A 72,089-nucleotide genomic window follows, 5' to 3' on the forward strand; every position below is an offset into this window, starting at 1 on the left:
TGGAACATGGGGTGCACTCAGGGTCAGGAAATGATATGGACATTTAGAGGAACTCTGTTCAGGTGCAAGAGCAAGAGTGCTCATAACTACCTACGTCGATGTTCATCGCATAGGTAGTTGTGTTTATATTCTAAACAAATCTTTTAGGAATTACCTTGAAAACAGTCTTTCGTTTTAGTCTTTTCAGAGGCCGAGGCTTGTTTCCGTGTCATATTTTCACAGAATGTGTGGAAAATGGGTTTTAATGGCTGGAGTGGCTGGGTGGTAATTGCTTTTTCATTGGCACTCCTGCTGAAAAAAAAAACATGGGCTTGGGGTGCGCTCGTTAACAGCCTCCATTCAAATTTCTCTGGTGCTTTGGTCGTACTAATAATGCCAATTTTGCACCATTGTGCCACACATCATTAAGTACCAAGTCTTGCCTTCAGCGTGCAAACAGAAAGACATAGTTTGCAGTGTGCCAGCACTTTTGCTGGCTCTGGTAAAGCATCGCTTGGAGCTCTCCCATCCATATAACTCATGCATTAAAATGAAATTGACAGTCCCTGAGCTGGGCATGGTGGTGGAGGAATCCAGCAGGCACAGACAGACCGGGCAGCCTCCCCAGTTTGTCTGAAGTAACAATAGTTTGGAACAGACAAGTGGCACAGTTGCAGCGTACCGTCAAAGTAATTTCAACAGGAACAGTAATTTGTACTGGGGTTTTTTTCTCCATGATTCATGTTGACTGCTTGTTTTATTAACTCATGTCGGTTTTTTTTTATTTCAGTGTTTGTGACGATGCTGACACAATGTGTGGTTTGTCTGCTGGGTACCCTTCCAGCATTCCACATACTCTGGAATTCGGTGGGGATTTTTTAAAGGAACCAATTTGTTCATTGTGGTGAGAAATTTACGTCAACGTTAATGAGAAAATGCTGAAAAAGGAATAGGAATCTTACTGAGGAAAACAATGCAAAATATCGAAATTTTTCCATCCCATTTTTGAATAGCCAGCCATATTCACAGCCCTGTCTCATTGTTGCAATGTCCTCCATTCTTTTGGGAAAAACATTCTCTCTGCTGGTGCAGCCAGCAAAGGCACTGACTTTTGGTTCAGAGATGACCATTCATTTTTTATCTCTGTGGCCCAAGAGCATAATTGGCTGCATCCCTAAGGTAGAGGTAGTTGGCCAGGGCCATTATTGCTCTCCATTGTCTTCTTCTTTTTTTATTTTTTTTTATTTTTTTTTTATACTTTATTTTTTAGGCCTTTTTCAGCTTTATTGGACAGTATATAGTATAGAGAGACAGGAAGAATGGGCGCGAGAGAGAGGGGAAGACATGCGACAAATGTCGGACGGTCGGATTCGAACCGCCAACGTTGTGGCTCGCAATGAGCATGCGGTCAGTGCTCTACAGGCTGCGCCACCGATACACCCCTCCATTGTCTTCTTAAGGCAATACATTAGTTGTGCTTCTCACATCTCTGCTGAAAAAGAATGCTTTAAAGTCCCATATTGTGGAAAAAGACATTTTCCTTGCTATTTGGATTATACGTAAATACACTCAGTGAGCAATTCATTAGGTAGACCTGTACATTACCTTGTTAAGGCAAATATTTAATCAGCCAAACATGTGGCGGCAACTAAATTCGTAAAAAATGACATGTCCCTTGTTATTTGGATTATAGGTAAATACATTCAGTGAGCAATTTATTAGGTAGACCGCTACACCAGCTCGTTAATGCAAATATTTAATCAGCCAATCACGTGGCAGCAACTAAATGCATAAAAGCATGCAAGCGTGTTGTTCTGACAAATGTCAGAATGGGGAAGAAATGTGATCTAAGTGACTTTGACCATGGTTTGTGCCAGCCAGGGTGGTTTGAGTATCTCAGAAACTGCTGTGATTTTCACACACAACAGTCTCCAGAGTTTACAGAGAATGGTGCGAAAAACTAAAAAACATCCAGTTAGCAGCTGTTCTGTGGGTGTTAATGAAAGAGGCCAGAGGCAAAGCGCCAGACTAGTTGAAGCTGACAGGAAGGTGACAGTAACACCAATAACCACACATTACAACAGTGGTATGCAGAAGAGCACCTCTCAACACGCAACACGTCAAACCACTTAAGTGGATAGGCTACTGCAGCAGAAGACCAATGAGTCTAAAACAATAGTTATCTAAAACTCTTTATATATATAGAATTATAGGTGCTATAAAAAGACTGTGAAAGTTTAAAAATGCACAGTCCCCAAAGAAATCCACACGGCCTACCTTGTAGCCGGAAGAAGTCCAAAAGTCCAAGTGCTCAACACAGACGGCATTCAGTTTGTAGCCAATCCGAACAGAGGTTCATTGATATTCATGAGCCTTAAAGACACAGTCACTAAAACAGCCTGTTAGTGGTAAAACTGGATAGAGATTGATTTTGGTACTTTGGCACCACATAAGCGTCGTCTTATGGATATCAGGACCTCAGACCTTTTATACAGTGACGGAGAGTCAAAATATCACTGCACAACACATTTGTATGCAAAGTTGGTGCAAGACTTAGCAAAGCATTATGTTTATTGCATGTTTACTATTTAATCCTACCAAATGATAAAATTAGAAAAATTGGAGGTTTAAATAAGGAGAGTTGAACCTGTTTTCTGTGATGTAAGCCACACGGGTGCTTTCTGGTGTTTCGAAAATTGCTATGAATTTAATATATGCATGATTACATTTTGCGCTCATTTCAAGATTTGGAACTGACTGCTTTGTTTATTTCCTGTGGAAACACCGCCAGACTTCCCCCCTCACGGCGTGAGCCAGGAGAGATTATGATGCTTCTGTGAGTGCTCAACTACAGGGGCGGAGTTGGGGAGTTAATTTGCTTATGTTAATGCAGGTTTTCACCTTGGTGCTAACAACCTGGTGGATCGGAAGACCATTTTAGTGGATGAGCAAAGAATACTTTCAATTGTGAAAAAAAAAAAAAAAAGTTTCAAAAAGATCAAGATCGCTTTTCAGGATTTAGGCATATAAGTGTCAAACTAAAATAAAGAGAATACTAGACACCACCATAACTCAGAGGGTTCACAGCAAGATGCCAACTACTGGTAAGCCTCAAGACCTGAGCATCCATGTTAGAAGTCCATTGCCTAAGTACATGAAAAAAATGGAAAAATTCTTATTAACCTGTTCCAAACTTATGCAGAAGAAAAGTGTGGAGAAAGAAAGGCTGCCCCCTTATCTTTGAAACATGGTGGAGGTAGTGTTATGTATAATGTTATGCATGTAAAACTGCCTCTGGAAATAACTTTACTCAACGAAATGCCTCAAAATGGCAAACTACACCTCGCTGCAGGACAACGACCCCAAACTCACAGGTACAGCAACCAACCCTGAACAACCAAGTTTGTCAGGCTCAAAAAAGTGGAGTGTTCTTGACTGACGGAGTTAGTCACCTGAGTTGAATCCAACTGAATATGCATTTCACTGACTGAATGCAAAAAGTCCTCAAAGCACAAGAGCTGAAGATGGACGCAGTACAGGCCTGGCTGAGCATCTCCAGAGAATACACTCAATACCTCTTGATGTCTATGGCTTGCAGACTTCAGGCAGTCTTCAAATGCAAATGATTTGCAACCAAGTACTAAACTTAATTTCAGATTGTTAATTTGTTAAATTACATTTGGTCCCATAAAATAGGGGGACTATGTATACAAATTGATGCAATTCATTTTACATTTACCAAAGGGAAAACTTACCAGAATGGCTTCTTGTCTTTGTCTAAGGCCAAAAATGTTTCAGTGCCAGAGAACATCCCTTTGTGGTCCTCTAAATGTTTTTAGTGAGAAAGCAGAATTAACTGGCATTAGCCCTGGTTGACCTGTGGTTTCTGTAGAGCATATTCTCATTAAATAAATACATTATAAGACAGGTATGGGAACCTTCTTGTCATAACACACAAAACCAAATGGGAATATAATGTTCTTGAAATGTTTTGTATTAGCAGGGAAAGGCCTGTCATTTGGCTGTTTAACTGCATGCCTGGTTCTCATTTCCTGCCTTTTCACACAGTGTACTGTGATGCTTACTATCGGAGAACTCTGAGCAAACCACCATAGTGCATCACATTTTAGTAGGCAATGCGTTTTTATATTTAATTTCATGGGTTTTAGAATGTTTTTTTTTTTTTGTTTTTTTTTTGTGAGACAAGCTCTTTCTGTTTCATAATCACCACAACAGCAAGACTTTGGTTCATAAACTCCATTACCTTGAGGTGACTGCATTTTTTGGGTCAGATTCTCGGTCGTTGGTGAATTGTTTTGATGCTGATTTGGTGAAATGCTGAGACAAAGGAAGCACTGCATTCTCCAGACGGAAATGAAACTCTAAAGAAATGGAATTACACAGAAAACAAAAACAACTAATAATAGTCACAGCCCCTGGTGTTGGGTCTTGCACAATCATTGGTGTTGGCTGTGCAAATGTGAAAAGCCATTCGGATAACGACACTCACTCTCCCTCTTGGTTTATTTACCTTGGTAGGTATAGTCTCCGCAGTTTGGCAGTATGCCATGTATGGTCAACAATTTGGCTGAGACATGAACTCATATAAACAAACTGTATGCATTCCATATGTTTTCCAGTTCCTGTTTTTCCTGATGGGTGCATTCAAGCGTAGCATTTTCTCAGCACTTTAGAGTATTCTGGGCAGAATGCACAGCGCCAGAAAATGTGTTTTAATGCAAAATAAAGAGAAGCAAACAATACAACTGCAAAGCCATGACAGAGTACATCCAATTAAATGACCAGATAGCTTAGACCATGAAAAGTACAGTCCGTTTGGGCTTCTACGTGGTATATCCAGTTAAAGCAATAGCTCTCATTGCAGTCTCGCGGTACAGTTAATAGTTTGAGTGCAGAACACCCGTATGATCAATCAGGGTTTGGGAACATGTCCTGGACAAGCTCCAGATAACCTTTGACCGATGGGTCCCACAGCTTGTCAGACAGCCTTGACTAACTCAGCAGCCTACAGAAGGCAGGGGGTGGGGTCAGCAGAGGTTGCCATCAATACCTAGAAGATACAGTTACACTGGCGGAGGTAGGGAATGTGGGGACTACTTCCTGTGTGCATGCCAGAAACTTGAAGGATGGAGTTTCAGGAATTGTTCAGTCCAACAATGAAAATTGCGTAAAATTGGGACAAATGTGTGCTCTATGAGTCCCTACCCCTAAGCTGTAATGAAAGTGACCTGACACTCTGGGAGTATAGCTGTGAGTATGATCAGAGCATGTTTGAACTCGGCTTCAATAATGCAGCATGCAGTAAAATATTCACATTCATTTACAGGAGTTTCAGATTTGTCATTGAATTGCTATGGCCATGTTTTATAACAGATGTTATACATTTATCATATTGACATGGGAAATATTAAATATGCTGATATGAAAACTGTTTGTCTCAGAAATATGACAAAAAATTAAGCTGTGTGTGTGTAGGTGGATCGGTGTGTGCATATTATTATTTCCATTGCTCTTGGATGTAAGCACATAATCAGGACCATATTTTGATGATACTGAAGTTTATCTTGTGTTTTACGACATTTTATTCACAACATTAGCCATTGTGCTACACCTGTAATATGGGATCATGAATCCATTTTTTTTTCACCGAGAAGTACCATTTCAGGATAAGCCTCCTACAGATTCCCAGAAGCAATTTCCTCTCTCTCTGAAGGGAACCACATCAGTCGTGTAGCTCTGACCACAAACCCAAGAACAAACCTAGAAACATATGGAGAAATGTATCCCGATCTGAGCTGGTACTGGGTCCTCTGTTGTTGTCCTCGCACTGAGGTGATGGGTCTGGCTAAAGCTACTAGTTGTTAGTCTGAAGGTCCAGAACTGGATTCACATGGCTCCAGAGCTGGAAGCCCCACATATCTTTAGTTGGACATGGCTCTACCGCACCCACGGAGGGAGAGTTACAGTCGTAGAGAGTTACAGTGGCAGAGAGTTACAGTGGCAGAGAGTTACAGTCGCAGAGAGTTACAGTGGCAGAGAGTTACAGTCGGAGGGAGAGTGCCCTGTGTACCCTTCAGCTCAGCTAGTGAACACTGATTCGGGTGCAGCTAGCCCAATGGCTGCCAGGCTACATAATCCAGCAGAAAGAAACATTTTGAGTTGGGAAGTAATCCTGATTCACAAAGTGTTTGGTTCAGAAAGCCACTTTCTAAACTTTGCTTCCTCTGGAATCATTTGATTCGAAAAAGAAACAAGGCCAAGTTAAACCAAAAAAAAAAAGTTAAATCACGATTCCAATCCATTTGGAAGGAGGGATCAAAAAGAAAAGATGAATACATAGGAAGAGATTTTTCACCCACACACATACACATACACACACACACACACACACACACACACACACACACACTCACAGGAAGCCAGTCATATTTTTATACATTTCATAAATGAAAAAGCATGAATGTAGGCTTGGCTCCCACCTGAGGTGACTTGGTGACAGCAGTCTGGCCCCACAGGAAGACGCCCCCACGCTGCAGCGTCTGCTGCGCTTCCTGTGAGGTGTCACGGGGGTCGTGCTTCCTGAGGTTCATGTTTTCCACTTTGCAAACCTGTTCCTTCCACGGGCCTGGTTGTTCCTCCACTCCTCTGTGAGTCTCTTCCCCTGCTCTGGAGACCGCAAATGCCTCTGACATTTCGAATAAAGCCTTACTTTGAAATAAACTTTTAAACTTATTTACTCCATTGTTACATTTTCCATTGGTTACAGTCAATCAGATTTCATCCATCAGCTCTGGCTCCCAATTAATGCCTAACAAAGGTTACTGTTTCCTCCCTTTCTGCAGTCATGGATTACTTTCTCTGTGCTTTGAACTTTGAACTTATTCAGTCAAATGTATTACATTTTCAAATGCATACTGGCTTTCATCACAGATTATTCTTTGGCTCTCCAGTTACAGCATCCATCCATCCATCCATTTTCTAACAGCTTATTCCAGGTCAGGGTCATGGTGGGAACAGGGCAAGCAGAGCAGCCCACAGTCCTTCTCCCCGCCCTCCAGCTCATCCCGGGAACTCACTTACCCTTCCGTAAATAAATAGGCTGATGAAATAAAATAAGGCTTTAGGCATTTTCATAGAATGAAATGTGTGTCTGACAGTTTTACTGACAGCTGCCTGTGTCTGTGTACTGTATGGCTGGTGGTTGTAAGAGTGAAGTTCTCATTGGCTCATCTTTGTACAGGGCACAGTATTGCTGTGAATGCACCATGCTTTGTTCTGTTTATGGATAAAAACCTGCAAACTTGAAACAGATGGGGAAGAGCGCAAAAGCTGAAGGCTAACTTTGTTTTTCTGCTTTCTGATCTAGGCTGTGTGAATTTTTTGCAATGCCTGTAGTGCTTAAGATGGGGTAACACCGTGGACCACAGTGTAGCCTAAATTTCTGACTGCTTACACACACACACACACACACACACACACATATATACATTTTGTAGAGGGGCAATCTCACGCAATTTTCATGTGCTACAATAACAAGCAGGCAGAATAACAAGCACAAGATGTCTGTGGGATTGTTTTCATTCTCCTTGTTCATTTTGGCCCATTTCAACGATTAGTCATCCATTTTCTCTAATGTGTTAGAGCTGAAGTTAGACCCTCCGTAGTGAGTGGGCTCACTCCAACTGTCCATCGGTGTGACACGAGTCATTCCACAGCACACAGTCACACGAGTGAAACTCTCCCGAGCAAACCGCAGCGTAAACAGCTTGCCTTCACTCCCCTCCGGGGCTTCGTCTCTGGCTTCTGAAAGGCCTGGATTCATGCAACATTTGTCCTTAAATTCTGACTTTGTAAATCAGAGCAAGTGTTAGTTTTATCTTCACACGCACATTTTGGCAAGGTCGTTTTGTTGATCACTTAACTCACCAGACTGTGTTTGTGTCTGTGTGACAATGAAAAATTAACACTTGCATTTATCTAGAAGTCAACAGATAAAGACAAATGTTGCTGGAATCCAGGCCAAACCCTTTTGTAAGAAAACCCCTTTTGCTGAAAAACTAAGAGATTTCACCTTTTCAGAATGACATCACTTATAATAATGAGTGTAAACTGCAGGCGTTTTTTCACTGCACATCCCAGCCTGTGTTGTACTGTCGTGTTTTTCTCTGGGTATAAAGCTGGGACTGTATTTCTGCAGCACCCCAAAAAGGAATCCAATTGTAAAATCCTAATCATCCAGTAACTGCAAAAAAGGCTTCCTAATTAGATAACCATTGTTTCTGTCTTGTAAACTAGTTTTCATACACACATACACACACATGCAGTTGTTCGCTGTATGAATTCTATATTATGGATATAAGATCATAACATAATAGAGTTCTATGTTACCTAAAATCTGCTTTGGTGCGGTGCTACACTCTTTTGTTCATATGTCCTTGATGGAAGTGAGGTTAAGAGCAGTGAGAATGCAAGATATTCTATTGGATATTCCAACATGAACGGCTCAACAGTGTAAGCATTTTGCTCTCATTTGCTCCTGAAAATATAGGCTGCATGTGCAAGTTGTGATCAAACTGGGGCATCTGTACGAATTTAGCATAATTTTGACACCATATTTATGTTTTTGCAAATGTGATCATTTTTTTAGCACTGTGATCACTGTGCTTGTTATTGTTGAAATCCACAATGTCACCGAATGGCAGGCGTGTAAACAAGTCATCTAGGGAGTGTGTTGTACTTATGCTACAGCACGTTGCCTACCGCAGCAGTTACGCAATTAGAGCACATATGTAGCCTATGTTAACAAGCGGTTAAGCCACACCTCAGATGAAGTTGGATCCCAGATGTGGTTGGATAGCGGTCAGAGCATCTGTGATCATTCAAACAGGTTTGCGTGATCACTGCAGGTGTGACATTCTTGTGCAAGTCAGACTCGCCAAATAGCAAAGGCTTTTGCAGCCAGAGGACTGCTGCCAAAACAGCAACTACAAACCTTTCATTGGCTCACTGTCAGCCTCAAAAAAGCTGGTGGACCGTTTGGAGTATGCTATCTGGGGCTGCGGCTGTAGATTTAGCCACTAACTCAAGTGAATTACAATGGACTTCATAAAAGCAAAGCACAGCACAGGCACAAGCAAATTCTATTTGCTGTGGAAGACATGTTGCTCTTCCAAGCACAGAGATCTAGCTGTTTGCTGACTGGTTAAATCTCTATGGTTTACAAGTGCTTTCAAACCATTGACTGTAAAAAAAAAAGAAGACATCTTGGTGACGTCACTGGGACATCACACGCCAAGTGTAGCTAGAGACTGAGACAGAGACTGCTGCACAATTCCTTAAACAATTGACGACCAGTTATAGTGAAACCACGTCATCCTTACTGAAAGGACATGGAGAAATGTCCTGGGGTTGGACCAGAAAAAAGTTGCGAGCAGAAACTTTGACCAAAGCTTTGTTGTGGGCTGATAGCCAAATAGCAAAGAAGGCCAGATCAGCAGCTTACAGAAGCTGCTGGACAACGGACATTATTTGTGTCTGAGCCATAGACAGTAAAGAATATGGCCTAAGTAACTGTGATATCACCTATTGAGATGGGCTTGTGAAAAAAGTGTTTTTTAATTTGAGAATTGCTGTTTTTGTGCTGTGCTTACCGGCATTCAGATCAACGCATATGGCCAGGTCTTTAAAAAATGGTAATCAGACCACAAATTCCTGGACTGGATTGGCCATTGACATCTCCAGCCCTTAGCACAGACCAGATTGTGGTTCAAGCTCAGGAAAGCAAATCAACAGGCAAAACCTCAAGACATCTCTAGAAAGAAACGCCCATGAGGAATGGTTAACAAAAAAATCATTCTTCTAAACAAAACGGAAAAGCTTCAGGAAGTATCTTTTAACACCATCAAATGAAAAGCAGCTGTGCAAAATACTGTCTTCAGGGGTATTTCACAATTTGACCATTGTGGTTTTTTTGGGCGGTTTTTTAACCTTTTTTTGCTAAATAAATAATATAGTCATCTTTTTAAATGATATTGTCCATAATTTCTGGGGTCAAACACAGCTCATAATGTAGGCTTTTCATGTTTTCAGGTAACCATATCCCAACCCCACAACTGAAGGTAAAATATATTTAATGATAGTGAAAATCATTTAATAGTAATTTATTAATCTGAATATGCAAAAGTATATCAGCACAAGTGTTTTGGATAACTTAACTTCGATTCCTAAATTAGACTAAATCACAAGCCTGCCATAAACAGTTCAAACTGTGGATTAGGGCTGCAGCACAGAGGTTGCTGTTCAGTTACAATAAGGTTAACAACATGTTTGTTTTCTGGGTATATGGCCACAACATCAACTTGAGCTGTGGTTGACTGCATGAAAGACAATTGTGGTGATGACCCGTACAAGTTCAGTGATATCTGAAGCTTTAGAGCACCACTGTTGGACACTAGAGCCTTTCATAAACTCAGGGAAATTAGGAAATCAGCAGTTGCTGGTTTTAAATTCACTGTTCTGAGCATACCCTCAAAATGAAATTATTTGACAAAGTCAAGCTTGTCAATTAATGTTTATTTTATTGTCTGTTTATCTTCATCTCCTGCAGTAATTGCATCTCACTATTTTACAGCACATCAATCATCTGCTTTTATACATTTTTGTTCCTCACATGGCGCAAGCCTTCCTTCTGGGTGTTACCTAAATAATAATATCTGGCAACCTGATTTGTTGTCAGAAACAAATCAGGTACTGTACAAAACTGTATTTAGTGTAGACGACTGATGATTTGATTGGATGATTGATCGTAATGAGTTTCCCAGTGATACCGCAACGCGCAGATAGTGATGTACGCCCTGGAGGGATTTGACCGGCTCACAGTGCAAACAGATTGGCTCAGATTGCAGGGACAATGAGGAACCGTGGCTGAAACAATGACCTCTCAGGTCTTCTGTCAATCAATCAATCAATCAGTGCTGTTTGTTTAGCACCATTTATATAGAGGGCATTACAGAACACTTTGCCGTGGACCCTGCTGCAGGAATAAGGAACAAACATAAATAATCTCATTAAACCAATTATGGTGGAAGAAACTGAAATTGTGCCCTAACAGGCGATCCAGTTGGAAAATGGTGATACAATAATTACGAGCGGTCAGCACACAAAGAGGCAGAAAGCACACTGATGGTAATAAAAAAAGTAAGAGTTTTTTAAAAAAGCTTTTTGGGGGGTTTCCATGTCAATAATTTTAGATTCTAATTATTTGCTGTTGATATGATAAAATGTTTAGCACATTTTTTAAACTGAACAAATAACACTGTGGCTGTTATTATGCATTATTTCACATTACATTTAAAATGGTCCTTTCAAACAAGCATCTATTTGTCGTTCCTGTGCGATAGTTGTGATTTGTGTGATATAGCTGAAGTTTAGTTTCAGGAGGCAGGCAAAAAAAAGTCAGCTTTTCAATGGAAAATGTGTGATCTGTGATATGATCATAAAATCACATTATATGCAACACACAACAAATGATATACAACACCATAACCTGTAAAGCTAAATAATGCGTGTCAGTACATGTCTCAATTAAAATTTGTATTATTATATGCATGGGGGCACGGATGGTACAGTGGGTAGCACTGCTGCCTCACAGCAAGGAGGTCCTGAGTTCGAATCCCTGTCGGCCGGGGCCTCTCGGTGCGGAGTTCATGTTCTCCCCATGTCTGCGTGGGTTTCCTCCGGGTACTCCGGTTTCCTCCCACAGTCCAAAGACATGCAGGTTAGGCTGATTGGAGAGTCTAAATTGCCCGTGGGTATGAGTGTATGAGTGTATGAGTGTGTGAGTGTGTGTGCCCTGCGATGGAGCTGGCATCCTGTCCAGGGTGTATTCCTGCCTTTCACCCAATGTGTGCTGGGATAGGCTCCAGCCCCTCTGCAACCCTGTTCAAGATAAGCAGGTTAGGATAATGAATGAATTATTATATACATGATCCCAATATTGATGTGCCACTTTTAAAGGTTTTTTTTAATGGAAAAGGAAAATACACTGTTCCAATTTTTCTGTAGTCAGATCTCTGAAATGATCATAATAAAAAATATATATAGTAATAAATGCCTGCGTGTCTGTCTGTCTGCCTGCTGGCCTGTCTGCCTGTCTGTCTGCGTGTCTGTCTGCCTGCCGGCCTATTTGCCTGCCTGTCTGCCTGCCTGTCTGTCTGTGTCTGTCTGTCTGCCTGCCAGTCTGTCTGCCTGTCTGTCTGTCTGTCTGTCTGTCTGTGTCTGTTAGCCTCCCTGCCTGCCTGTCTGTCTGTCTGTGTCTGTTTGTCTGTCCGTCTGCCTGTCTTTCTTCTGCCTGTCTGCCTGTCTGTGTCTGCCTGCCTGTCAATTCTACACACATAGCAGCTCTCAGTAAGGCAAGCCGTGCGCACTCCTCTGCTGCAGGTGCCTGGGAACAGCCTGAGGTTATGTGCATTTTGGTGCTGAAGTGGAGGGCTCACAGCCTTTCTATGAGGCAGTAATGTTGGAGAAGTGCTTGGTTGGGCATACAAAGCATCTTCATATCAACCTTGCCTTGTCAGAAACATCTTGGGGTAAGTGCCACTTTGATATGCTCATGTCCTTTTCTCAGTAAACTAATCACGGTCCAGAAAACATGCTTGTTAGATGAGACCCATGAGGTTTGAGAGCAGGCTTATAGTGTCCATGGAGGTTTGTAATCATTTCTGTAAAAACTCACACTTTTGCACTTTTCAAGCTGTGCAAAAAACTCTTCAAAGAGGCTGGAGAAGGAACAGCCTTTGGCCAGCAGAGAGGAATCATGGCCAAGTTTCATTCTCTCTCTCTCTCTCTCTCTCTCTCTCTCTCTCTCTCTCTCTCTCCTCTCTCTCTCTCTCTCTCTCTCTCTCTCTCTCTCTCTCTCTCTCTCTCTCTCTCTCTCTCTCTCTGTGATGAAACAGTATTGCTATTCTTTGTCCTCTACCTCTGTCAAGGCTTACATAAACAGCTGCTGGCCACAGCGTCCAATTAATATCTGGCACCATGCCAGTGTAGCAGTAAGAGAAGGAACCTGTAAGATCATACATGCTCTCGCAGCGAGGAGTTTCATCCATGGAAGTCACGCGTAGCCACCATGCAATTGGCCAATCGTTTCAGTTGCAAGCTTCTCTGTCCTGATTTCACTGTGTGGCGGTTCGTTTCATGAGTATGTGCAAATGTGTGTGTCCGTGCGCGTGCCTGCATATCTATTTGTGTAAAAGTGTAGAAGACAGGGCTAATATTCATGCACCAGATGTCAGTAACCGTGTTAGGTGATGGCATACCAGAGAGGTCACATGGTACATCAGGTCAGGGAGGCTTGAGTTCTGTGACAGGGATATTCACACAGACTTTCCCCTGGGAATCGACAGTGTGTACGGGGAGCGGGAGCTAGTATACAGCCCAAGAGATCTAACCACAGTGCCACACACTTCATTAACGCAAGACACACCTGGACCCATTCATAAACACGTACACACAAAAAATGCAGGTGTCAACCTCCGTGTAATACTAATCATCTTTTAAAGTTAAGAATACAGTATATTGTAAAGAATCAGTTTCCTAATTTTTGCTTAACGGTCAAAGTACAGATGAATCATTGCGCATTGCAACAGCTGTGTCAATTTAATTGCGCTTCAGTTGTAAGACTTCCAGTACCCTCTATATAATCCACAGAACAGTAGGGCAGGGCTCCCAAATCTTTCTTTGGTGCCAATTTTGGAATCCAATAAAGAGGATTATTAAACCAGCTTAATGCATGAAGTCAAACTTTGTAATGAGACGAATAAATCAGGCATAATGTATACTGTCTCATTTTTAAACATAGTCAATGAGAGAACATAATGAATTTTATTCAGTATCTTCAAAACTAATTTATGGCAGGGAAGCCTAGTGGTAGGTTGCTTGACTGGCAACTGTAGAGCTGCTAGTTCGAGCCTGTGGTAGTCGCACAGGGACTGACTTGCATCTGGATAAAGGAAGGAACTCTTGGGCCCTTGAGCAAGGCCTTTACCCCAAAATATTTCTCCAGGGGATTTACCCCTGTTCTCTCTCGCGCTCCCCACTTGCAGCTGTTCTCTCTGGCATTTCTCCTGGAGCGAACAAACATGTTCTCAATGGCCCACCCCTGGTTAAATGAAGGATTAATAATACTTTTCCCATCTTTCCTCCATGCTGCATAGCCCAGGGTCTTAGCGTGCTGTGTTTATCCACAGTACCTGCCATGTAGCATGTAGTGTGTCCAGTGTCAGCTCTGGTGAGAGCGATAGCTATCGACTGTGCTCACAATGGTCCTCACCGAATACGGCACTGTCATATGCCAAAGCCTGATGGCAGAGGGAAGCTCTCCAAACCGCCATTCTTCGCGATTCTCCAGAAACCACGAAAAACATTTAAAGTGCACATGAGGACAAAATGAGAAGAAAGTAGTAGAGCAGGAGACAAACGAGACTGTAAAAGCCTGGGAAAATATGATAACCTGTTTTTATTGATATTAAAAATGAAGGTACATGGATTGTGCATTTGTGGATGTCCTAGCGTGCAGAGGTTAAACTGAATGAAATCCCCACAGGCTGGGAGGGGGACTGACATAGGCACAGCACCATCCCTTCATATTCAACAACCACAAGCGGCCCTCTACGCCATTCACAAAAAAAACTAAAGGAGCCTGTTTGTAAAATGTAATAATAAATGCAGTCCTAGCATAAAGAAGACAACTGAAATAAAAAAAAACCACCATTTGATAAGCCATATGTGAAGTTGTTTGAAAAAAGTTACCGGGACAACCCTAATAATAATAATAATAATAATAATAATAATTGCACTGGTTTGTGACACAACTGAAATCAAATGATGTTACAAAGAGAGATGGACTTTAGTGGGTTAATCTGCGGGTGTGCACAGATACCAGCATTATACGCAGGTGGTCACACACAGAGGCAGAGCAGGGCACAAGGCCCAAATTGACATTGACATTCATGCCATTTGACTGCAGATGCCTGTTGGCACATGAACAGCCGGCCCCAGCACACACAAACACACACACACACACACACACACACACACACACACAGACGGTGTGTGCAGATGCGAGCAGGCTGAGAACATTGGGTGAATGCTCCTTTTACCTCTGTCCCCGATTGGCCAGGCAGGACCGAGCAAGGTCCGCTTCACGTGGCAAGCGTCAGAACACTCTGGCGCAGGTCCGATCAGATGGGCTACAGATCGGAGAAGAGTCAGGAGAAGGTATTGCCCCATCCTGGCTTTACATGTCTGCAATGAGCCGCGCATGTTCCTGAGTACTCCACATTTCTGCATGCTCACACTCACCATGGACAGGACAGAAAATGCCACACCATGCCCCCTCCACACGCATCCGCACACACACACACACACACACACACACACACACGCATGCACACACACAAATATGCACGCACACATACACTAACACACGCATAGTTATAACATGGGGAACCTTATGGAGAAAGAATGGCATGCCATTTTTTTATTTCGGAGTATTTCAAGAATTCTTGAAAATTGGTAACACTGTTGGGCAGGATACTGTACTGCGAGAACACCAGGCCGTAACACAGGCCCGCTCGTCAAGACAACCACATTACCCAGGATGGAGGTGACAAAAACACACCAGACACATTGCATCCATTGTTGGTCGCACAAAGGGTCAGATCCTAAGAACATTAATACTAAAGTGGCTGGGCTGAGTGTGTGCCCAACTGTTCCGGAACATCACCCCTCCTGCCTCTTCCGGGACCCCACTATGGGAAGAACACACAGTTCTGTGGGAAAGAGTATGTGCCTAATTTGTGACATCAGATGCCAAAGCAATCCAGGCTACTGCATCCTTTCAAAATCCCAATTTGACTTAACTTGGTGGCAAAAGAAAAAAAGGGAGATTTTTGGTACAAAGCGTCTACAAAATGCATGACAAGTCAAAAGAGGAAAAAAGAGAAAGTACAAAATAAACCTGTCAGTTGCGTATCAGTGCTAAGTATATTATTTGGACAATTTTTCATATATATTTTATGACAAAATAAATAATGCCTTTATACAGTGCCATTATTTGTATTTAAAGAACAAAAAAAGCTTGGCGGCTCATTTTGCAAGACACAGCTCAGACTAAAAGGAAATAACATAACGTCCCTGGAAACTAATAATACATATTCAAGTATTTGTTTTCAAGCAAAAGCATGTGAATACTACTGATACACAATAAAAAATAAAATGTTAGTTGACATTATTGCTGTTTTTTCCCTTTGACTTGAAGTTTGTGCCTTTTTTTAAGAAATGTAAAATAATATAGCAACAACAATAAAAAATAACAAAAAAGAAAAAAAAAGGAAAAAAAAAAAGTCATCTTGCAGACACGGAATGTCATGGTACCAGAATCTGACAGGGTCTTAAAACAAAAATAACCAAAAAAAAGCCAACAAATACATCACGCTTGCTTTGTGTCCATAGTGTCTCAGTGTCTTGGGCACAGGACAGTGTTTATGCACAAACAGGAAGTAGGCCTGTGTTCCAGGAAGTCCACCTCGTGCTTTTGCTTTCTCCAGATTTCCCCACTTTCTCTGCACCACGACAGGACTCTGACTGCAGACCATACTCTGCATCGACCTGCTACGTCATTGTACAGCCACCATCACTGCGTGCAGTGACATCCCAGTTTCCTACTGCCAGAAACAAGCAATTCTTTTCCTTTTTTTTCTTTTTTCAAAGTCTCACTTTCTCTAAAACGGAAAGTTTTAATAATTATTCAAAGAAAAACATGCTTTTTTCAAACTTCCTCCCCTTTAAGTCCTTTCCTAAAGGTAGCACCATGACATTTGTTTTTGAGCTACACGTTCATTGTTCATAAAAAAATAGTGCCTTTTTTTCTCTTTTACTTAGAAACAAGAACTTTGAAGTAATCCGTGGCGATGTGCAATTTGCAGACGTTTTCCTCTGCTTTTTTTTTGTTTGTGATCAAAAAGGTGCTGGAACAGGAATCTAATTTTAACAAAACAATTCCTTAACAGTGTGGATTTCCCTCTTAACAGTTACAGGTGCAAACTAATAAGAAACAAACTAAGAAAGAGATGGCCTTTTTCTCAGGAAATTGGCATGGAATGAAGTCTTCCCCAGCGAGAACCACTCTGCTGTGCCTCTTCAGTGTATGCCAAGCTGTAAATCTCCTTCATCTTCCCTCCTCTTCTTTTTCTTTTCCTTTATTAGAATCCACCTGAATTTCAGTCCGACTGTTAACTCTTATTGTTTTAACTGTTTGGGGTGTGTGTTGTGTGTGAGGGACGGGTCGGTGTGTGTGTGTGACTGTGTGTCTGAACGGAGGGAAGACTGCCACAGAATGATGCCAGGAACAAAGCTATAATCCCCCTTGTCCTTTTTCCTCCTCTTCCAGATGTTTTTTTTTTTGTCGATTTTTTTTTGTATTATTTTTTTTTTTGTCCGCGCAAACAATCCTAACTTCATTTGCGGCTGGCCTGGTGCTGCTGTCGGTGTTCCGTGGGGGGCAGGGCTTTCGGGAGCCGGGCGGGAAGGGTGATCAGATGTCGGTGGGACTGGGCCTGCTCCTGGGCCCTGGCCATGTCTCCCTGCCGCCGGAGTTTCCTGCCCCTAAGCACCGCGGGGATCCCTCTCCTCAGCCTCTGGGCTGCCTTCCGCTGCCACACCTCATATTTGGAATACTTCCCGGTCAAAGGCTTTCTTGGGACATCCTGTGGAAAATAAATAATAAATAAATAAATTAATTAATTAATTAAGTCAATAAAAGCCACATTTCAAAACTCTTCCCTCATCTCCAGCCCGTCTCGAACGACATCCGCGCAGCAGCGATTGAACTTCCGTCAAATGCAGCGCAGCGCTGCCTGACGTGACACCGTGGCCAGGGAAATGCACAGACACCTTTTGTTCTGTGGTAAACGTCTGGACACACACTGTCCCACTGTTCCCCGGCTCTATATTTCTTTTGAGCCGAGCGCGGAGTGACAGTTTTTTGCTGTTGTTGTTGTGTGAAAGCACGCCTTTGCTCCGCTCTGACTTCAAGGGACTTGAAAGGAAGGAGCAGGCGGAATTCCTCAGCTCCCTGAATGGACACGGGAGAGGGAGGCCATTGTTCTGCCACTGATCTCTTCCCCCATGTCCCTCCATCAACACAGTAAACACATTCCAGTTTAAACCACTATTCTTGGCAAACAAGCCCTGCAAATAGTGGAACTCCGACTGGAGAGGTCCTCCCGCATACGAAAAGAAGCCGCAGGGATCTATCCTCCGGGAATCCCTCGAGTGAATGCTCATTTTCACCCTGTCACTTTAAGTGTGCTATCCTCAAGCGTAGCTCAGTTATTTTGTTTATCTCTTCGACGGTCATTATTTTATTTATTTGTTTCTTTTTTTGCATAGCTATTGAAACTTCACATGTTACTAAACCTGTGAAGTTGCTGCCAGAACGTAACATATTTTAAAGCCAAGAGCACAGAATGCTGTTGCTTGATTTTCATATACTGCAGTAATGACTTTGTTTAACATTTGAAAAAATGCCAGTCTGTCTGTTGCCATGGAGTTTGTGAAGATGTGCGGGCGTATAATGGAAAAATCTGCTGCTTGTTTTGACGGCGGTTTGTGGTAACAGTTGTCTATTTCCTAAAGTGATATTGACAATGATACATTTAATTTTACTAGTTGAGTCTGCATTCACAAACAGAGATTGTTCTAGTTCAGTTTTAGTTTAATCCTTTATTTAAGGGTGGGAGTTATGACTCCTTCAGTTTCAGCCAAAATAGCCCTACACCTTTTCATATGAATCATGGTGATCCTCCTTCATTCTGAAAAGTCATTCTGGGTATAATTGCTAACCAGTTCATATGCTAACCAGTTTTTCTGGCTTTAAAAAGCTTTGGTCAGCTGTAATGCTATTTCGACTAATGGTGATGAATTTCACAGCAGTATTGAAGAACTGCAGGAAAGAATCCTTGGTAGCTTGTTTCCATTGTGATTCTATTGTCTGACTGCTTGCTGTTAGGCACGTCAGGCGTTTGCCAATGGTAACCAAAATAAATTCCATGGTAACCATGGTTTCATGTTATCCAAGCTAAGGACTTATTGGGATATGTATCATGTATCACTCACACACACATCTTTCTCTTAAACACAGTGTTGATGTTGATATACTGAAAACCAGATAATAGTTAAGAACACAGATTGTTACGTTTATTGTTTCTGTTGCCCTACTAAAACCTTAATTAAATAAAACTAGATAAAACGTTAAATGTTAAAGACCAAGATCAAGCACTTGCTATCACATCTGCTGGCTGTAGAGCTAACACTCATAAATGAATTATACTAAAATCTTATGAGAAATAAATGATCAGAACTGGCAAATTGCACACAACTGCATGCGGCCTCCTCTCTAACTACATTACACACTCGCTTGACTGTATTTTCCACCCTATTCAGCACCATGGGTAACAAACTCAGCACTGATTCTTCCGTCTGATAAAGCGCTCATTTTTCGCCATTGTTGGTCTCTGCGCGTGGGCACTGAAGGGAAAGGGGGGAAAGGGGGAAAGGGGGAAGGCAGAGACGGGCGCGGGGCGTGAACCCACCCTGGTCAGCGTGGGCAGCACGGGGAGGACGTGCAGCGAGGAGGCCGAGACGTCCCGCTCGGACTTGGTGGGCTTGGCACAGTACTGCTCCAGCAGCATCAGGTCACAGCTCCGGAAGCAGCACTCCTCCACGATCCCTTTCTGGGGCCGCCGGCTGTTTCCCCGGCTGGTGGGCCTACCTACAGACCGAGAGGGGGAGAGACGGGCGTTAGAAACGCCAGCGGACGAGCTTGCTCATCGAGCGCACGCTCTCGGTCATCACACACTCGCTGGCCTACTATTTCACTCGGTCACTGCTCAACCCTTTCTCCTTTCCTTGTAGCCAAACTTTAACCATCTTTATACTTTATGTTTATACCATCTTTTTTGCCTGGCCCCCCTGAGCTGAATGCCATGACAACACTGAACTAGTCCTTGGCAGCAGGAATAACTAGACTCCCCAACACAATTTGAGTGAAAATATACAGAAATTTGTATTCAGTGGTGAATGATCTCAATTAAGCACTATTCTGCACTTTAGTCCATCGCAGATAATATTATTCTACTGTACAGATGGCAGTACCTATCTTCACTGATATTATTAAGAAAAAAGGGACAATATCATAAATAAAAGTTACATTTTCCACTCTGTATTCCTACTTTTTGCATCCAGTGATTATAATTTCCATCACTAAAACATATCAATCTAATACATATGTGTTTCCAGATTGCAGTTTTAACAAAGCAAAGGTGAAACGGCAGAAGGAAAGGAGCGAAAAGGCACATCTATTTCTGGAGAGTAAATAGTGAATATGGAAGCTATCTTTTGACCTTGTCCCTTGCCAACTCAGCAGAGATAAAGCCATGGGAATGAGAAGAGTCCATAGACACAGATTTGACAGGTGGGGGAGGGGCCGAGAAAGAGAGACAGAGGCCACACAATGACAGTACTCTTGAAAAGTGTTGTTTCAAGTACCTGCCCTTACACGGTAGTCTGTGGAACCGCACGGACGTCATGAGAGAAAAAGCGAGGGAGAGAAAGAGAGACAGAGCACACATTTAATTGCTGAAAGGGTAGCAAGGAAGAAGAGGCAAAATGGACAAAGGCCGTCTATGCTGCTCAAAGTGGATAATGATCTCTTTGGTTAGTGAAGCTTCCAGTGGAAACACAAAGCCTCTGTCAGTGACATGAGTGATAACAAATATGAAGTTATTTTGCAGAACTTCACACTTTTTAAGGAGAAAATGGGAATCTGTGACAGTGACCAGATGGCAAAGATCAGTCGGTTCAGTCAGCAGTGCATGAAGGCACAGCTTCTCCAAGAACAAGCTGTCCAGCCATTTCAGTCATGCTAAATGATGAGAAGTGGTGAGAGCGCTGCTTACAAACAGCGTGTTGCATGCCTACATCCACAGGCCTGTTTCAGCTATAAGTAAGGCACTTGACTACATGACTGCCACCAAATAGGCACCTGCATAAACCGGTGATGTGTACCGCGTAAGACGATTGATATAAGGGCATCTACAAACCACAGAAATAAAGATTATCATAAAGGTTTTTTTAAAGTATCACGGGAGTGTTCCACTTTAAAATGATTGTGTTGGTAGCTTTGTCTTTTTTTCTTTTTTTTGGCGGGCTAATTTCGATTGTGCAAGCTACAATATTTAGCATGGTGCAACTGTAACGTAGGCTATACTACAATCTGCACTGACTGCAAATAAATTCCATTTGCAAACTTGTGTTTATTATTTGCCTTTCTCCCAATGTCCTACTATACTGAAGTTATAAAATGCCACAGTAAGTCGTATGTAAATGTTTCAGAAGCGGCTAAGGACATACCAACTGGGTACTATTACTTTACACTGTGGAATGTGCGTGTAAACAAACGGCCTATTGTTGTCCATTTAGTGCTGTGCCTTAACTGTGTGCGTGTCTTTCATATGCACAAGAGCGAGAGAATGCGCTCACTCAGCACGATCGCAATGCTGGCGTCTTGGTGCATACTACATCTCATTTGCAAGTACGCACAAGGATACCTGCGTGTAAATGCAGAGCTGCACTCCATTTCACCCCCGAATCGACTGACCCACGTATAGCAAGGGCGAATGTGTTTACCAGAGAATGTCCAGACACACACTGAGGAAAGCGTTGCTAAAGAGCAAAGAAAATTAATATACCAGGAGCAATTTAAATGTGTTCCATGAAAATGGAAATAAATAAATAAAAATAGAAAACGTGACATCAGAGCAAACACGAAGAACAACAGGCTATTAGAGAAAGATTGGATGAAACTGAAAAGCAGTGTTGTCCGACAGGAATTTAAAGGCGTGGATAAATTACATAAATGCATGCGTAAATATATTAAGACACGTACTGAAATAGAACCCATTGTCTCCACATACGAATTGCAGCGCGTCTACCAGTTCTCCGCCACACAACGTCTCGGCTGAGGCCAGTTCAACGAAATACAGTGCCAAAGCCATGGTGAACATCAGCGCTCGACTGGAAGCGGGCATCTTTCTGATCTGAGGGAAAAAGACTCAAGTTAAGCAACTGACACCTCAAATAACACAAGATACTGATATGCCATGAGCCCACTTCCCATCTAAATTACATCGCACCATTCCAATTCGCAATATTAAAAAACTGTTATAAAATGCTGAGTGTGCGAAGACGGAACTTGTTTAGCGGTGCAGTTTGCGAAAGAATGTTTGCTGACGTGTTTTTTTTTCCAAAATAAAATAAAAACGCCTTAAAGATATCGCACACTGGGGTTATTATTATTTTTATTTAGAAATTAGGCTAGTCACAAAAAATAGGTTTTAATACGTTTCGAGCTTGTCAGATGTTCTGACATTATCCGCTTCGAAAAAAAATATTTTGCATTCAAAGAGAAAGTTCGGGTTTTATCTGTAGTCTACTCTTGCAGTTTATCACAAGTTTCAAGACAAGCTATTCAATAACCGACAATTACCAATTCCCAGAGTCAGCACATCTTTCCCCCGTTCACCTTCATTTCTGTGTGATATACCACAGTGCGGTCGCCCCCTGGCGCCAGTTTCGGACACCCAACTAATATAGGCTATTTGTCCAAAGTTCAGAAAACATGAAACGCAATACCAAGACGGAGATATGAGAACTTGGACTGGGACAAAATGTGAAGAAATGCAACTACCTGATATACATTGTCTGCACATATTCAGACGAACGTATTCTGCACACAAACTTATATACCAGTTGAGTCCGAAGTATATGCTTTTTAAACAATAGTTTTCTTGATGTTTTTCAATTGTGCAAAATGACAATGCAAGACTTTTGTACGAGGGTTTTCTCTCGAAGCAACTTAATGAGGCCAGACTATACCACTGCATAGAGGTCTGTCGTTACATGCAGATTTACAAAGAGTTTTAAAGATTACCTTAATTCTTCTGTTTTCTGTTCTTGAGCAGGTATGACAAAAAGAATGGTAGCCGTATCTTTGTTGGTCCTCCATATTCGTGGTTGCCGTATATTTTAATTGTATTTGGTAGTGAAGTTGCAGTTAAAGTAGATCCCGGGTTGCGGCAATAGAGATGTTGTGTGAGGCTGTCCCAAAGCTAGGCGACAGGCAAAACTTCTCTGTGTGAAGTAATATATACTAAAACCCGCCCCTTGCCTCCCCCTCCTGTTTAGCCCTTGCGCATGTGTGAATCACGATGATTTACAAAGTTGATAGTAAGACCATTCGCTACCGTGAAACTGGAAAAAGTAGTTCATAATTTGGAAGGAATCCATTAAAGCCTACCTGTTTTCCACATACATTTCCTTGCTTTTAAGCATCGTATTTTCCATCCGATTTCCAATCAACATTGCTTTCACAGTGTAATAAAATGTGTTTTAATAACGACACAATGTATTGTTGTTTTGCTACATAGAAATAATTGTTTAATTTTATAGCGTTGCTCATTTAATACCTTTTCCAATGGTGCCAATTAGTTATTGTATATTGTAAGGCAATTTTTGCTTCGTCATCAGAATTATTTGCATATCTCACGACTCATTCATCTTCATACCTGCCTGAACATGCTTTGCAACTAGTTTTGCTACTGTGTGCAACTGTATATTATTCAAAATATTTTGGATACAGTTTACATGTTTTCCTTTGAATTGAAAATGCAAAATTACTGATAACATGTATTGCATACAGATAAATTATAATCTTAAAAAATGGACTGGACTTGCTTACAGCTGTATAAAAATTACTTTAATCGCTTCACCCAGTACGGATGTAAATACCCTCAAAGCCAACAGTCTGCAGTTAACCTCATATTTATTGTTTAATCTTAAATCCTATGAGATGGAGTACACAGCAAAATAACACTGTCCAAATATTTCCTGGCTGCACTGTATATGTGATGCTAATTGAGGCAATTTTATATATCTGCATAAATCTACTAAGGCAGCAAATGTACATTTATAGAATACAGCCTATTGTTTTTCATTAAGAATGAAAATTTTATGGATGCAAGGCGGGTAGCCCATAAAAGCACCTCAGTTATGTACGTGTAAATACATCTCAAGAACCAATGTTGTATTATATTCCAAGTATTTTTTCTGCAATAATAGAAAAGAGTGGCTTACACTGTCACTGCTGTGCTGTGTGTCTTGCAGGGTGATGATCTCACTGCTGTACTGTGTGTCTTGCAGGGTGATGATCTCACTGCTGTACTGTGTGTCTTGCAGGGTGATGATCTCACTGCTGTACTGTGTGATTTGCAGGGAGATGATCTCACTGCTGTACTGTGTGATTTGCAGGGAAATGATCTCACTGCTGTACTGTGTGATTTGCAGGGAAATGATCTCACTGCTGTGCTATGTGACTTGCAGGGAGATAATCTCACTGCTGTACTGTGTGATTTGCAGGGAGATAATCTCACTGCTGTACTGTGTGATTTGCAGGGAGATAATCTCACTGCTGTGCTGTGTGACTTGCAGGGAGATAATCTCACTGCTGTGCTGTGTTCACAGGCACGAGGCTGAAGGCCCGCTGTTCATAGTCCCAGGGGCATGCACCACTGTCTCTAGCATTGCTGGAGGCTGCTGCTTGGCACGGTATTCCCTAGTTCACGGTGAAACTGTGACTCAGACACTTTGCACTTTACCTGTGACAGCTGTGTGTGTTGTGCAATCCGGTGGTTCGGCCACAGGGCAGCACTGCTAGAGGATTGCTGTGTGAAAGTAAGTGGAAGCTGGTTGCATTTGTGGTGAGATACTATGTCCCCATGCCCCCTATCTTGAACACTTAAAAGTGTCCAACCATTAATGAAGTTGTCTCAACCTCCTACCTCTGGAGCACCTGGAAAAGGAATGTTAGAGATATATGTGAGATTGTGTTTTAGCAATTTGCCGCACAGTTTATGTTACAGGTTACTGGTCGCTTTGACTTGAGTTGCAGCCTCCAATTCAAGCCCTACCTACTTGAGACAAGGATATCTCAGGAGAGGTAAAATATCATTGGTTAATTCTGGCTCACGGTACTATGCATGTACCAGCTAACTAGTGGATACTTGCAATATACAGAAGACTGATAACATTGTTATACAGTTTTATAGTTACAATGGTTGGAAAAGGAAAATGCATTTCCATAGAAAAAATTGAAATCAAATCAGAGCTGGGCTTTACCTTATTCTTGTACACAAGAATATTGCGTTTACTTTTGGACATTTAGAAGACCTCTTACATAGGAGCTTACAGAAAGGTTAGACAAGAGCTGATGCGAAATCATTAGGATCACAACCAATAGAAGCCATTAATACATCACTTACAGTACTGTGCAAAAGTCTTAGGCACCTGTATAAGATTCTGTACAGATAAGATTCTTTCAAAAATAATTCAATGAAAGGTCCTAAATCAACATACTATACATTTTACATTACATTTGATTAATTTGCAGAATAGTTAAAAACTGAATCAAATCAATATTTTTTGTGACCACCCTTCGGCATTAAAACTGCATAAAACTCCAACATGCTTGGAACAGCAGAGGTTGTTCCAAACATGCTGGAGAACTTGCCACAGGTCTTCTTCTTTGGTTGGCCCCTTGTTTCTGATCTCAGACAGACTAGATCAAGTTTTTTATGTAAAAAGTAATCAATTGCTTACAGTAATATCTTAAATATATTAAATTAAATACAAAAATGTAATCTTTTGGAAAATGAGTGGCGGCACGGATGGTGCAGTGGGTAGCACTGCTGCCTCACAGCAAGGAGGTCCTGGGTTCGAATCCCCGTCGGCCGGGGCCTCTCTGTGTGGAGTTTGCATGTTCTCCCCGTGTCTGCGTGGGTTTCCTCCGGGTACTCCGGTTTCCTCCCACAGTCCAAAGACATGCAGGTTAGGCTGATTGGAGAGTGTAAATTACCCGTAGGTATGAGTGTGTGAGTGAATGGTGTGTGTTCCCTGCGATGGACTGGCGACCTGTCCAGGGTGTATTCCTGCCTTTCGCCCAATGTATGCTGGGATAGGCTCCAGCCCCTCTGCGACCCTGTTCAGGATAAGCGGGTTCAGATAATGGATGGATGGATGGATGGAAAATGAATATTTGGAAATCCCAAATGTATTCTTTTATACGATATTATTTTACACACTAAAATAAACATATATATATGATAAAGTCTAGGGTGCCTAAGCCTTGTGCACAGTACTGTATGTAGAAGTATTAAATACATACACGTATAGGATGAAGTGAGGTTCTACAGTAGGTTCAAGAGGGAGGTTAAGAACGCTATGCTTCAAGTAGCAAATGGGTTTTCAATGGAATGTTTTAAATGTAGCACAGGTGCATAGGAGAAGGCAGTATAGGGTAATTACAGATGCAGATTTGTATTTAGTTAGCAGCACAAGGTTGCCAGGCTGCTGTCCTGATTGTAGTGGAGGGCTCATTCCACTACTGGGGGGGGCACAGTGGTGCACAGCAGATGCGGAGTCAGGGTTGGTCTGACAGGAGTGTAAGGTCTGATTTGTAAGGTTGCCAGATTGATGGGTAAGATTTGCTGAAGACTATTTGGGTCAGTACTGAATAACAAGTGAAACATGCCATTGTTTTCACAAATGCACACTTCCACAGCTCTTATATTGACAATGGTACTCATCTGTCATCTGTATAGAACTTAGATTTCCGTTTTATAAAATTAATAATTTTAGGCAAAGGAAGTACAGTCGCATGCATGATGTACTAGCCAAATAATCAGACATTAAACAAATTAATTAATTAATTAAACAAATAACCACATCCACTCAGTTTAGTTTTATTAAAAGAGGACTGCATCTCTGACCTCATGAAGAAAAATCCATATTTAGTGTATGGACTGTGAAGGTTTCAGATAAATGAGATAAATAAACTCACCAAAATGTTTTTAATACAATAAGTGGTTTCCAAGTACACAAGCACAAAATATACACCCACTTTATTAGGCATTTATTATTTACATTCATTGGTCTTCTGCTGTTGTAGCCCATCCACTGGCCCCAACAATCATTCAATGGTCAGAGTCACTTTGAGCACATATCTTTTGGTGCTTGTTTGGTCTGAACAGCAACTGAACTTTTTGACCATGTCTGCATGCTTTTATACATTGAGTTGCTGCTACATGATTGGCTGATATTTGCATTAACAAGCTGGTGTACAGGCCTACCAAATAAAGTGGCCACTGAATGTATATTTTCTATGTGTCTGTAAATATGCACTATTAAAGGTTAGTCTACTTACTAAATTATTTAACAGCATAGGGAACTTTATAGTTAAAATAGGCAACTGGCCTACTTCATGTAGGAGCAGATAGAAATGACTACTGCAGAATAATCTCTGTGGAGCTGTTTTTCCAAAGAGTTTCATTTGCTCAAATACAAAAGTTAAATATTTGTATTTAAGAATGGGATTTCTGATGTATTTTAAGTAATTCCAAATACACTGGCCCATTCAAATTCTTTGTATTTCCTTAAAATACTTTAAAAATACAATTACAAATGCATTTAAAGCACTATACCAAAGAATATGGATCAGCGGGAACAGTGGCCCAATCTGGCCCAGTTTTCTGTGAATCAGGGCCAAACAGTTTGATTTCCCAGGATGCTCAAGATCAAGGCCCATGCAAAGCGATAGCTAGCTGGAGTATCTGACAAGTTCAGGTTAAGTAATACAAAATAGCTGGTAATCTTCAAACTAAATTAAAATTAATTTACTATACCATATACCATAACTATTATATTTTCTAACAATGAATACCCAGAATAGTTGCAAAGTGAGGAGACCTTTTTAACAGGAGGTAGTAAAATAAGTCTCCAGGAGGGGGCTGTCTTTTCTTACCATTTACTTCTGCTGTGCTGTACCTGATATTTTTAATGATCTTAAATAACATTTACATTTCGAATAATTTAGTTTATATTCAAAATATAATTAAAGAAGAACCACTTAAAGTCACTTAAAATAAAAACCAGAAAGGTTATATGCAGAAAACACCACAGGCACATGCTCTACTGTAGCACTTTGTGATTTTAAAATAAAATGTGCTGTCAATCACCTTGCTCACTGGTACAAGCAATTCAATAATCTGAAGAAAAAAAAAAATGATTATGTTCAGCAAACACTTGTTTAGTGTAAAGTCTACTAGATACTAGGTGGACCTTCTATACTTGCATTATGTGATACTTTCAAAATTGCACTGTGTGTCATAAGTATTATGCTTCCTAAAATATTTGCAAACTCCACACACCAAAGTTCAAAACTGAAAAAAATATCGATATAATATTGGGATTGTTTTCAATGTCTTTTTTCTTTTTTGTTCTTTTTCTCTCTTTTTATAAATGTGTTTAATAAATGTTTATTTATAGCCGGTTGCAATGAAATGTAATATACCATTGTATGAAAATGTAATATACAGATGATTATTATTTTACAGCACACTCAATCCCATGCAGTTGTTAAAGGGTCCATTTATTGCTTTTGATTTTAGCTCTGCTGATTCAGAGAGACCAGGAATCTCCACTTGCTTTCATCAGGTGTCGAAGGGCTCCCCCTGGTGGAAAGAAGGCCACCCGCAGAGGCAGCTCATGATCGGCTTGGGGCTGGAGCAGGACCAAGCAGCGGCAGAATTACGTGAGTAAATAAAAAAGAGGAGGGACGTGTGAAACGAGCAGAGAGAAAGCCAAGAGACTGAAGTGGGGGCTGAGAGTTTGAGATAGAAAAGGAAAAGTACATGATGTGCGTGCAGTGCGAGGGGAGAAAGGTGTTGTTGTGACGTGGATGAAACTCATTTTATTCCCCGCTTACATCTCAAGACATACTTTGTGTGAATAATTGTGTTGTGTCTACATTTCATCATTGTTCAGTGACAGTCTTGGAGCTGTGGAAATTTGATTTTCTGTTGAGGATGCATCAATTATCTCACCTAGAAAATGCAACTGAAAAGCTGTAAAGGGTGTAAGCTTTCACTGTCAAACAAATCACTATGCTTGAAACTATCAGACCTGTTTTACTCCAGTCTTGACAGGGATCATAACAACAGTTTGTGTTTTCTGTTTTGACAGACCATTACTGCAGGTGTTAAGCAAAGCTTAAAGTTGTGTACTCTTCATACAATTTCAAGCATTAAACAAAATCTAAGTTGTTGTCTTCTTTGTGCAGATGACAAAAGCTTTTAAGAGCAAGATATTACATAGCGGGAATACAAGAAAATGCATTTTATCAGTTCTCTCGGTTTGATTTAACAATAGATTTCAATTCCAAAACACTTACAATAGACCTTGAAAGAGGAGGAAAGCAGACCACAATGACATCATCATCAAATGACTGATTTATGAAACTAAAATTCAAAATTGGATGACAAGGGATTTCTTATAATTGTTTTATTCAACCTTATTTCTTTCTTTTTTGCTTTTATTCCCTTTTTCAGGGAGAAATTTTCAATTACTATGGCAACAGGATATACCGTTTGACTCATGGTTCTATCTGTACAACCTATTTTAAGATGCCATTGCTTTAACGACAACAGTTCCTTATTTTGTAACATGTGGGTGGTAAAACAAGTGTGGGGGGACCTCACCTGTTCTGCATCCACATACTACAAGAAATAAGGTAATGTCAGTGTCATTTTCACGATAAGTGTCCAGTGGACCAAATGCATAATGGTTTATCATTGATAGAATGTTTACTTTTTAACAATTGCCATTGTTTCCGTTTTGCCGTTGTATACTTCTATAAAAGTGCTTGTACATATAAATGGTATTATCTATGTTTTGTATAGGCTGTCTTGAACACATTCAGCTCAAGTACAACAGTCTCTGACCAGTATTTGTCCTTTAGCTGCAGAGAAACTGTGTTACTCCCATCTGTTTGTAAAATAATTCAATATAACTTCGGCTCATCAAAGACTACAGTTTAGCTAATTATATTATGTTTTCAATGGTTTATAATTTGTTAGGCTTGCATAAAACAACACAGCTTTTTTTCTCCTGCATAACAAAACACATTGCCTACGTCTAAACAGAGGACTTCCTTTGTAGGAGTTCCAAGGAATCTGTCGTCTGAGTGAATATTTCTGAGGAAGACAGTGAAAATACCGTTGACAACACATTTTCAGTGACATGGCAGCATCTAAATACATTCTCAAAATATTTCATTATTATTCAGTGTGCTTATAAATAAGGAGCCAGCCTGCTTTTGAATAATAAATAGCATGTGAAATTATGGAATGTGTTTGACTTGTTGATGGAGTATTTGACAAAAACCTCAATCAATAGACCTCAATGAATATATTAGTATGCAAGATGGTATTAATGATTACTTATTTTTTTATGATCTTCTTGACCTGTTGCTGTCTGAGGATAGCTGCAAGGAGACAGAGTTTTGTACAGAGAGGTAGAGGGTGACAGGGGGGGAGTGCAAACACTTTTCAGGACAAAATGCAGTATTTTACACCTCATAAGACCCATAATATCATTTAGTTTCCATGTGTCCTTTTGAAGTCTCCAAATGCCCTTTTTGGAAAATTGCGTAGACATAGATTAGAAGAGAACTATGCAGAATGCTCATTTTTAGTAATATGTGTTTCTAAGAGCACCAGCCACAGCTACAATAATCTGTATCCAGTCAAATACAGCAAATATTTTCAGTGAGAAAAAAAGCTTCCACTTTCACTGTGTTGAAAATGGGTGATACTTAAGGGGTTAATTGCATCTATTATGTAGAAGCAGTACTTTCATAACTGCACCAATGGTTAAGCAGAGGAATAAAACATGTTTTAAATGGCTATTTGATTGCAAGAAAATGCATTTACATTTTTTACCAATTATTTTTCACAACTTTGTAAACTTTGTTCACAGGGAGAAGGATGCCAGTTTAAATAAATAAATAAAAAATACATTTAAAGCAAGGAATCATGCTGCCCATCACTGTCCCCTATGTAGAACTACTTATTTTAATAGAGAGTGCTCTGGCCTGGCATTTGGAAATGTGTCCAATCTGAGGGTTCGAAGTTATATTTGCTATAAGATTAAATTAATTCCACAGACACCTGTTGTGTGCCCAAATATTTAGCTTTATTAACACACTGGACAATGTTTAAATACATATAGTAAGGGCTTTCCAAGTCTGATCTTTAGGTGTGGAAAAAATCCTGATACTGTCCTGTGAACATTCAGATGGGAGTTGTAGTGTGTGATTTCTTCCTTTTTCAGTTTAAACGTTTTTGTGCATTTGAATGATTTTATATTTCACTATATTGGCCGTCCCAAAATACATCCCAGTAGCAGAATATGGACACTGAAGCACATATTAATAATACATTGTTACACATGGAGCAGCGGACAGCGGACGGATTGCTGGCCAGGCGAACATGCTACGCTAGCACATTGAGCGCGTCCGTGAGAACCTTCAGCTCGTCCTTTACGGACTCCAGACCCCCGCGGATTTTAAGGGGGCTGTCCAGGACCTCTATGCTGTAGGTGTATGGGTCGAACCTCACCGAAAATGGTCTCTTGATGCCTGCCGCATAGACCCTGTGAAAGTAAATGACAATGCACATACTGACGTCAAACATACAGTAAGAGCACAGTGTGCAGATGACAAACATGCCTCAGATGTTTAACCTTGTGTGATGACATGCTATTTTTATGTCGTTAGATGTACATTTTATGCAGTGACAAGAAAGAATAACATACTTACGTGAAAATAACAGCAGGGGACTGATTTTCCACATAAACTTGGGTCAGAAAATGTGAAAGCTTTTTTATGAAGAATTTGTTTAGGTCTTTAAAAAATTCTATTCAATTCAAGAGGTTATAACTGAACAAAAATGAGTGTAATATTTAATATGGTGTTTATATGGCAATTTGATAGGATTTTTATATTGCACAATATCAAAGTACTTTTAGGGTGTTTGTCATTTCAATCTATGAAGTACTTCCCTGCATTTCACTTTTTCAGTTTCTGAAGCTCAGTATCTCAAAACTACTCAGGATGCAGATAGAATATTATTATTCTAAGATCACAATATGTTGAATAAAAATTGCATAGCTATGTCTCATTGTTATAGAAATATGTCTTTGGAACATAAGCATTTTTAATTCTGGATGTTTTATTTGATTTTTTTGACTGCCCCTGTGTGACAAAGACTTTACAGCATCCATGTTTATTTGACCTGTCTAATCACCCTCCAAAATGACCCCCATAGTCACCACACAAAGAGTATTTCAGATAGTCATTTCAAAGATACTAGATGAGAATAAATGCAAGATTCAGCCCAATAGCTTTTTTGGCAATGGCATTCCATCTTTGCATTTTACTCAAATGCTGCTTAGTTCTCATTATGTCTTAAATACACAGAATGTTAGGAGCACTGTTAAACAAAAACTTAAAGGAGATATACTGCGCTAGACAGCTTCACACAGAATTTTGACATTTCAGCAGCCTACAGTAGATATGGGGTAAAAAGTGAGATGCACCCCACACTAGTGTCACAACTCAACCGTTTTTGAGGGGCAGGTGCTTCAACCTATATAAACTGTTTTACAACCCCCAGATATTGTACAGAATATATGTTACCAATATGAAGCATAGCAAAACAACAATTGTTCGATTTTATTCACATGTAAAAAGTGCTGTCGGGCACTCGGGGCAAAAAGGGCAGGTGCACAGGCACCCGGAGTCTCCCCTGCCCCCACCCCTCGACCCAATCCCCATATGTACCCGCAGCTCAGGAAATTAACTAAACACACTTCAGTGACAGAACAGGGATTTGCAGGAGGAGAAAATGCAGGACCATATGCCTTCATAATATGATGTGCTGAATGTCTTATTTGATCAGTTACGGTCCCTACTGGTGAACACGGAGTCACAGAAATAGTTCAGTTCAGTTCCATTACGACCCATGTGTATATTCATAATCTCAGAGCAATGCCAGCTTTTGGAATGACAGAAACTATTTTCATTTAATTTTCTGTGAAAAGAAAATCAGCTTAGTCAAATTCCCTGCTCCTATCAGTAGATTGCTCATCAGAGGTGAATGCTCATCAATTCTGGGGAATGCTTCTGAACCGGAGGAGCATCAAACAATTTGATTTCATGCAAAAAGCCTTCACAATTTTTGTAGCTGTTTGCCATGCAATCCGCAACAGAATTGTGACTACAGTCTAACTGTCACCATTATAGCACAACTTGGAATCTCCAATTGTAATATGGTCTCATGGAAAAAATGCATAAAATGGCAGCAAAATTACATTCATTCTCTGAATAAAAATTTTCACTTACAAACTCAAAAGTAGTAATTAAGTTATCAAGAATAAGTAGAATTGTTACTTATTTGAAAAGTATACGCGTTATAAATTAATGGAGCATTATTGGAGCAAATAGTTTACTTAGCAAAGCGATAAAATCAGTGTAATGACTCGGAGGTCCTACAGGTATGAGCAGGGCCCGAACAGCATTTACACTCTGCTACCTTAATGGGTCACTTTGAGCAGTCTATTATCTTAGCAGTCTATTGACAGATTTTCCACTATAAAATCTCCCCCAGACAGCCAGAGACACAACATGACATATTACAGATGCAACCTATAATTTCACTGAGGGGGAAAATTACCTCAAAATCTAGCAAAGAATTTTTGTGCGTTAACGTAATATCTGGATAAGATTGCCCGTGAAGCAAAGACAAATGAAGAAGCACACGGGAACCTTCAGAGTCCCCGTCAATTACCTGAGTTTCTCCTTCGCGTCGGTGAAACTCTCGGAGACGAAGTAGACGGACTGGTAGTTCTGGTCCTGGTAGGGCTCCACAGCCGCTGCCTCGGGATCAAACTCCCTCCTCTCGGGCTCATCTGACAGGGAATGCTGGACAGAGAGGGGAGCAGAGATTTCAGGAGATACCGTGCAGAGGCGCAGTTATTCCTCCCCTGTACAGTACAGTACACACCAGAGGAGCTGCTGCTGCAGCTAACTTCCTCTTATCAGCTCCATTGTTCGTATAACAACATACTACAAAGTAATCTGAATTTGGTGTTTGGAACATATATCGGTTCCCAGTCCATTTCAAATTTTGTCTTGGTCAACCAGTGAGAGGATTGCCAGGGTTCAATCCAAACTTATATTTCATTTCCACTTACAAACTAGCATGCATTTGTTTTTAAACTTCATCACTCACCACCAGCTCTCCATATGAGGAGAGGAGGCCAGCTCCATATGCCTTCACCATACCGCCCTGCTTGCAGAGCCCAAACTCCACAGTGAACCAGTACAGCTGAGGGAGAGCCACCATGCAGAATAGGCAGGTTAGACACCATGACACCGTGACGCCTGCCTCACAAATATGAATGACTTGTGTAACCTGCAAGCAGCTAAGCTGACAAACGATATAAATTGAACCCTATCCACTTTACCCCTGTGTGGTTTGTATTGTCAAAATCTCAAATTATTGTTGCGTTCGTATTTATATCATACAAAAACCTGTGGCTGCAAAACGGCGACGCCAGATTGTTAAAAAGACTCTCCGTTAGCAAGAACAGCACTTTAGATGCTTATGAGCCTCTTATAAAACTCCAGCCTCTCCCTGGTCACCCTCTTGGTGTTCAACATTCACCTTGCCACAGACTCAGACAATAAACTGTATATTCTAACAATCCTTGGTACCATTTCTCTATGTCAAAAAATCATGTTCCAAAAATACATTATTTAGAAGCTGTATGAATGAACAATTTTTTTTTTCTCAATTCACTTTCATTCCATGTCCGGCTGACATATTTTGGGTTTGGTACATATATACGTTTGTTTTCGCAAATGATTCATTACAGACATATTTATGGAACCAAATATCCCACCTGATTATGAAGCTACGACTGTTTTCTGACTAACGTTGATGTTTATTTCATTCCATTTTAAATGTGATTGAGGTTGTGATTAAATGAGGTTGTTAGGAAGCAAAAGGGTGAGTAATCCTATTTGGGGAGATTTTTGGACACAACAATGGGCATAACAATATACTCATATATGTGAATAAGACATCTGGTTGCAGTTTTTGGAAAATGTGGAATTTGAATGCTTGTCGATATCTTTACAATATTTTTTACATATCAGGTTTGGGCACAAATATAAAGTAGTTGACTTATAAATTGAGATATTCAGTGCTAAACTATATAAACATAAGTGCACACTGTATGTACATGCTCCGACATAAATTTCTGAATGGTGCAAGCCTCTTCTTTAAGTCTTCAAACATGTTTGTGCAGTAAATAGCTTTTGAGATATTGACACTTTTATAGCACTAGTACAAATCAGTGGAAATTGTGCTCTAGGGGGGGCAAAGTGTAAAGGGATAAGGTGTTCAGATGTTTTCAGAAACTTACTGTAGAGAGTTTCTCTATGTCTTCCTCTGAAGCTCCCAGTGATGCAAGGCCAATATTCTGAAAAAGATATTGGGCCTCTATCACTTGAATGGACAGGAAGTGTCAATACATTTTAGGCATGCATGTAATTCTCAGGCATTAAGAAGTCCCAACGCCTGATTTACTCAGTCTTAGTCTTACCTGAGAAAACTGGGCAAATGTCCGGTCAGCCAGCATGGGGACGTGGCCTAAGAGCTCATGAACACAGTCCCTGAAAGGGGTGAAGAAACAGGAAGGGCAGAGAGCGTAGTCAAACACAAGAGTAACTGCAGCACTCATATGCACTCACACACAGACACTCCAACAACCACTGTGAGAACCTGTCAGATTGGAATTCCCTAACTGTGCAGGTGCAGTTCACTGTAGTGAACGCGTTCGTTCAGGGCAGAGGCCTGTTCGCTCTACTGTGAGATATCGATTATTAATAAAATGTGAATGTGAACGGTCAAGTCAAAAAGATCAGATCTGAGCAATTAAAATCTACTTGACCTTCAAGGTGTGTAATGTGAACTTAGCCATGGACACACACACTCTGGGGCCGGTGACACAAAGCAGTATTACTGAGCTTGCTGGATAACTGCGCTGAGCAAACCCCCCGGGAAGAGGCTTTTTGCTTCAGTCCATGGTCCAAATTTGGGAGGGTTCTGGGTTTTACCCAGTGCAGTCACCCAGCAGTGTGACACAGGCCCCTGGTGTGTGAGCAGCCCAGTTGACAGGCAGGGCTCGGGGTTCACTCACGGCTCGGGAGAGTGCATGGGGGACGACGCATGCCGGATGTACTGGGTGCACTGGAACACCCGGAAGGCCAGGCTGGCCAGGAAGTCTCGGGCCGAGAGGAGCCCTGCCACCGGCCGCAGCTGGAAGCCTGTGTGCTCTGTTCAGAAACAGCAGTTTCACTTCCCTGTTTACTGCTCCATGTAGTAAACCTTTCCTGTGAGGTATGCTATTATTGAGCAGGTGTTAGCAGGAGAGAGACGGTGTGTGTGTGTTACCTTTTAGCAGGTTAAACACACTGTGTGTGTGTGTGTGTGTGTTATCTTTGAGCAGGTGAGACAGTGTGTGTGTGTTATCTTTGAGCAGGTGAGACAGTGTGTGTGTCACCTTTGAGCAGGTGAGACAGTGTGTGTGTGTGTTACCTTTGAGCAGGTGAGACAGTGTGTGTGTGTGTGTGTTATCTTTGAGCAGGTGAGACACAGTGTGTGAGGTGTGTTACCTTTGAGAAAGACGGACACATCCTCCAGCTGGGGAATGTTGTTGGGGCTATATCCACAATGTCTCTCCAGTAGCCGGAAAGCCTCCAAGTGTTCACTGCATGCATGAGTGCTGTACAGATCCCTCAGTGTTGAATACACCTCCCTCCTGCATGCATGCACACACACAAATACAGACAGTATCAAACAGACACATGCACAAAGAGTTAGTGAAGAAAACAGAAACGCAACACACATTTCAGAATAAAAGGTTATCACAATGAAAACACTGGAGCCATCTGAATGTAAAACAAGCCCCTTTACTGTACACCCCTAACACACTGAGCAGAGCAGGAAATGTATTTAGGAGACCTCTGGTTGAAAAACCATTTCCCAAAATGCTCTGAATCTTGTTCTGCTGCACTTTGATTGAGTTATTCCATCATTTTTCGTAACAGTTGTTGCAACAAAAACAATTTATGCCACAATAATTGTGTTAACTGGAAGCAAGCTTTTCAGGGCGGGGAAATATCAGATCCTGTGTGCACACAAAGGACTTGGTCTGGAGACATAGCCTGTGCTCATGGCAACATCTTTCAGGTCTGAGATGACTCATAGGAGGTGTGAAAGATTAGAGAAGTCATACAAAAATGATTAATAACGGAGTAAAATTAAGAATCATTATTAACACCATAAAAGTAATTTAATCAGAATAACATTCATGTGGCACTGTAATTAAAATAGCAGAACTAATATTGAAAATATTATACAGCACTGACCATGTGCCAATTTCCTCTTCAGTATATTCCACTCTTGGGATTGGTGCACCACTAGGAGGAAATAAATGACAATCAAGCAACAATAAAAGCAAAAACAAAGTATGTGTACTGTCAGGAATAAGTAGCATACGTGTAACTTGCTTACTTCTTATAACTGAAGGCAATATCGCCAATCATCTTCCTCCGTTCCCTGTAGACAGGATCTGTAAATCCCTGAGCAGTCAAACAAAGGCACGGATGAGCATGGCAAAGATTATTTTCAATTAACGATTGGACTGAACTGAACATTGTGGGGCCACCAATAAAGAATGAACTGTCTACTGGGTTGGCAAAAACAAAAAAGCACAGCATGTGAAGATATTGACCATTAAAAGTGAATAATACTAATACAATTGCTCATTAAAGACAAGGTCAAGAAGTATATGTGTCGTACTATTGTGAAATGGCCTTGTGTCATGTGTTATGTGTCATGTGCAAATGTGCATTAACTGACCGGGTGATCTTGGTCTAAGTCCGGGTCAAATTTTGTCACCAGATGATGACAGCTATCCAGCTCTGCAATTTTCTTTGGAAACCAGTGAACTAAACACAAGAAGGAGAGGGAGATAGCATGATACATTGCCTGAGTACCCCTTTGAAAGTCCAGACCAAATACACTCAGTGAGCACTTTATTAGGTATTTATTAGACTTACTTCGTTTGATGTAGCCTATCCACTTAAAGGTTGGACACATTGTGTGTTCAGAGATGCTCTTCTGCATACCACTGTTGTAATGTGGGATTTGGGCATTACTGTCACCTTCTTCCTGTCATCTCCACTGACCTCTCTCATTAACAAGGCATTTTTGCCCACAAAACTGCTGCTCATTGGATGTTTTTTATTTTTCACACCATTCTCTGCCAACTCTAGAGACTGTTGTGCATGAAAATCCAAGGATATCAGCAGTTTCAGAGATACTCAAACCACCCCGTCTGGCAACAACAATCATTCCCTGGTCAAAGTCACTTAGATCACATTTTTTTGCATTTCTGATGGTTGATGTGAACATTGAACTGAAGCTCCTCACCCACATCTGTATGATTTTATGCATTGCACTGCTGCCACATGATTGGCTGATTACATAATCACATGAATAAGTAATACACAAGTGTAGATAAAGTGCTAGAAATAGGTGTAATAAAGTGCTCAGTGAGTGTATATACTGGACCTATAAATAGATACGTAGGTCTACATGTTCAATCTACTCACATTTAACTTCTTTGGTGGTTCTGACATCTTCTGCAATCCTCTTGATGGAGCTGATGAGAGTGTTGACATCGGCCAGATGAACCTCACAGCGCACAAAGTACTCTAGATCCTCCAGGCAGTCCTTTGGCTTTCGGCTGGGCCTGGTTTCCAAATGATGGATTTTCGTCTCAAACGTCTTTGATGTCACAGAAAAAGACAGGATTGAGTTACATTACTTCTATTTTATTGCGTTAAACCATGAATAGCCTAAGGTCCCATTGCCAATGGTCATCATAAACTTCTGCAAATATAAAAATATCCATCACTGTGCAAAACTAATCTATAACCTACACTAAAACACAAACTGAAGTCCCATTTATTAACCATGCTTCCGCTGTGAATACTCTGTGGTGGCAGGGTAGTGTAAGGCATGTAATGTAGGCTAATGTAATATAAATAGGCAAACATTAAAAAAATGTTTTCCATTAGAATATTATACGTTGTACGAGGGTTATGTTGTCCTGAGCTTAGGTTATGAATGAACGTATTCATTGCAACAAAAAATGATTACACTACAAACACACCCCCACTCAAATGTGTGGAATCACCCTTTCGCCCTTTTCTGATTTTTATACATTTGGCTTACCCTGTGGTAATAAGAGCACTTTTTCACTTTCTGTATGTAGTCCTCCATTTCAATGTTTGAGACAAATTAACATAATGTCAAATTAAAGTCATGTTTTGTATTTGGTTGCATATCTTTTTTATGCCATGACTTCCTGATGTCTGTGACCTATGAACATCATCAAGCTCTGGATATCTTATCTTCTGGTTGTCGTACAGGTGATACTAATGCTAATAATTGCATTTGAATGGATCTCTATATGAACTGGGGGGTGGGACTAGATTCAGCTCTAAATCATGCGGATACAGTATGGAACACAATTGTTGGCTGAATGGCTTTAAGTTATGAAGGGTTGAAGGTATCAAGTGAGCCTCAAGCCACTGTGTTGCTGCCAGAAAATAATTGTTTATCCAGATTTCTTTTTCCATTGAGTTCAACAGAAAAATGTGTCAGGAAAAACCATTCTTGTTGTATCTACTGCATATCTGGCAGCAGTAGTGGGAGTGTATATGCTACCAGATATTGCCTGGGTAAGATACATTTTGGAGAAAATGTGAGCTTCCAAAAATCCAGCTAACAAAAAAGGCTTCCAAAACGTTGGTGATGATTCTCATAATATTCCAAATTAATTATTATGAGTAGCCTACATTCTCCAGGACCAGATAGTGTTAAAACATTTTATTGTTCAAGATAAATTATGTCAAAGTCACAGGGGAATGTTCCAAAGTATCAACGTGGCAGAGTTTCTCAACATTACTAACATCTGTGATAAAATAAACATGAACGGTCCACAAATTCAAATTCTTTTTAACTTAACTAAGACGAATAACGCAAGGCTGTCCCTGGCTTACTCCCTGTGACTGAAAGGTGACGTCCAAGCTACCATCCAGGAACCTAGAAATTCCAGTTCAGCCATCTAAAGATTTTGTTTCGCACCCTCTTCACATTAGCCGCCCAAAATACACATAATTGCGTAATTTTCCAATGTATTACAATCCAGGAGCCGCAACCAAAGACTTCAGGGTTTCAGTGCGTTTTTTAATGCGCGGAATCATGCAACGTATTATGTATATATATATATATATATATATATATATATATATATATATATATATATATATATATATATATATATAATATAATATAATATATATATTATTATTATTATTTTTATTTTTTTTCTCCAATATACAATATTGGAGTAAAATCGAATTAGTTTGCATTCAAATAGTCTACTAAGGTTACTTCCCAGAAGTACTTGTAGCCTACAGTATAACCGTCATGTAATACGGTACGAGCGTGAGGTAGTGTTGAAGAGAAATCTAGCTTCAAAAAAACCTAGCTCATCTGAGAAATGGGGATAGCACGAGAGACGAGCACGAGAGACGAGTGAAATATGCAGATATTAAACATGTATGCCCATATTTTATTACCCCTGATGCTTACCTCAAAAACCTTGAGAGCACGAGAGAGCGCAGGGATCTTAGAACTTCGGAGCGTGAAGAAAAGGTTGAGCAATGCTTTACCGTCCTCCTCATCGAAAACGATTTGCTCGCTCGCTACTGACGACTCCGCCGCCGCGGCCGCAGCCTCCCTTTCTTTTCGAGCGTCCTCTATTAAGCTCTGTCTTCTGACCAAGAACCTTGGAGACTATAAAAGATTCAACAGGTGATGAACTACACAGTAATACAGATGCTGCTGAAATCAAAAGCTCTCCGGTGCTCAGCTGCTACGCTCCACATTTGCTATATTTCTGGAAGTTTATAAGTATACGTTTTCATCTGAAAATAGCATAAAACAGTTTACAGTGACCTTTTGCGTATTTGATATTTGATTCTTTGAACCACAATCACAGCCATCAAATTAATACACTGTTTAAAATTCCGTTGGATATTATACAAGTGCACCATCCCGTGCGTAAAGATGCTTCTCCGTGCGCTTACGCACAATTATCGTAGCCTTCTAAATTAGATAAGTTTCAATACCCCGTTTCGGTACGATAATCACTTTAACACTTTCGTTTCAAGAAGATAATACATGAGTTCCTTACCGTTATAGAGTCTGCTCTCTCAAGTTCGGACCCTGCTCTACGGATGCTTTTTGTAGAAGATGCGGAAGAGTTGGAAATAGGCATGTTTGAGCTCTTAATAGGTTATCCTTGCCCTTTAACTGATCTGAATCGCAGCGTTCAGTGTAGTCTACCTCTTTTCTTGTGGACGCCCATATTTATGGAGGTCGTTTCTCTTTCCTGACGTCAAGTCCAACACAGCCACGGACACTCCTTTTTAAATGTATTCATCCGATATTCCAAATAGGAAAAACAGCCTTTTATATTCAATAGCTAATGGTATTTTTCGCTCACATGGGAAGTTGTATTCTTTATTTTTTGTCTGTTATCTAATAATTAGTGATAATAAGGGGTGGTTTTGTGGTTTAACTATTTTTAATTAAAATGATAAAAATACTTGCCAATTTATATTTGATTATTCAAGTATGCACATTCATGAAACCTGAAAAAGGTGGTCACATGTACTAAAATATACTAAAATAAAATAAAATAAAATAAAATAAACACGTACAAGTACAACACCAATTGTGTAAATTATTAATACTCTTTTTCTTTTTTTCAAGTAAGTAAATACAACATGTTTTAAGTTGATTAACTGAAGTATTGCTCTGGTCACGACAATGACATGTTAGCATCATATGCAGTAATCATAAATGTAACGTTTAAAAAGCTAAGTCACCGTCAATCTTTATATTTATAGAGAATGTACTGGTACTTTCAGTTCCGATAATATTTTCGATAATTTGTAAAGATCTACAATGAGGGGTTGTACCTGAACATGCAGTAGGCCTACTTAAATAACAAAAGTCGAGGATAGCAACTCCCTTTGCCACGGAGTGTATTTGCGACCGAACTGATGTGTTCCGGTTGAATTATGTGACCTATGATAGTTCAAGGTGTAGGCATTACTTCGAGGACAACGCACCCTTGTGCCAACAATCAAAATGAATAACGTTAGTGTCGCGCCAGTTTGCTTTGATTTAATACAGTATAATAATACTCTTTTACGTACCTCAGAAATACTCTCCGGTACGTGCGTAAATATAGCAATATTTCCAAATTATTTTGTACAGAATTGTCCATTGCCAGTAATACTCAGAGGTAAGCCGGCTATCACTTTTACCAAAGGCCGTTGCAGTTGTTTGCTTTCAGTGCATCCATTTATCACTTGGTATTTTTCATTTATCAGAAGCAGGAGAAGGCCAATGGAATGAGAAGTCAGTGTGCATCCACATGTGACATAATTCCGAATACTGGATTTCAAGATAATGCAACTGAGTTGAACTGACCGCAGTACAGTAGTGTCCATCATCCATTCCAGAGGCCTGAACAATTGAAGAGAAAACATAGGAGTTATTCACCAATTAAGCCACGTAACATTTTATGTGCATGTTGCTAAATTGTATTCCTCTAGCCCCCAGCATGTTGGTCGTTTCTGCATAGGTAGTTGAGTCACATACTGTACTTTCATTTGCACTGGTAGAGAACCCCACCCCAAAATGTATAATGCCAAAATGAGTATTATCCCAGGGTCTCTCAGCTGTGCAGATTTTATCGTGGCTTCACTTGGGCTTGAACCTTCCAGGTCCCAGTCAAGCGCCTTAGCCACTAGGCTGCAAATGGTTTGTGATCACTTCCCATGGTTTCTGGAGGTTCAACTACTCCAACTACTACTAGTACTGGATCAAGAGAGAGATAATTAGGGAAACAGAACAAGGAATCTAGTCGTCTACTCAGGATGTGCAGCTATGAAAGAGCTTTTACAAGCAAGACTTTCCAGCCACACCCTATAGGAGTTCCAGGATGGTGCTCCTAGACTGTGCATTTTAGTACACTTCAGTCACAGTCAAGTTGATTACAGATCCCAGGAATAATTTCAAATGAGGTCATCCATCCATCCATCATCTTAACCCGCTTATCCTGAACAGGGAGGCTGTCCCAGCGTACATTGGGCGAAAGGCAGGAATACACCCTGGACAGGTCGCCAGTCCATCGCAGGACACACACACCATTCACTCACACACTCATACCCACGGGCAATTTAGACTCTCCAATCAGCCTAACCTGCATGTCTTTGGGCTGTGGGAGGAAACCGGAGTACCCGGAGGAAACCCACACAAACACAGGGAGAACATGCAAACTCCATACAGAGAGGCCCCAGCTGACTGGGATTCGAACCCAGGATCTCCTTGCTGTGAGGCGGCAGTGCTACTCACTGCACCATCCATGCCGCCCCAAATATAACATACATTTCTTTTTCTTTTTTTTTCCTTTTTTTTTTTTGAAGCAGCCGTGTTTAGTGACTTGCAGATGAAAAATCCTAAATGCATTAGTGTCTCTGTAACTGAGGTGAGAGGCGAAAGAGGTAAAAAGTCTTGCCTGGACAATTGAGTCACTTAATCAGCTCAATTTAATGTCTGCTGAACCCCCCCCCTCCCCCAATTTTCACAAATTCAATTCCGATTAAAACCTGCACGTTATTTTCCACCCCAGCCTCTACAACAAGTGGCGTTTTACCTCCTGCTGAAAGTGGCATGATGGGTAATGTGATTAGGATGTGATGCATATAGCCCAGAGGCATGGTGGCTAAAAGGATTAGCCATCGTTTTTGGTTTGAATGCTGTTATTGCTCAGCCCTGTGGTCAAAAACAAGGGTTATGTCTCCAGTGCACAGAGAGGAAATGCTAAAGATCACATGCAGTGCCTGGGGCAGCTCATCTAAAGCCCTTCCTTTATCAGAAAGGACAGAGGAGCAGAAGGAAACTGAACACACTGACATCAAGACGCAAACCAAAAACATGTTCCTTGTTCTTACAATACATTTTCGGCATATAATTAAGTCTAACTGGAGTTAGTCAATTGTTTCTTTTTTTTACCCTTTTAACCCTTGTGTTGTCCACCTGGTCAACAATTGCCTTGTCCTCAGTTTAACAGCAGTGAAATCACCCAAAACATAATTTTTTTCAGCATGAAATTTGAATGTTTTTCCTGGAGTGACTTTACCATTAGAAAAAGATTTCCCATTTTTATATTTTTATAAAAGTGGTACACCATCAGGGTGAAAGGATTGTGTGGTGCAGACAGAGGAAATACAGTCCAGTCTCTGTCTAATGAAGAAGGACGTTATTTGCCAATTTACTGATGAGGGACAGGTCGCTTCTACATGAAAAATATTGATTCAGGGTTTAAAATTCAATGAAGAGGCTTTATCATAGAAGGTGGGTGATCTTTCATCCTGTGCACACAATGTATACACAGTATTAAGAACATATCACTTATGAGTGCATTTAAATTTACAGTGCAATTTAAATAACAAAAGACAATAAATAGAATACATTATACATTATAATTTACAATTACAATTATAATTGAATCAAAAGCATTACTAAATATAAAATAACTACTAAATATGAAAAGAAATGATACACATAAAAAATTGTTTTAATTAATTTAAAGGACAGCTATTCATCTAGCCAGATACCAAGATATTTACAATATTTTCAGAATGTATTCAATTTTTGCACACATTATTGTGTTGTAGATCCATCCATCCATCCATTATCTGAACCCGCTTATCCTGATCAGGGTCGCAGGGGGGCTGGAGCCTATCCCAGCATACATTGGGCGAAAGGCAGGAATACACCCTGGACAGGTCGCCAGTCCATCGCAGGGCACACACACCATTCACTCACACACTCATACCTACGGGCAATTTAGACTCTCCAATCGGCCTAACCTGCATGTCTTTGGACTGTGGGAGGAAACCGGAGTACCCGGAGGAAACCCACGCAGACACGGGGAGAACATGCAAACTCCACACAGAGAGGCCCCGGCCGACGGGGATTCGAACCCACGACCTCCTTGCTGTGAGGCGGCAGTGCTACCCACTGCACCATCCGTGCCGCCTGTGTTGTAGATTTCATTTAGAATTGATAAAATTGCCATTTCTGCGCATCAATCTACACTCAATAATCTATAATGAAGAAGTGAAAACATGTTTTTAGAAGTTTTAAAAAATCAAGTTTATTAAAAATCAAAAGCTGAAATGTCTAATTTATATAAGTATTCAGACCCTTTGCTGTGGCAATCCAAATGTGGTCGGTGCATCCTGTTTGGTTGAATTATCTGTGAGATGTGTCTAGAACTTGACTAGAGTCCACCTGTGGCAAACTGAATTGATTGGATATCAATGAAACCTGTGTATATACAGTAAGGTCCCACAATTCACACTACATGTCAGGGCAAAAACCAAGCCATGAAGTCCAAGGAACTCTGTGTAGACCTCCATGATAAAATTGTGGTGCAGCAAGTCTCTGATTACCCTCCCTTGAAATGAATCATTTTCATAGTGCTCAGCACACTGTGAGTATACATTATAAGTAAGTAGTATAAGTAAAGAGCAGTAGAGATAATGCCCATCAGGGTTTCTTGTCGTTGACAGCTGTGGAAGACCTTTAAGCAATCACATGCATGCTTGTGAATGCTTGTTCATTAATGGTCACATAAATTGTATACTAGGCCTTGTATGTGTAGGCCCTGTACTGGCAAATTGTACAGATTTTCCACATATGTCTTGTTGTGAGCAATGAGTTTCAAGTTAGTTCAGCAGTGGTTTTGGTCACACAGTGACTAGTTCAGCAGTGGTTTTGGTCACACAGTGACTGATTCAGCAGTGGTTGGGTCTCACAGTGACTGATTCAGCAGTGGTTTGGGTCACTCAGTGACTAGTTCAGCAGTGTTTTGGGTCACACAGTGACTATTTCAGCAGTGGTTTTGGATCACACAGTGACTAGTTAAGCAGAGGTTTTGGTCATACAGTGACTAGTTCAGCAGTCGTTGGGTCTCACAGTGACGAGTTCAGCAGTGGTTTTGGTCTCACAGTGACAAGTTCAGCAGTGGTTTTGGTCTCACAGTGACAAGTTCAGCAGTGGTTTTGGTCACTCAGTGACTAGTTCAGCAGTGGTTTTTTGTCACACAGTGACTAGTTCAGAAGTGGTTTTGGTCTCACAGTGACTTGTTCAGCAGTGGTTTTGGTCTCACAGTCACTTGTTCAGCAGTGGTTTTGGTCACTCAGTGACTAGTTCAGCAGTGGTTTTTTGTCACACAGTGACTAGTTCAGAAGTGGTTTTGGTCTCACAGTGACTTGTTCAGCAGTGGTTTTGGTCTCACAGTCACTTGTTCAGCAGTGGTTTTGGTCACTCAGTGACTAGTTCAGCAGTGGTTTGGGTCTCGCAGTGACTAATTCAGCAGGGGTTTTGGTCTCACAGTGACAAGTTCAGCAGTGGTTTGGGTCTCACAGTGACTAGTTCAGCAGTGGTTTTGGTCTCACAGTGACTAGTTCAGCAGTGGTTTTGGTCACACAGTGACTAGTTCAGCAGTGGTTTTGGTCACACAGTGACTAGTTCAGCAGTGGTTTTGGTCACACAGTGACTAGTTCAGCAGTGGTTTTTTGTCACACAGTGACTAGTTCAGAAGTGGTTTTGGTCTCACAGTGACTAGTTCAGCAGTGGTTTTGGTCACTCAGTGACTAGTTCAGCAGTGGGTGGGTCTCACAGTGACTAGTTCAGCAGTGGTTTTGGTCACACAGTGACTAGTTCAGCAGTGGTTTTTTGTCTCACAGTGACTAGTTCAGCAGTGGTTTTGGTCACACAGTGACTAGTTCAGCAGTGGGTGGGTCTCACAGTGACTAGTTCAGCAGTGGTTTTGGTCACACAGTGACTAGTTCAGCAGTGGTTTTTTGTCACACAGTGACTAGTTCAGAAGTGGTTTTGGTCTCACAGTGACTAGTTCAGCAGTGGTTTTGGTCACACAGTGACTAGTTCAGCAGTGGGTGGGTCTCACAGTGACTAGTTCAGCAGTGGTTTTGGTCACACAGTGACTAGTTCAGCAGTGGTTTTTTGTCACACAGTGACTAGTTCAGAAGTGGTTTTGGTCTCACAGTGACTAGTTCAGCAGTGGTTGGATCTCATAGTGACTAGTTCAGCAGTGGTTTTGGTCTCACAGTGACTAGTTCAACAGTGGTTGGGTCACTCAGTGACTAGTTCAGCAGTGTTTTGGGTCAGTCAGTGACTAGTTCAGCAGTGGTTTTGGTCTCACAGTGACTTGTTCAGCAGTGGTTTTGGTCTCACAGTCACTTGTTCAGCAGTGGTTTTGGTCACTCAGTGACTAGTTCAGAAGTGGTTTTGGTCTCACAGTGACTTGTTCAGCAGTGGTTTTGGTCTCACAGTCACTTGTTCAGCAGTGGTTTTGGTCACTCAGTGACTAGTTCAGCAGTGGTTTGGGTCTCGCAGTGACTAATTCAGCAGGGGTTTTGGTCTCACAGTGACAAGTTCAGCAGTGGTTTGGGTCTCACAGTGACTAGTTCAGCAGTGGTTTTGGTCTCACAGTGACTAGTTCAGCAGTGGTTTTGGTCACACAGTGACTAGTTCAGCAGTGGTTTTGGTCACACAGTGACTAGTTCAGCAGTGGTTTTGGTCACACAGTGACTAGTTCAGCAGTGGTTTTTTGTCACACAGTGACTAGTTCAGAAGTGGTTTTGGTCTCACAGTGACTAGTTCAGCAGTGGTTTTGGTCACTCAGTGACTAGTTCAGCAGTGGGTGGGTCTCACAGTGACTAGTTCAGCAGTGGTTTTGGTCACACAGTGACTAGTTCAGCAGTGGTTTTTTGTCTCACAGTGACTAGTTCAGCAGTGGTTTTGGTCACACAGTGACTAGTTCAGCAGTGGGTGGGTCTCACAGTGACTAGTTCAGCAGTGGTTTTGGTCACACAGTGACAAGTTCAGCAGTGGTTTTTTGTCACACAGTGACTAGTTCAGAAGTGGTTTTGGTCTCACAGTGACTAGTTCAGCAGTGGTTTTGGTCACACAGTGACTAGTTCAGCAGTGGGTGGGTCTCACAGTGACTAGTTCAGCAGTGGTTTTGGTCACACAGTGACTAGTTCAGCAGTGGTTTTTTGTCACACAGTGACTAGTTCAGAAGTGGTTTTGGTCTCACAGTGACTAGTTCAGCAGTGGTTGGATCTCACAGTGACTAGTTCAGCAGTGGTTTTGGTCTCACAGTGACTAGTTCAACAGTGGTTGGGTCACTCAGTGACTAGTTCAGCAGTGTTTTGGGTCAGTCAGTGACTAGTTCAGCAGTGGTTTGGGTCATACAGTGACTAGTTCAGCAGTGTTTTGGGTCAGTCAGTGACTAGTTCAGCAGTGTTTTTGGTCACACAGTGACTAGTTCAGCAGTGGTTTTGGTCATACAGTGACTATTTCAGCAGTAGTTTTGGTCATACAGTGACTAGTTCAGCAGTGGTTTGGGTCATACAGTGACTAGTTCAGCAGTGGTTTTGGTCACACAGTGACTAGTTCAGTAGTTGTTTTGGTCTCACAGTGACTAGTTCAGCAGTGGTTTTGGTCTCACAGTGACTAGTTCAGCAGTTGTTTTGGTCTCACAGTGACTAGTTCAGCAGTTGTTTGGGTCTCACAGTGACTAGTTCAACAGTGATTTTGGTCTCACAGTGACTAGTTCAGCAGTTGTTTGGGTCACACAGAGAACTGCTCAATGAGATGTTCTTCCTTCATCCCCATGCATTATGGTCCTGCTGGCACTCCTACGTTTTTCCAGGAATGGCATCAACTCCATGCATTCCTGAGGTGCCCTTTGTGCCAGTATCAGTGTGTAGTCCTGGACAGGTCTATGGGGGCCTGCTTTCAATGGCCACCTAGGGCTAGGGGAGCTGATTCACCGGGCCATCTACATCCCCCCAAAGAATCAAATCTGGGCTCTTTGTTTGAAAGGCTGATTGTGATGAGGTGACTCTCTGTCTCTCACTGCCTCTCCGTGTTTTTTCCCTTCACTTCTTTCTGCCACTTCAAAAGAGACACCCCAAACCTGCATCATGGCAACAATTACAGCAATTATGTATTGATCTCCCAGCAGCTTCCACGAATTGAGCTTCACAGCTTTTCCCACATAATTGTTGGATTTCAGACAGAATAATTGCCACTTGCCCAGCTGGATAATTATCCATCGTTTCCCGACCTTTCTTTGGGCTATTGAACATTACCGGTTTTTGTGGGTGTCATTAGGTTCAGTGGAAGCAACAACAACAAAAAAAGAAAATATTTTATGAACTGGCAGATAAATAACCACATTGGATAACTTCAAGAAAATGAAGAGAGGCTGATCAGGATCCCATATTCTTTCCCTCACTTGCTTCTGATGCCACAAAGAAAACTGTACGGATGTGCTAGATTTTGAGCAGCAGCAGTAATTATGTTGTGGTTCAGTGCACATGAACTGCTCTCTTTATCAGGACAGAGGGGTTTGAATTAAGTCACCAGGGTGCTGATTTTCTCCCACATCCTCACTTGATCCACTTCATTTGTTAGTTAGGGGATTTCCCCCCATTGCTGTTAAATTAATGGAAAAATAACAGTTTTAATGAATTTTTTAAATCTCGTTTTCATCACATTCCATCAGATGTCGGCCTGTAGCATAGTGGTTAAGGTAAATGACTGGGACACACAAGGTCAGTGGTTCGAATCCCGATGTTGCCACGATAAGATCCGCACAGCCGTTGGGCCCTTGAGCAAGGCCCTTAACCCTGCATTGCTCCAGGGGAGGATTGTCTCCTGCCTAGTCTAATCAACTGTACGTCGCTCTGGATAAGAGCGTCTGCCAAATGCCAAAAATGTAATGTAAAAATGTAATGTCATTTGGCGGCAGCCTGGAAGCAGGAGTGGGAGTCGGCCGGGCCCACACGCGTCCACTGTTACATCCAGGACCCGGGAGGAACTGCCACGCCGGCAATGGACCCTGCTGAACCGCCTGCAAACTGGGGTCGGCTGCCTCAAAACATCCATGAGGAAGTGGGGCCTGGCGGACGGAGCAGCATGTGAGTGTGGGGAGCAGGAGCAGACCGCTCACCACATAGTCACCGCCTATCCCCTGTATAAACCACCCAGACCGCTGACCACATAGTCACCGCCTGTCCCCTGTATAAACCACCCAGACCGCTGACCACATAGTCACCGCCTGTCCCCTGTATAAACCACCCAGACCACTGACCACATAGTCACCGCCTGTCCCCTGTATAAACCACCCAGACCGCTGACCACATAGTCACCGCCTGTCCCCTGTATAAACCACCCAGACCGCTGACCACATAGTCACCGCCTGTCCCCTGTATAAACCACCAGACCGCTGACCACATAGTCACCGCCTGTCCCCTGTATAAACCACCCAGACCGCTGACCACATAGTCATCGCCTGTCCCCTGTATAAACCACCCTCGGAGGCCGGCCTCTTCGATGTGGGACCTGAAACGAGGGCGTGGCTGTACGCTACTGAGCTGGACATCTGATGATGACACACAAAAGAAGAAGACGTCATTTGGCTGACGTGTTTATCCAAAGGGACTTACAGTTGATTAGACTAAGCAGGAGATAATCCTCCCCTGGAGCAATGCAGGGTTAGGGCCCTTGCTCAAGGGCCCAAGCGCTGTGTGGATCTCATTGTGGCTACACCGGTGATCAAACCACAGACCTTGCGGGTCCCAGTCATTTACCTTAACCACTACGCTACAGGCTGCCCCAACTGTTCCATTTTTCTTTCCAGCGATGAATTTGCCAGAAGGTTGGTGGTTCAAGCCTGGTGTAGCCACTATAAGATAAGCTGTTAGGCCCGTGAGCAAGGCCCTTAACCCCGCATTGCTCCAGATGCTGTTATCCAAGGCTGAAGATCATTAGAACAAATCCAAACTCAAGTCGGATATACTGTAACGTAGTTCTCATAAAGTAGCAGCTATACATAACCATGAACATCAAGACTAGTCCACACAGTAAAGCGCTGGCTAAGTCTTAAGTCTAAATCAGTCTAAATAGTCTTAAGCTAGAAGTGAGGCATGACTACAAGAGATTACAAGAGCTACAATTAAATAACTTACATTAATATCAACATACAAGTGCTACCAGAAAGTGCTATACCAGGATACCACTGCTAATGATATACCTTTTATCTTCTGTTGGATAGAATAACCATACTGATTTCTTCTCTCATGATGTAAATATGATACATTAACTTTCGCATGACAGAATCCAACCATTAATGCAACCATTATTCTCACTTCTAACTGTGGTCAAGTGAAGAGTAGGGCTAATTTAGTTATTTGTTGTTTGAAGCATCGCTATGATCTTTCATTTACTGTAGGACATCAGTTCAATTACCTGAAGTGCTTGCCTTTACCACATATACACTCAGTGAGTAATTTATTAGGTAGTCCTGTACACCAGCTTGTTAATGCAAATATTTAATTAGCAGTGGCAGTAACTAAATGCATAAAAGCATGCAGACGTGATCACGAGATTCAACTGTTTTTCAGACCAAATTTGAGAATGGGGAAGAAATGTGATCTAAGTGACTCTTACCATGGAATGATTGTTGGTGCCAGACAGGGTAGTTTGAGTATCTCAGAAACTGCTGATCACCTGGGATTTTCATGCACAACAGTCTCTAGAGATTGCAGAGAACGGTGTGAAAAAAACAAAACATCCAGTGCGCAGCAGTCCAGGAGAGGTCAGAGGAGAAGGACAAGATTGGTTGAAGCTGACAGGAAGGGGACAGTAACTCAAATAACCACACATTACAACAGTGATATGCAGAAGAGCATCTCTGAACACACAATGTGTCAAACCTCACGTGGATAGGCTACAGCAGTAGACTTACTTAATAAATCTAATAAATACCTAATAAATTGCTCACTGTATATATATATATACAAAAACATGCATGTATGTAAACGTAGATGCAATGCAGATGCACATCAATATAAAATGGTCCCACGTATAAAATGGTCGGTAAGGCTATAATTAAATAACAGCACAGGAAACTGTGGCATCCATTTGACTGCATAGATGCGTGGTTTATTTCAAAGTGTTTCATGAACACACTCTCCTTTGCTGGTGATTAGTAAAAACTAATCATAATTTAATGTCATCATTCATCACATTCCTCTCGGCTTTTCAGAATCTATCATGATTTTTTTTCTTTTGCTCTGTCCTTTCTTTCAGAGATATTTAGCCCAGCTATAATAACCACTGACCACCATCCTTTTCCTATTTGTCAAAATACAGCTGCCAATTGGAGTGACTAATCATTCAGAGTGGCATTTTATTGCTTTTTACACATGTAATTTGTCAGAAGTGTTTAGGCGGCAGTGGGCTGTGGGAAGGGGTGGGTGTGGGTAGGGGGGGCGATCGTGTCCGAGAGTCGTGTTATTTCTGGGGGATAGTAACCCCCCAACCTCCGTCCATGCTCCAGGCTTCCTGTTTTCACACTCTGTCACACATTAACCTCAGAACCCCCATAGCTTACAGTGGCATTCTGTCAATACAGGGCCAAGTAGCTACATCTATGCTTATTTTCACCACAGCGAGTGGGATCCTCTAATGTGGCTACAGTAGCCCGCCTGTGGCATACCCTGAAACAGCTCTCACCACTGTGTACTGGCTGCTCTGTACTCATCACTGGGTTGTATCTTTACTGTAGATTTGCTTGAAACAAGAGCTGTAGTCATTCTCACGCCAGTGTCCAGCCCTCTAAAAAGGCTCAACACTACCGTTTGGGAGGATTTCACTCTGGAGAAAGATAAATTTGTGTGTGACTGCCATGTAAAAGGAGAATCAGTTTAGATCTTTTACTCTCCACCTGGGAGAACTCAAGTCTGTCTGGGTTAGGCAGAGATATGACTTTTAACGTTGCTCTAAATTCCTCACCACATGACTTATGTATCTAAATTGTCCTCAAATGTGATTCAGAAGGTGATGTTTTCACTCAATTGACTTTTCCTAGTGCCTAGTAATGTCTAAACAAAAGACCAGTGATTATGAATGTGTTCATGCCCCAACAAATGCCCCAACATTAATGTATGGCACATGTCATTTCTGTGCTGTGCCATGCTTGAATTGTAATCATTTTTGCTGTCAGCAAAAGCTGACAGAAATCATGGCCCTTAAAGACCGTTTGATGTAAGCCAATTTCAGACTTTAGCTGAAGCACATTTACCTGTCCCCAGAGGGGCTGGTGTATGCCGTTTCTCTACAAATGTCTAACGGAATATGTCTCGTTATGTCCTGAAGCATTCCGATCGCTGTGCATCTAGTCTAATCTGTAATGGCAGATTCAAGGACAAAAATTGTTTGGACCATGATAAATCATCCATGTCTTCTTTTTCGGTTCGATTATGCTGGTCACCCCAGTGCCAGCATATGGGAGGTTCTCTGTTTAAGATTCACAAGGCTCGCTGTTTAAGGAACTGAAAATGCATTATGCATTAAAATGGTGACAGAAATCAGGTTTGAACATGACACACCATTACCATTACCATGTCACTGCAGCGGACTGAGTATAAAAGGGGTTTGAGTTGCTGAATGGGCATGGACGTGATGGTGTCACTCCAACGCCATCTATAGTGATTAAAGCACGTTCACCATCACTTCCCTCTTTTCCAGACAGAGCGACATTGTGAAGGCACATCAGACTTAAACACTCTAAATGTGCTCTTGCCCTAATCTGAGGCCGATAAAAGTGTAATAACACAGCCCCCGCTCAAATAGACACAAACCATTTTCCATACAGTGGCTAATTGGGTTTGTCTTTCATAATGGAACCATATGCTCTTCGCCAGTGGGCAAACACACGTGGCAATTACTAGGGCCCCTGCCGTATGGACTAGTCTGTGCATTAAGACTCCTGACATTTTCACATGGAGCACCCTCAAATCCATACTGGCCTGGTTTCTGATGTTTAAATATACCGCTCGCAGGGAGCAATTGCAGGCACACCTGCTGTTTCTGGTGCCATTTCAGTGTAGATTTGCCAGAGGGCAATTTCTTTTGGTATTTTTCTCATATAATTTTTCCAGTAATACATTATTATGTCAGAAATCTTGGTGTCCATCTTCCCAGACATCCTTGTTCTTTATTATTTTTACCTGCAATATATTTTTATACAAGGTAATGGTGTTTGAGGGAAAAAAAGAATCTATTTATCTCTAATTCTTGTGCTGTGTTTGCTCAAAAAAGAAAGTTTTCCCTAGTGGGATTATTAAGTTATTAATTCATTTGTTTTCTTTTCTAAGGTCCAGAACAATGAGTAATGTAATTTTAAAAGTTTATTCTCATGAGCCTCTGAGCCTGAATCCAGAAACAGGCTACAGAGGGCCAGTACCACAGTGTCTGCATATGCTAGATTGGTTTATCCCCTGCATATAAAATTTTTTTTTGAAGTTGCGTAATAATTTCATTAAAAAATATCAAACGTCTGTCAGCAAATGAATAGGTGTGACATGAGGAATGGTGTTGTAAACTGTTGCTTTGTGACAAGGAATAAACAAGTCCCTAACCTATACAAGTGAGGAAGTTTGGGGGAGAAAGGAAGCCAAACAACACATCTATGTCTTGACGACGGGTGCTGATTAAAGTACATTGCCTTTCGGCTGTGCGGCGTGTCCAGAGAAGCTCGGTGGCCATAACCCGCGATCGATGCCTCCACCCTTTTCCCTGCTCACGAGGATGGCAGCGGGCGGCGTGGACATTGCCGTTCATTTACCGTGTTTCCCCATTCCGCCGTGTGTCGATAGCGGCCGCAGCTGTGCCTGATGGCACTCGCCTGCGTCTCCACTCCGTTCCCTCACAAGTGTCCGTGGGTCTCATCAAAGCTCAGAGACGGTCTATTACTCTGCTGTCTGTCTTTGGCCGGTCTCCATCGACCCCTTCAAATCCAAAACTGCCCAGTACACATCAATAATGCAATCAGGAATCTCGCCCGCTTCATTGAAATGTCAGTGCTGTGGTCAAATGTCCCTGACTTTACCCACTGGCTGCATAAACATGTCATAAAGTCGACGAGTGTATTAAGCATCAGCAAGAGACACGACCATGGTAGAACTAATAAAATAAATATTTATTTTAGCGGGAGCACAGACACTCTCAGACGTTATTTTATCTATAAACAACAGCAGCTACAACAGCAGCTTACATGAGGAAATTAGCTTTGCATTTACAAAGGCAGCATTTGCCACCAACCTTTACATCCAACTCAAGTCTGAGGTTTATATAGTGGTGCAGCTGCTAACTGGTGAGGCTTGAATTCATTTTTATGCAAACAGCCCCAGGTATGTGTAACATGAAGTTCCTGTCTCTGCCATTGAATCTTTAAAAAATTCTGAATTGATTATAAATATTCACGACAGGGAATAGCTGAAGACAGAACATATATTCCGGACAAAGAGTATCCTCACTTGGCTAGCAATGTGATAAGACTGTGCTCAGCTACTGTGGCTAATGAAGTAATGGTCACTTTACTATCACAGCCATGTGTTGATGTGGCTCAAATTGGAAGATAGGATTCAAAGCCGGAACCTTCCCTGGTGTCGTTTCTGTAAAACTAGAATAGAATAGAATAGAAAAATAGAATTTGGAGGCTTAAATACATGGGTTGATGTCAGTTCTGGGTTAAATACATGGGTTGAAGTCTGAGGAATTAGTGAAAAAAAGTCTTTAGTCAACCTATCCAGCTAAAGATAAAATGAGTTTTTCCCAAAAATGCAGGCAGGATTACGTTAAGAATTAAAAGGATCATTCACTTCCAGCAGTTTTCAGTATTATTACTTCAGTTGTAGTGTGTGTTTTTGATTGGCCCATACCGTATTTGTGTCTGATGACCTCTGGCTATTCAATGGCCAGTGTATTTAAAAAATTAATTGTGTTTTTTGTGCTCAGTATTCATTTCTGTTGGAAATGCAAATAAACACTATAAAGTGGATGTGTTTATACACATGTGTACTTTATATAAACACATTACAAGCTTAGCAACTCAGATAGCTCCAGACCCTCCCATTATGTACCGAAACCACTTAAACATAGATGAGGTAAGGAAGACAGACGGGAAACATCAGTTCATTAAAGAGAATGTGCTTTGACAAGAGGCCTGGGCCTCCAAGTCAAATAATTCACCTTGAACCTGGATCCTCAACTTCAAAATAAAAGTGTGGGAATGCCTGCAGGGTCTTGAAAGCTGAAATGGGAGCCCTATGCCCCTGTGCGTGTTCCAGAAAGAGACAGCCAAAGATTTTAGACTCATACTGACCATTTAATCTCACATTAGGTATAGATGACCCATTCTCATGACCTGCCCCTTCAGTAGGTCATTATCCACAAGCTATCTTTACCAATGTTTTCTGTCTTCTGCGTGCACTAACTGCGGAGCATACAGTACTAAAGCAATGGCTCTTTGAAGAAAAGGAAAATATTTTAAAAAGTAAGCCCATTTTTATCTATTTAAAATAAAATCTATAACACAATAAAGTGTGCAAAAAGTGAATGGGTATGAATACTTTATGAAGCCACTGCATGTGCATGTTCTGAAGGTTAATTGGTCATATTTTACAGTGATTATTATTAATGGTCATTAGTGGTCATTAGCATTCATGACTAATTATACTTACCAGGCCAGGATCTCCAGTAGTCCAGTTAAAAAAGACATGGCACGCTCCCTTTGCTTACTTTTTTAAATGTGCTTTAATGTACTGATTTTCATTCATTTTGATCTCTTCATAGTGACAGTTACATTGATGTGGGAACAATGGTGGTTTAAAGTGTGAATGTGGGTGTATTTGGACACATGATGGACAGTGTTAGTGTTCAAGCAGAGTCCTGCTCACACAGGTGGCAAGGCAGGAAATGGCTGTTTATAGGCTGCAGGTGTCTCCAATTGTCTCCCAGTCATTGACATCATAAATGCTGCCATTACATGAGATTCAGAACCCTCATCTACTACAGCGACCATCCAATATGAGTGTACATGACTGATCAACACTGGCTGAACATCTGTTTGTTAGTCACTGAATATGCCTCACACACCACCTCCAAGAGTTTGGTGAAGTGGATTTTATTTCAAAACCATTCTGCATTTGGTATTTCTATTAAAGCCCCTTTTAAACTCACATCCCTACATTTAGGCTATTGGGTTTTTGAGTCACATATTTGTCTCACTGAATGTTTACAGATCTTTACAGTTTAATATTAGACAAAAGGAAACGGAGTGAATGCAAAACATTTATTCAATTAAAAAATGTTAAACACCCATATCACAAATGTGAAAAAGTCATTTCCCTCCCAGGTAATCAACCAATAAACCAATTGATCATTAGATTCAGCTGACTGAACACAACTGCACGATTGCAGCCGGCCCTGTTGAATGTAAAACACACTCATATTGAACCTTATTGATTGAGAAAACACTTGTTGTTTGAATATCAGCCTGGAAAAGGTTAAAAAACCATCTGGAGGACTCTTGGAATCTACCCAGGGGTGGCCAGCCTGCTAAAAGTTCACCAAGGGCGCAGCAGCTGATACAGGAAGTCAGAAAAGTTCCAGAAGAACATCTGAAGAACTGCAGGCCTCCTTAATCTCAGCAAAGGTCAGTGATCATGACTCCACAATAAGGGAACCAACAGACATGGTGGTGATAGTGTGATAGTGGGGGAATGCTTTGCTGCCTTGGGACCTTGACGACTTGGCATTATTGAAGGAACTATGAATTCTGCTCTGTACCAGAAAACTCTTAAAGAGAACGTCATCTGTCCATGAGCAGAAGCAGAAGCGTAATTGGGTTGTACAGCAAGAGAATGATCCAAAACGCCAAAAACGAGTCCACATCCGAATGTCTGAAAACGTGTTTCTTGTTTACTCGGGTTCGCTTTGTCAAACATTACATTTTATCTAAAGATCTGAAACGATTCAGCGTGACAAATACGAAATGATGAGGAAGAGGACATACTTTTTCATGGCACTGCATTTGTGGTTCTGGCCCTATCGCTGTCCATCCTCACTCGCTGTAGCAGGGCTTTTCCTCTCACAGCATGAGAACACCGTTCCTTTCAATCCCTCGCCCTGCGAAGCACTGGGAAATGTCACGGCCTGACAGGGACCAGTTTATGCCCCGCCCCGATGCCCTGAGGGGCCGCAGGGCCTGTCAGTTCCCCTAGACTGCAAGGCCCTGGCCCCGCCCGACCGCGACCACAGACTCTGACATTTAGCCAACCTGGTCCAGCCTCCTCCCGACAAGTCCAGGCCCTAATCCTAAATGGGCCCAGAGAAGGAACAACATTTTGGGTTTGCAGCTTGAATAGTTGCACTTAATACATTTAAAACCCCTCCAAGCTAAGTATGACATAATTATCTCCTGCAGTTTCGTTGGGGAAAAACTGCAAATAAGGAAATGTTCCTGTATTGCAAATGATCCTCTCTTACAGAATATGCCAGATTTGCCAGCGTTACTACCTTTCCAGAGAAGAATCTCCCAGGGATATTTTCTGCACAAAGAAAATTGTGTAAATCCAGCTTGTTGCTGGACTGTAGACAAGATGGTGTTAATGCTTCACAGAAATATGCAGTAAGGCAATTGATGCCCTCTTCTGGTCAAAAATACAACCGCACAGGTACAGAGGTTATTGAATATATAAATCCCCAATTGTGGCCATTACAAAAATATATATATATATATATTTAAAATTTTATATAATTACATAAATGTATTTTTCAGACTGATAGTTTGAATGTGACAAATAGATAAGGATGTGACAAAGAGGTTACCATTCCATTTTTAAAACGGTTAACTGTATGTACTGATACTGCTTGCCTAGCAGTCATATCTTATTTATGGAAAAAAACTGCAGTCTCCTACTGACAACAAATTTAATTGAATCTCAAACTTATTCTGGGCCATCATGAAATAGTTTGTTACAATGTTGACATTGTAAGTAAGCCTAATTGCCAAATTAAGGATTTACATTTACAGTGACATCGTACACAGATGTTCAGCAGTCTGTAGTTAAAGCAGTGTAATTGTATTGGTAAAAATAGTAATTATTTGTTTTCATCCCTCTTCCCCATGGGGGATTCTGCCTGACAGACTTGATTGGCATGAGATGTGTCCAATATGCTGGTACTGAGAACTTTGTTACAGACAGGGTTGTGCACAATTCCGTGGTCACGTTAATGTCCAATAATTAAATATTAATCTGGTAGACTTGAGGGAGGGAATCAGACTGAATCAGACTGAAATGGTTTCTATACAATTTATATGTAACGGTAAACTTTGCCAATTGATTTTATTTTATACAGCACAGAGCAAGCTTTGTGCCAACAGGATTAATGTGGTCCTTTTAAAGCAGGGAGTTTTTGTTTTCAACATCTGATGGATATGATAGGCTACTGCTCTAAGGATTTTTCTTTCATGCCAATAATTCTACTTGATTTTAGAAATAAACTACAGAATCGTGGAAAATGTAGGTAAGCTGACCCTGGCTAACAGATTAGTCCATAAGTGAACCAACAGCTACAGATTTAAAACGCACAAAAATGTTTTGATAACTATAATACTGCAGCATTCAATTATGTCGCATTTGCATTCTTAACCCCTGAAATGGCCAAAGACTGCTTGCTAGGAGTAGCCTGAGAGAAGTTATTATGCAGAAAGAATCTTTCAAATTAATTGTCTGACCAATTTCTGTGTTTTGTCACTGGTGGTGAAAGCGTATTTATTTAATTAAACTGAGCTTACCATTTTAGTTTCAGAAAAAATAATCGCTTAATGATTAGCAATTTTGGTAAACGTGCACAACCGTTTGAAGCTAGTTTCCTAAAAGTACTCCTGAGCAGAACACGTGTGTTGCATGCATTTTCAGATCATTCAGATGAAGCATTTTTCCAGTGGGATTCACCTTTTTATCAAAACCCTCATTACCCTCTGAAAGTCAGCCAGTGCACCTCCAAACCAAATGGGGCACAGCCAGTCATTACAGTCCCTAACCCATACAGAATGTGGTCTAGGATCAGGCCTCCAGGGTCAAGTGAAGTAAACCATTATGAGCCCAGAATGAAGTGCACAGCCATGTCAAATGGGATACAAGCTTTAAGCGCATCATCTGAAATGCACACAGCCAGTCAGATTATTTAATGCTGTTAGATTTACCCTAAACCGAACTACGGGAAAAAAAATTAAGGAGACCCATCAACAATTTCTTTGAGAATGTCTGGGGATAGAATGCCTGAATACAAAAAAAAATCATATATTTTTAAATCAAATGAATGGTCATATTTGGCTTAATCATGTATTTTATTATTATAGCACCAGAAGCTATACAGGGGGTAGACTTAAAGAACAGAACACAGAACATGGATTGGATGAGCACAAACTCTGGTAGGAGGGAGTCTGATTTTTCAGCTGAACATTTGTGTTACTGTAACCCCCAACTAGAATCTACAGAATGGGGCTGGCGCCCCCTGCAGGACAGGTAGGGACAGTGGAACTGGGTCAGTCTAACTCGCCTGTCCATACCACCAAGGAAATGTGTGACCTGCTTCACAATGCAGGCTGAGCCTTCTCAGTTAAAAACTGTGAGAATTAAATACTCCTCTTTACATATACACAGCTGTGCTGTGAGAGCATACAAACATATAAAAATACTTGTTAACTAGTCAGATAAGAAAATAATGTATAAAAGTATATAGCAAAAACATTTAATCATTTCCTTCAACTGATTCTCTCCATCCTTTTCTCTTATATTAGATGAAAACAAAACAAAAAACTACAATAGTTTTTGTATCCCTTATTCAGAAATACTCGCATCAAAAAGGAAGACCCCAAAACAAAGGAAAGCCCTCTAAATAGTGATGTGAACCCTAATGAAAAACATTGGGGTCAGAATGGGCCACAGATAGATTTTCCACTCAGCAGGTGATGCATCGAGTCAGTCTTTCATGACCCAGACCCAACAGAACCACTCCCACCTCAAATCAGGCCAAACCAAAATCCACATCCGTAACTGCTCTTAAAGCCCACACTTTTCAGTTAAATGATTACTTACTCCAGAAGTGTAAACCATTTCAAATGTGTCGGCTTCAACAGCGACAGCTTTTCCCCCTATAAACAAATACATGCGCTTAACCCCACAGGAGAAATTAAAAGCAGAACATCAATTTAAAATAGTTAAAACATGGGGGACTCGTTTAAATTATGATACCAAAAAGGAACCGCATTATTTGTGGTCTTTGTTGTGCTCTGTGTGCAATGCTAATGAGGTTTCTCAAATATACTGCTCTTAATCTTGAGCATAATGGCAGTTCCTTCTCAATTTATTTTTTGGCTTGGCTAATCTGCAAGTTTCAAAAAAAGGCAGAGTCTGAGACGTGTACAGTTGAGCCATCTGGCGTTACACATGACCAGCTCATTCTACATCATTACATATGCTGTGGCAGTGTTAACAAGTGAAGGAGATATACAGTAGACCGATAGGATGTGACCACTGAAACAACTGCACAAAGACACAAAGTTGGAAATGTTCGCTTACAACAGAACACAAACTTGGCATCACTTTCTTTTTTGGCTGTTTGTGCACATACGTACATACATTCATACATTTATTCATACATACATGTATGTATATAATTCTGTAATGTATTTCAAACCAAGCTTGTCAAACTCACCTCGCTGTACTTCAGTAATTTAATTAATTAGAGATGCACTTCTATAATCACAACAAATTCCACTTATGTACAGTAGCAGATTAGCACATGTAAGTAAAAACTAACATGGCGTGACACTCAAAAGCTTGATTAAACAACCTCAGTCCGTAAGACCAAAATACCTGTAGCTAAAAACATACATTTTTTTTTAAATTTGACATTCCGCGAGTATGTTTCGTCATCATCATCATCGCTGCCATTGTCCAAAAATATAAATGTCACTAAGACAAATGTCAAGGCAATTAAAGTCCAACATACAAAAATTGTTTAGTTTTTTTTGTTTTGTTTTTTTAAGAAGCAGTGATTAGTGTGTTTTGTATGCATGTGAAGATGGTAATGTGTGCATGTATGTGGAGTCCGGATGCCAGTTTCAGGTTGCCTTGTTTGTCCTCTAGTGGAGTCCCTGGTCGGTGCCTCCGGGTTAAGGCTGCAGATCGAGGCCACCGTTCTGAGTCATGCAGTTGTGGGAGGCGGCACTTTTCCACACAGGATGTGATGAGAGGAGGCAAGGGGACGGGGACTGGTGACAGCAGCTTGGGTGAGCACGTGAAGAGGGGAGGAGCCAGTCAGACGATCACACAATGACAGCCGCTCTTGTCCTTCTCTTTGCGAGTGGGCTCAGGCGAAGGTGGGCACTCCTGCTCCTGGAATTTTCTAGAGAAACCACACATACTGAATTATTAGAGATTATAAGGTACATTTACAGTAGATCTATAAACCTTTTTTTTTTTTTTTTTTGTGGGGCAGGGTGCATTATCCTGTTGAAAGAGGCCACTTCCATTGCCATGAAGGGGTGTACCTGGTCTGCAATGACGTTTAGGTAGGTGGCACGTGTCAGATTGACAATTCTGAACCCATTTACATTTGTGGTTTAACCCCTTAATTCTAAGGGCTGGGCCTGTGTGGGTAATTTTTTTACATTCATTCCTTTTTTCTCTGTGCAATCACTATGGTTACAGGATATACCGTTTGAAAGCGTTAAAACTGTAACATCTATGTAACCCATTTTAAGATGTCATTGCTTTAATGACAACAGTTCCTTATTTTGTAACATGTGGGTGGCAAAACAAGTGTGGGGGGACCTCCCCTTCTCAGCACGTTGGAAATCCACATACGACAAGAAATACGGTAATGTCAGTGTCCTTTTCAGGGCAAGGGTCCAGCGAACCAAATGCATAACAGTTTCTAATTCTAAAAAACGTGCTAACTCAGAGAAACGTTGATGGACGTTGCCTTTGCATATATAAGTACTTGTACATAGGAATGCTATTATCTACATTTTGTATAGGTGCTCTGGAACACAGTGAGCGTTCTCCCCATCAGAGCGCAATCAACTACAGTATGTCCAGCAAAAAACTGACTCTGTGCATGTTATTGAAGTGACGACTCAGAAGCTTTTTAGCTAATGACATAACATTTCCAACAATAACGTCATTACTGTACTTATTTTTTATGATCTTCTCGACCTGTCAGAGAGCAAGGAGAGGGAGGTTGAGACGTAGAGATAGGAGGAGGATGACAGGCTTGGGGGTGCAAATTATTTTTTTCAGGATAAAACGTGCTGTATAGTTCAGTAAGAAAAATGCAGTATTTTACACCTCATTAGATCCATAATAGCATTTAGTTTCCATGTGTTCTTTTGGAGTCTCCAAATGTCCTTTTTGCTCATTCTTGGAGATATTGTCATTAAATTTGAAAGGGGATTTGTCCAGTGTTGGCTCGATTTTATTTTGGGTACTCATTTTAAAGCTTGTGCCAAGAAAAGGAGTGATACTTAAGGGGTTCAAGTTTTATAGGAAAAGGAAAAATATCAGCAGGCCTGTACATTTAACAAAACCCAGTGAAATTAATTAGCTGGGACCAATTAATAGGTCCTGAAATGGCATGCATATTTATTATAGCCAACCAAATACTTTCCAATGGTTATATTTCATAACGGCAGTTAAAAGCCAGCTTGTGTGTGTGTGTTCCACTCACCTTATTACTCTAACCAGCTCGTGAAAGGCTTGGTCTACGTTCATTCGGATCTTTGCAGAGGCCTCCATGTATGTTACCTTCAGCTGCCTGGCCAACTGCTGGCCTTCCTCTTGAGTCACCTGGAACACAAGCAGACTCAAGGTCCATTATGTACATATGTATATACTCTGTACAAGTCACCAACCCTGGATCCAGAAAAACAGCCTCAGACCATCACGCTTCCTCCTCCATGTTTGACAGTTGATGTCACACACTGAGGAACCATCCTTTCGCCTACTCGACGGCGTACAAAAATCCTGCGTGATGAACCGAAGATTTCAAACTTTGATTCATCAGTCCATAACACCTTCTTCCAGTCTTCAGTAGTCCATTGGCGGTGTTTCATGGCTCAGGCAAGCCTCTTCTTCTTATTCTGACGTCTTAGCAATGGCTTTCTTGCTGCAACTCGACCGTTCAATCCTGCAAGTCGAAGTCTTCTCTTCACAGTTGAAACTGAGACTTGCTTACTACGACCACTATTAAGCTGTTGTCCTGTGAGCCGCCTACCACGCAAGCTGTTGACTCTCAGAAACTTGTCTTCTGATTCTGTTGTGGCTTTGGGTCTGCCAGACCTCTTCCTGAGTTTCTCCCAGTTTCTGAGTGCCTTTTGATGGTGAAGGAAACTACTCACTGACACCTCAAAATGCCACTTGGCATTTTCTTCGCAATTTCTCTGTAGGAAAGCCCTACATTTTTAAGTGTCATGATGGTCTGTCTCTCTTCCATTGTTAATTGCCTTTTTCTTGCCATTTTTATAGTAACACACTACTTTCTGCAGTACGATACTGTTCAAATGATGCTCACAAGGGTATGGTAACATAGTGTGTTCCAACACTACTTTTATGCAGACAGAGGGGGTTGTAAGTAATCAAGAAAAGTTGGAACACCTGTAGGAATTGGTAGCACCAACTTTCAAGGCTTGGTCAACCTCCATTGCTGCAGAACAGCTTTAAGTTGTTAACCCATTTCTTGTTCCGTTTTTGTATAATTCAGAAATGTATATTATTTTTCAGTTTTGGGTAACCTTACCTTTTTTTTTTTTACCTCTAGCAGTTCACTACTTACCTTCGTACCATTTCAAGCTATTCATTGGACTTGAACGGCTTGAATTGCAATAAAAAACTGGAAAAATTGGGGTGTTCTAAAACTTTTGACCGGTAGTGTACATACACACACACCCACCTAGCCTCTTTCAGCAGTTGAAACTGACAGTCATTACACGGGAAGGAAAACTACTGCCCTGGTTAACAAATATAAGTCACACCACAAGGTGGCAGTATAAGCCTTTTGTTACAGTTACTGTAAGCACTTCTGGGCCTAACTGGATGGAATCCAGGCTTGGTTCGGGTCCTTTGCTCTGTAGGCTAGCCAGACAGCCTAGCAGAGATGGTATGGCATAAGATGCTATATTGTAACACGAGTGGGTTTTGCGCTTTGTATCAAAGCTGCGGCAATTAATTTTGCTTTAATTCAGGAATTGATCCACAGTTCCTGAACAATAATTAAGATAAAACAACCCTATTACCAACCAGAGAAAACTCTTCTCCGTGGCTAAGAGGAAATGAAGGTAAATCAGCATAACCACTTAGAGCTGCAGCGCTCAGGTAGTGCCCAGGTGTCTGATGGGAGATGTAGTGATGTGGGTCAGTAAGGCTCCTGCATGGGCCATAATGTACAGCTCACCTGTCTCTGCAGCTCCAGGTCCGCCTTGTTGCCCACGAGGATCATGGGAAACTCGTCTCGGTCTTTCACTCTGAGGATCTGCCTCTGGAACTTGTAGATCTCTTCGAAGCTGAGGGACAGAAAGGAGACAGTTATGACCTTACATCTCTCCTCTCTCCAGATAGAGCTCCCATTAATATGGGCCTCAAAATCTCAAGTGCAGGATCAAGGCGTATCGCTTAAAAAGCACTATGCACTGTGTGGCTTCTATTGTGTCCTCCCATTGCATGAACAGTAAAACGCAGCAGTCAACGCAGACATTGGCTCTGAGAAAAACACTCAAACACTCTCCCTTTGCATTTCAGAGAGACAGGCCTCCCCTATAAAATGTCTTCCTCTAAGAAACTGGGAGGGAGGCTTCTTATGAATCCTAACTAAGAACAAGTAAGTCAGGGGATTATATGTTGCTCCACTGTTGTGGAAACATGGGGGGAATGTTAGATGTTAGCCAAACAGTGGGAAGGACCCATCCTAACCTGCTGTGCAGCGTATGGGAGCCCTGCTCTGCCCGGCTCCTCTCCCCACAGTTAACAGCTTTAAGAGGGAATGCTCGGAGTGGAAGCAAACAGCTTTAAAGTACAAGAGCCCTTTGATGGGGTAAACAAAACATTCCGATCAACAAGCAACCGGATTCAGGCAAACCGCTTTCCAACAGCTCTGCTGCCACACAGTAAACCAGGTTCTGCTCGGTCAGGGCTGAGCGATATAAACACAGGAAGGAAAGTGTGTTTACAGCAAACACACAGCCACCCTCAGGGACACACTGCACTGCTGGGTCCCCTCAAACACAGCTGAACATGGGAGGGTCGCAAACGACTGGCAGACGCCAGGTAGGTCACCGCTCTGTCCAGTAAGGAAAGGGTGGACATTTTGTAAAAAATAAATAAATAAATAAAAATAAATAAAAAAAGCAAGAGAGGATGACAAAGAGATGCAGACAGAAATTACTAAAGACAAAAAAAGGTTGGTCAGCAAAAGAGAAATAAAAAAACGTTTCCATGGTGCACTCACCTCCCTCGGTCAGTGACGGAAAAGACAAGCAGGAAGCCCTCGCCCGTTCTCATGTACTGCTCTCTCATGGCCCCAAACTCTTCCTGTCCCGCTGTATCCAGGACTGCCAAACACAAGAGAGGCTTCCATCAGTCACTAACAGATCAGGCCTGACTAGATCATGGCAAAGCCATCGACACAAGCCTCTACACTCAGGCTAAATAAATAGGCGTGACAAAACCAAGCAAGCAAGCAATGAATCATCCAGGTATACATGCATGAACACTCATTATAAACAACCAAAGATGTGACATGTCAGTCACTCCATTATATCTCTATCACCATTTGAAACGGTCTACAACCAAACAAATTCCAGTCCGCCAGCATATAATTCACAGAGGTAGAGTAGCTTTTTCAGAGAGGTGAAAAGCCCTCTGCTCTGTATGTTTGGTGTGAGTATACAGTTGGGGCTCTGGCCGGGATTCTGTGAGGCGCTTACAATGCCTTGGCCTTTTCTCATATTGTCAGCAATGTACTTACTATCCAGACGAGCTGCTCTCTCATCAATCACACACTGCTTTGTGTAGGAGTCCTCGATCGTGGGGTCATAGTCCGTGACGAAGTAAGACTGGAAAAGAGGGGGGAAATATTGTTACTCCAGCATCATTTCAAAAGTAAGGACAACTTTCAATGATGAATCTTAAAGGTACAATAGGTAATTTCGGACTTCTAATGGTCAAGAGAGAAATTGCAGCAACAAACACGCTCAAACCACAGCACTGTTTATCCCACCCCTTCTCTGTGAACACGCTGAAAAGCCATTGGCTGTGGAAATTGGAACTATTTTTCAACCAATGAGCTATAATTATTGCATAGCTATACGATGTTTTGGAACGGGGTGCTGGCCCATCAACTGTATATTTTGAAACCCAAATTTAAGGACTATAAACACAAGTAGAGGGCGAGTCAACAAGTGAGCCTTTTTCAACGATAGGAAGGGATTTACAATGGTCTTTTAACATTAAATAACACAAAGACGGTTATAACGAGTGACTTCAATGACCGCACGGCAAAGAAATGTGCGCAGGATGTCAACACGCGATAAAATCGATTTGTTTTGAAAGCTGGAATAAATAAGGGCTTGCAAAACCCGCTGATGGGGACGATTCTGTTGTTTTGGTTCGGCTTCAGGAAGGTTAGCCCCTGTGCAGGGGTTTACAGTCAAAACACAGCATTTGTGCAAGCAGCACATCCAAACAACTCCCACTCCAACAATTACACTAATTGCTTCCAAAGCTTGTTAATTAAGCACAAACCTAGACCACGTTCAGCCTAGAAGAAAAAATATCTTCCTACTAATCTAAACATGCCAGCTGTTAACTGATAGCGGAAATTCAAGTAATACACATTCATTTTTTTCACATTATTTCTCAGGTTCTTTTTCAGGAAATATTTCCTACAAGGCTATACACTTCCACTTGATGAAGCAATATCGTCACCTCAAATCGGTCTTCAAAATATTTTTTCTATTGCAATTGTATCTTATTACAGTTAATGCCATGCATGTTTGCGCATCCTTTTAGATAAAAAAAAAAAAAAAAAAAAAAAAAAGACCAATAAACGACCTAGAATAAGTCACACATATGGAAGTGATTTTCTCTGGATTCGGGCAGATCCTCTGTAGCAGCCTGAAACACGGATCAGTTTCCCGTCAGCGGAAGCCACTAGAGAGCGGAGGGCAGACAGCTCCAGACTGACGCAGGACCCGGAGCGAGGACCTGAAGGAGTGCCCGGGGTTCCCCGAAGCTGCGCATCCTCTGGTTTGGTATGCACTGCATGATGGCACGCCTCAGAGCTCTTCAATTATTCACCAGCAGGCCTGGGCATGCAGCTCATTCCACAGCAGAGCGCTGCTCCCTACCTGCAGCCTCTCAGCCGGGCCCCGCCGGGCCCCGCCGGGCCCAGCCTGGCCCAGCCAGGGCTCCTCTCTGCTGCTAAGTGCATCGCTTTCCCCTCTTCCTGTGTTTCTGTAACGCCATGCTCATCTCCGTGCTGAGAACAGCTGTACTAGGCTAACTTGCACACCTACTCTGAAACAGGCACAGCAGTTATCGTCTAAAACGGATGCATTTGGAGCTTGAAATATGTTTGGTTTGGGTTGAGATGCGTCTCCATATGACTGGTAATTGCACCATCTGCAGCGACGAATGTATTGGTTTTTCAAACAGTTGAAAGAAGTTGTAACAGCTTGAACTGTTCAGCGCACGTTATAGCGTCACAACGCTATAAAGGACTTAACTGAACAGGATGAGCATGGATGAATGCTTCAGTGGGCTCTTTACACCCTTCACCTTGGATGAAATAAGTCATGAGTCAGGCCACAGGCAGAGGAAAAGGGCCTGGGCTCAGAGCACTGGGGCCCAACGCCAGCCCGCTTGGGACCACAGGAAGGAACCTCCACCCACACAAAAGGGCAGGGGGCCAGCCTAAGCCCTTCTGGGTGACGGTGATGTCACAAAATAACTATTCCCGCCACTCGGCCCTCTGGGACACCTTCAGAGCAGGGCCTTTGATTCGCTGCCATATTTGCCCTCCTTTCTACTGACATTTGTCTTCCTACTTAACAATTCTGTACATCCCCAAAGGATTGGATCTCATTATAGGAGCTTACCCTTTATGGGGCAAAAGCTACAGACTCAGCACATCGACAGGACCGTATAAATATCGCAAGTTCCTCAGTCACACATACATATGTTCCTCACGCAAGGAAAATTAGTATGCATTCTTCTCTAGTGTTACCCCTAAACCACACTAGAACTGTAATGCAAAAGCACTATGAAGTTTCATCAATGTAGAATTGTTGCCAATGCTATGCTAGGATCGCTATAGCATGAATAATAGCGGACTGCGTCATTGCTGTAACGGGTAGCCTAAATCAAACATTTACGGTATAACTGAAAATGGCTAACCTAAAGGACTGTAGTAAGGGGACCAGATCTGAACAAGCCCTCTGCAGAGAATGAGCTAAAAGAAAAACGTTTCTCACAAGTCACAAGCATGACACCCAAGCAAGAGCAACATGTGTTGTGGATGTATTTTTCACACTGGCCCTTCTTCAGCCCACATCAAACACTGCTGACTTCAACAACAATGTTGACACCAAATGTGTTTGAGTTAGTGCATTAAGTTTAAGTATGCAAACAAAAAATAAATAGAAAATAGTGAACAGGGTTGAGGACAGTGAGCAGAATTTGCTGTGCGGCCTCTCCAAAGTCCAGGTGAGCTTAGCTGCTTTAATTAGGGCGGAGTGCTCAGGTCAGTCCCATCACACCCCGTCAGCAAGGCTCTGTGCCAGCTGTGTGTACTGTGTACTGCCGGTGTACGGTTTACCCAGCCTCATCCAAACACATCTACTGCTCTCCCCAACCCTGCCCTCAGAATGCCCACCTTTTCATACATCCACAATTGCAACCATCTTGGTGAAAACATATTCATTACATTGTCTTGGGGAGACTTTATTGCCACTTTCTTATTTGTATTATTATTATTATTTTTTTTTTCCATCAAGCTCTGCCATTTTTGATTTTACAATGTTTAGGGGGTGGGGGCGGTGGAATTCCCCTTTAAGGAAATCCCCAAACGGCACAGAGAGCTGCAGGGTGAACGTTCTGCATTCCTGACTGGGTGCGATCGTCACACACATTCCACCAGGGGGGGAACGGAAAAGAATCACCTCCAATTTCACCCTCCCACTGACCACAGTGTGAACTGTTAGGAGACAATCTCTTCGTGCAGTACTGGTTTACAGTGAGGGGAGATGCTGTGCCTGTCCCCTGAAGCGTATGAATCCTGTCTCAGTCACACAGCTTTCTCTGTCCCCGGGCAGAGCAAAGTCACCTTTATGGGAATTTGCAGGACATGGACCTCCAAGGTTCCTCAAAGGCTGAGCTGTGCATTTCCAGGAAGCAGATGGTATGAAACACTGGATGGAACTGTGCAGTTCATAAGAATGGATGCACGCACGTGCAGGCACACACACACAAGCGGACAACACGGTACACAAACGGTACACACGCGCACACAGTACACACACAATACACAAAGAAGCACGCACACAAACACGCACAGTGCACACACGCACGCACGCCCCCTCCACATCATCCTCGGAGAGAAAAGGTGAAGAACTTCATTTCCTCCCCTTCATAAGCCCTCTCTTTGTTCCCCACGCCCCCACGCCCCCACGCCCCGCCCCCCCCCCCCGTCCACCGGGCAAGCCAGTCGGCTGACGGCATTGCACAAGTCTCTCAATGTCAAATCTGCAGAGATTAGGGGCCTCGTTGAGCCTGCAGTGACGGTGCACAGACCAGCGCTTTCCTAACGGCGAACGCACAGAGGTCAGCTCTGTCCACTCTGGTACACACACAATGAGCGCCCCGTCAGCACAGTGGTGGACTCTCCGGCTTCTAACCGGAGCTGTAACCTCCGCTCCGCCCGGGCCGCCCTGCGGGAGGTGAAGCTCTGTCACCGTGGCGAGGGGTTAACGTGCAGCAGGCGGAGAGCAGGGGGGGCTGGGGTGGGGGCCTGGGTGGGGGCTCCTCCTCAGTTCAGACCGCCGGCCCAGCCAAGATTTACACTCCACGCCGAGCGCCGCGCACAAAAGCTCCCCTGTTTCCTGGGGAAACGCCTACTTTTTCTCATGACATCATGCAAAGCAGGAAGAGGCGGGGACCAGTTGCTCGGCGACTGCGTTACAGGGTGAAGGGAAGGAGACAACAATGAGAGAGCGATGCCTTTAATGGCAGAGAGCTTCTGGTGCTGCTGCGCTACCCTGGGAAAGGTCAGGCCTTTTCCTGATGGAACAGATCCTGTCGCCTATCGGCCCGCCCCGAGCTACAGCCACCTTTCACCACCCTCTGCGGCTGAGCTCAAGCGCCCGATAAGCATCAGTGCTAACAGGACGGCCCACACCTACCAGCAGATACCTGCACCCACACACACACACAGCCGACAACAGCCACATTGCCAGCTGGACACACAGGTTCTGGGGGATGTGGGTACAATTCAGCGCTCCCTCAAACTGACAGAGGGTGCCGCAGCAAAGTTTTTACAGTGCACGGCTTTATTCACATGCAGTAGCTAACAGATGGATGAGGTAAAGAGAAGTTAACATAATCAGGAGCAGGTCCGTGCTGTACTGTGTCCTCTCCACAAGACAAACTGCACCTGTTACTACTGCTCAGCAGTCTCGCTGCTCCTACACTGGGGCTACTCAAACAATGCTAACTGCTCATGGCTACTCCTACACTCCAGACAAGTGGGTATTTAACAGTCACAGCAAATACAGAAAATCGCATCGCT

At 41.9% G+C, this 72,089-nt stretch overlaps 3 protein-coding genes across 4 annotated transcripts in view; all 3 read right to left on the reverse strand.

Annotated features, from left to right (window-relative positions):
• Window positions 1–14,496: 14,496 nt before the first annotated feature.
• Window positions 14,497–23,222, reverse strand: igf2b (insulin-like growth factor 2b). Its single transcript, XM_061245013.1, has 4 exons — window positions 23,051–23,222; window positions 22,007–22,157; window positions 19,653–19,831; window positions 14,497–17,765 (listed from the first exon to the last, which is right to left on the reverse strand). Exons 1-4 carry the CDS (start codon window positions 23,123–23,125, stop codon window positions 17,517–17,519), a joined length of 654 nt encoding a protein of 217 aa, XP_061100997.1. The 5' UTR covers window positions 23,126–23,222; the 3' UTR covers window positions 14,497–17,516.
• A 7,959-nt stretch (window positions 23,223–31,181) lies between these two features.
• Window positions 31,182–41,544, reverse strand: th (tyrosine hydroxylase). The gene is made up of 13 exons (XM_061244976.1): window positions 41,410–41,544; window positions 40,806–41,009; window positions 38,756–38,930; window positions 38,001–38,089; window positions 37,653–37,720; window positions 37,508–37,558; window positions 36,752–36,897; window positions 36,277–36,412; window positions 35,680–35,749; window positions 35,500–35,556; window positions 34,302–34,397; window positions 33,858–33,991; window positions 31,182–31,662 (listed from the first exon to the last, which is right to left on the reverse strand). Exons 1-13 carry the CDS (start codon window positions 41,491–41,493, stop codon window positions 31,503–31,505), a joined length of 1,470 nt encoding a protein of 489 aa, XP_061100960.1. The 5' UTR covers window positions 41,494–41,544; the 3' UTR covers window positions 31,182–31,502.
• Window positions 41,545–60,575: 19,031 nt separating this feature from the next.
• rras2 (RAS related 2) overlaps window positions 60,576–72,089 on the reverse strand; it is a 25,422-nt gene continuing 13,908 nt past the window's right edge. For both annotated transcript variants that reach the window (XM_061245394.1, XM_061245393.1), the window contains 5 exons: window positions 67,272–67,359; window positions 66,753–66,855; window positions 65,703–65,811; window positions 63,981–64,099; window positions 60,576–62,657 (listed from right to left, as the gene is read on the reverse strand). In XM_061245394.1, the coding sequence (XP_061101378.1) occupies window positions 62,570–62,657; window positions 63,981–64,099; window positions 65,703–65,811; window positions 66,753–66,855; window positions 67,272–67,359 (507 nt within the window). In that variant the 3' untranslated portion in view covers window positions 60,576–62,569. The remainder of the gene's footprint in view (window positions 62,658–63,980; window positions 64,100–65,702; window positions 65,812–66,752; window positions 66,856–67,271; window positions 67,360–72,089) is intronic.

The sequence above is a fragment of the Conger conger genome, chromosome 6 (genome assembly GCF_963514075.1).
Source record: "Conger conger chromosome 6, fConCon1.1, whole genome shotgun sequence".
Lineage (NCBI taxonomy): Eukaryota > Metazoa > Chordata > Actinopteri > Anguilliformes > Congridae > Conger > Conger conger.

Bases quoted from the DNA above. Each gene is read 5' to 3' on its own strand.
- igf2b (XM_061245013.1), bottom strand. From the start codon at position 23,125: ATGGAGGACCAACAAAGATACGGCTACCATTCTTTTTGTCATACCTGC. The intron at 22,158-23,050 runs GTAATCTTTAAA...TTTTTCCCTCAG, and splicing joins CAGAAAACAGAAGAATTAAG to ATCAGAAAGATGCCCGCTTC. The intron at 17,766-19,652 runs GTGGGTTCACGC...TATTTTCCACAG, and splicing joins TGCTGCCCACGCTGACCAGG to GATGTCCCAAGAAAGCCTTT.
- th (XM_061244976.1), bottom strand. From the start codon at position 41,493: ATGCCTATTTCCAACTCTTCCGCATCTTCTACAAAAAGCATCCGTAGA. The intron at 41,010-41,409 runs GTAAGGAACTCA...AATCTTTTATAG, and splicing joins AGAGAGCAGACTCTATAACG to TCTCCAAGGTTCTTGGTCAG. The intron at 37,559-37,652 runs GTAAGCAAGTTA...ATTTCCTCCTAG, and splicing joins ATTGCCTTCAGTTATAAGAA to TGGTGCACCAATCCCAAGAG.